Source organism: Pteropus medius, unplaced genomic scaffold, assembly GCF_902729225.1.
Source record: "Pteropus medius unplaced genomic scaffold, Ma_sr-lr_union100, whole genome shotgun sequence".
In the NCBI taxonomy this organism is placed as follows: Eukaryota; Metazoa; Chordata; class Mammalia; order Chiroptera; family Pteropodidae; genus Pteropus; species Pteropus medius.
Genome location: NW_024344378.1, coordinates 8,886,165 through 8,958,253, shown reverse-complemented (window position 1 = coordinate 8,958,253; position 72,089 = coordinate 8,886,165). Strand labels below are relative to the sequence as shown.

The window sequence follows — 72,089 nt, the reverse complement described above, 5'->3', positions numbered from 1 at the left end:
TAGGTTCGCTTGGCCCAATGGTGATAAATTATGTAGGTTTCAGAAACAAGTTTAAAGAGTAACAAATTATGAAAGAAAACTTCAGTAATGAAATATTTCTATTTTTTCAATTTTTTTAAAACTTCAAAATATGTCTAAAAATATCATATATACCTTTTTGTACTATGTTCAGGAGATATAAAATAAACTTGGTTGTTTTTCTGACACTTGATTTCTCTCACATCTAAATGACCAGCTGGCCCCTGTAGGCACTGAGTAACCCATGCCTTGACCTTAGCCTTTCTATGATGCTTAATTATCCTTTGATGGAAGAACATATTAAAGAGAATGACCTGTATGGTGTCTAGAAACAGAGATTCTAAAGAGCAAGAATTTGTTAGTGTCTCCAGCACTATCCAGGGGGAAAAATATACTCAACCAGTGGCCTCGAGGATATTGTTACTGTGGAGATAGATGCATTGGTCTTTTCCTAGATGGGTAACGGTGGCCATAAATATCATTCAGCAAGCTATCCTTGGTCAGATATTATGCTCACCAAGAAACAGGAACATTATCGATGTGGCCTGGTGTGGGGGGAGGCAGAATTACCAGGCAATAGAGTATCTTTTCTCCTCAGAAATGATTTTCCTCTTACATATTAATAAATTTGCTTTCTGGTTTACATAGCAACCTCTTGTTAGTTTGGGTAGCAAATCAGTTGCTATAGCTTTACCACCCTTGGGTGTAAGAACAGTGTCTTGACCTGTACACAGTGGACCAGATCCTGCCACTTATTTATTTATAACTCAGTGTTCTTGGACCATACCCATTACCATTCAACTGCATTTATGGAAGAGTATGTGGGAATGATAGTGAGAGGCTCCCTTACCATAGTAACTTAGAAATAAAATTACTCTTCACAATCCCACATAAAAACAGATGAGCTTAGGCAGTGTTGGGGGACTATTTAAAGTCCTAATCAAAGTTGCTAGTGGGTAGTTCCAGGAAAAGATGTTTTTACTAATGCTTTAAGACATTTCTTTAATCTAACCCAGTGGCTTTACGTTTGAAAAGTTTATGCAGCAGGCTGTTTGAACATGAATTTACTGTTAACAGAAGTCATAGTAAAGTAGAACAGTCTGAGCTTGCAGGGCTCCCGGCGACTTCTGTGGCTGCCAGCACCAATGCTGTCAGGCAGAGGCGAGGCGGTTAATGGCCCTAATAGGCTTTTCTGTAATCAGTCAGTTAATGTGGGTTTACATTTTTCTCAGAGGCAAATCGGTGTTCTCTGACATGGATCCATTAATGTAACTTATGTATTTTAATTATATATCATGCCACATAAGACTTTATAACGTACCAAGTCTGTCAATATCAAAGTCAATAAAAGTTGAGTGACTGTGAAATAAGATTCTGAACAATTAATCTTAAAGCTAAAATAGTATGAAGAGTAAATGGAAATTATAGATGTATGTAAGCTTATTATATTAGTCCTATTTTTTGGCTTGTATTAAATAAAATAATTAAGTTTTCCTTTAAAAATCCATCATAATTATGTTGGAAAAATGTTCGTATCTGTCTTTTAGAAATAGTTTTAAATGTGCTCTGTTGGCTTTTTCTAACTGATTGAATTTTCAGACATGTTTTAAGTAAATTAATTAAGAATATTTGTTCCAAGAACTAATGTTGGAAATGATAATATATAAGAGAGCTGCACTTCTGCAAGAAAAACAACTGAGATGTGAGTGGAACAGAAAATCAGACAATCCTGTTTTTTATAAAATCCTTACTATTGTGACAGTCTAATAAAATCACAGAGTATTTGTTGGAAAGGATCTTGAAGGTCATGCACTTTAACTTCCTACCGGATGTATAAATCTCTCTTACGTCACCCCAAATAGTCATGCAATCTCTCCTTGAACATTGCCACTGACGTTGGATATATTAATTTTCTACTCAGTTCATACATTTTACCTTCTTTCTGGTCTTGGAATTCCTTGTGCATATGTTGTATGACTTCTACTAAACTGCAGTCTCCTTGAGGGCAGATTCAATATTTAAATCCCTAATATCTTATTTATAACAAGTGAAAAAAGGTTCTCAAATATATTATTGAAGTAATCAGTTAGTTTCCATTTGAGGACATTCCACTTTTTAGAAGTCTTTCTTAGTTTGAGCTCTTCACTTTCTGTCAGGTGGTCCTATTCCTTTCTTAGGAGTCTCCCAGCCCAAGGGGGGGGGGCTTTATTCTTAAGGGGGAGATTAAAGGTGTTCAGCTCCTTGTTATTGCTTCCTTATGATCTCCTTCCACGATGAGGACAAAAGCTGATCTCAGTTTCTGTTCTATTAAAGTAACAGTGGTGCTGATTTTTCTCATACCACTGCAAGCTCTCAGATTTGGCTGCACCTAAATCAGTCCCTTTACTCATCAAGACATACTGATACTTTGGCTTTTTCAGTTGCAGTTCAAGTCATTCTCCATTCTTAAAATTACTTAATGATATCCTGCCACAAGAGAAGAGCTTCTTTCTGGGTGGTGCCAAGAGTCACCACCTGACTGTGATAAACACTGAGTCAGCATAGATGGTAAGAGATAATCACACAAGGATGATTTTACAGTGATAGCACCAGCATTATTGTGAGAGAGGAAGCCAAACTGGTCAAGTTTTTTCCCCCCTTGGAAGAGTTTACTCAAATATCTATGAATGCAATCCTTAAAATTCAAAGCTGTTTAGAACCACAAAATACCTTACATCACAAAGTTCAGCTTCCTCATTTTATAGATTAGGGAGTTAAACTCAGAAAGAGTGTATTGTCTAGGTCATAGCTAGCTAGTGGCAATATCAGAAGAAACCAAGACCCTTTATTTCTATTTATCTCTTTATCTGCAGAGAAGTTGCTCACACAGCTCTCTCCAGATGTTAAATTGGGTCATCTTTTCTATACCATGTACTGTCATGTAAAATTTAAATATAAAATCTGCCAGAAGGAAATAAGTACTTTGGTTAAAATATGTTTTGTGATTTATCATATGAAGACCTTAAGGATATACATTCAATAAACCTCAGATAGTAGCATGTCATTCTGTCTGCAGCAGCCCCAATACTGGCTTTCTTGTGAAGAAAGAAAACCTGCCTCCAAGTTACCCTTAAGTCCTATCTTTTCCACGGAAAATTTAAATTCATTAAGATGGAAACTAGACATATTGGAAATGTGGAAGCGTGCATAAATTATATTGAACTATATTGAAATTCAATATTTAGCCTTATTAGAGGTAATTGTTTATCAGTACCAAAGTTGAATTCTTGGCATTTGTTGTGGGAATATATATTTTTTGTTATATTGAGATACATATACCTATTTTAGTATGTCAAGGAGAACAATACGTAATGGTGACCTTTGGATTTCAGGGAATGGGAACCAGGTCTGAAGTTAAATTTTTTTAAGTGCTTACATGTACTAGAAAATATGAAGAATGAAATGAATAAACTTGTAGCATTGCTTCCTTCCCCATAAGTTGTTGAAAATTATAATTATAGAAATTTGGACCAAGACAAGAATTTTAGTGTTTGGTTATGTTTGGCCAAATCAGGATGAGTCCATTTAATATTTATTTGGGTTCTTTCTTACCTCCCCTTCCCTTCCCTTCCCCTCCCTCCTTTCCCCTTTCTCCTTCCCTCCTTCTTTCTCTCTCTCTCCCTCTTTCTTTCTCTCTCTCCCTCCCTCTTTCCTCTTTCTCTCTCTTTCTCCCTTCCTTCCTTCCTTCCTTCTTCCTTCCTTCCTTCCTTCCTTTACATACTTCCTTCCTTCCTTCCTTCCTTCCTTCCTTCCTTCCCTTCCTTTCTTAACTCTTTCTTTCCCAACAACAACAACAACAACAACAACAACTTTCTTTCTTTCTTTCATTTATTTGTTAAAGTACCTGTTTAAGAAGAACTGCATGTCTACCAACTGACAGGCCCCTTACCTGGTACCAGGGAACACAAAGATGACTACAAGGCATTGATTTCCTTAATCTCAAGGAGGTGGTCAGGTGGGACAATCTCACATGTAACTAATTATAATATAATAGCATCAGAATTAGAGACATGTCTAAAGTGTGGAGGAATCCAGAGTAAGTAATAATTTCCAAGTTAGGAGTTGGGGATGATTTCACAGAGTAGGTAATACCGAGCTGGATCTGGATGGAAGATTAGAATTGTTACTCGTATAGGCGGGGGAGGGAATGGTATTGCATAAATAGCACAAATGAAAGTGCAGAGGCAGAGACACAGCTAGTTTGTGTACAGTGCTCTGTGTGGTTCTGCTTGACAGGCACTTGGAGTGAGGAGTGGTGGGAGAAGCACATGGGGGCAGTTTGAGAAAGGCCATGCATCATATGCTTCTGAGTTTGGACTTTATCTCAGAGACAAAGCAGGGAAATGAAATGATCAGATCTATGCTTTAGAAAAAAACTGTACTAATCAGTTATAACAAGCATACAAATATCTATTTTTGGTCTTCGAGCTTACAATTTAGTAATAGAGAAGCAAAATTAAATAATATGAGATTTTAAAAGTTATAAGAAAGATAAAAATAGTTATTTGCATTATATACAATAGCCACAATATGGAAACAACTTAAGTGTTCACCGGTGGATGAATAGATAAAGAAATACAATGGAATATTATTCAGCTACAAAAATGAACGAAATTTTGCCATTTGTGACAACATGGATGGACCCCTAAGGGCATTATGCTAAATGAAATAAGTCAGAGAGACAAACTCTGTGTGATCTCACTTATATGTGGAATCTGAAAACAAACAAACCAAGTTTGTAAATACAGAGAGTGATTGGTGGTTGTCAGATGTGGGGAAGTGGGAGGTGGGAGACATGGGTGAAGGGGGTCAAAAGTAATGAAAAAAAGCAAGGAATAAGAAAAGAAAGGAAGAACAATAGAAATTGTATGATATTAAAAGTGGAATGATTTTTAAAGGTTATAAGAAGGATAAAAATAATATAAGATGCAGTGGGTACTCAGAAACTGGAGAAATTTTATATTCCTAAGTGGAATCAGGAAAAATATTCATGAAAGAGATTATTTCACTCAAACTAGGCGTTGAATTATGAGGAGGATTTAGCATGTGGAGAAGGGTGGGGAGGGACCATCAAAGGGGAAAAACCATCATGAGCAGAACCTCGGCAGGCCAACAGAAGCAATGAGTATAAAAGGACGTGAACTTGAAGGCTCAGAAGCTGTACTGAGGAGAGTTCAAGGAGAGCCTGTGTGCAAGTTAAGTAGTTTGAGCTGCATTCAATAGACAGACATGGAGAGTGCAATCAGAGACGTGATTCAAGGTGGTTGATCTGTAGATAATATCTCGGATGCATGACTGGGGAGACAGAAGCCTGGGTCAAAACAATGATTCAGGCAAGAGATGACATCCTGAGTGGGGACTGTGACAATGAGTCCTACAGTAGGAAATGCTTGAGGGAGACAGCATAGAGGAAGCATCGACAGGGCCCAGCAGGTCTCTCTGGAAGCCAGGGACCTTGAGAGTGTCAAAGATGATGTGGCAGTTTCCAGATCATAACTAGTTCCTACAACAGAACAGGGAAGGGATGAAGAAGAGCTCTTTGGAGAGAAAAGAGTTTCTTAGAACTTGGATACGATGACTTAATGATTCAGATAAAGCACTCAGAAAGGTCCAGAAGACAGCTGGTAATGCCAGGCCAGAAGCTTTGGAAAAGGGGTGGAGGGAAGTGTCTCACATAGAGACAAAGGTGAAGTCATAGGAGGAAATGATCTTGCCACAGGTGAAAATACCTAGGAATCTACAAAATGTGAAGAAAAGAGAAGAATCTTGTGGAATAATTGTATTTGAAGAATAACAAAGAAAATCGAAAAAGCCACTAGTGATGGAGCCAGAGGAGCCATAGAAACAGGTAGGAAAACAGGTTATTTCAGAGACCTAAAGATAAAGATGTGTGCTACAAGAATCAGGAAAAGTAAATGCAGCAGAGGTCAGGAAGGACCACTAATGTGAAAGGCCATTGTGAGACATTGCAGTGTTTAGGGTTTGTAATGAGTTCAAGGTGGTTTTTAAAATTATCTTGGGGATTACTTCTTTAAGCTATATAACTTCACCTTCCCTATCTGAATAAAATATCAACCTCATAATTGCGAGAACAAAATGAGGTAATGTGTATGTAACATCTAACTCTAGTAGCTGGTAAGTAAAGGTGCTTAACAAGCTTTAGTTTCCTTTTCTTACGTGCTTAATTGCACTACTGACCTGCAGTTCAATCACACACATTTCATTTGTCATATAATAATGAATAAATAAATAGGCAATACCTAATTAACTGGGTCACTCCCTTGTTACTGAATTTGGTCTAATTGCCAACATTCCTTCTGCACATTGATTAGTAATAAGTATATAATTTTCATCTTGCCTGCCCTAACTTTATGTCGAATATTAGGTTTACCTTTTCTCCTTTACCCAACTATTCACTTTTTTCCCAGATTTATTGAGGTATAATTGACAAATAAAATTGTATATATTTAAAGTATGTGATGAATTGACCTCCATGTACATTGCAAAATGATTACCACAATCAAGTTAATTAATAACATCCATCACCTCACATAGTTACCTTTTGTGTGTATGTGGCTTAAGATCTCCCAGAAAATTTAAAGTATGCAACCTAGTATTATTACCTATAGTTACTATGCTTACATTAGATCCCTGGAACTTATTCATCGGATAACTGAAAGTTTGTACCGTTTGACCACCAACTATTCATTTATTTTCCCCTTTGGCCAACACTTCTTCTCCCAACCCTATTTTTAGATCATAGATCATAGCTACCAGAAACGAAAGGAACATTAAAGACCAGCCACAGGGAACCTGACCCACTCATTTGGCGATGAAGAAACTTCATACCTATACAGATAGGTAATGTGTCCAAGGTCACAAGGCCAGGACTAGAATCTAGGCTCTTTCTACTATACTATACACATCTTCTCTGTTTAGCATCAAATAGGATAAGAACTTTCCTCCCCATAACAATCTCAATGCCTTCCTCTTCTCTACCTAATATGCTTGTGTCGTTGCTCTGTGTTTCAATTAGCAAGTACTATTTTTATAGTATAAAGTAAGGATTGAGCTGGGTATAAATCCAGACTCCTCCCGGATCCTGGGGTGTAGTTCTCATCCCCATAGTCTTCTGGATGACTTCTAGAGCTCCAGCTGTCATATCCATGACCCATGCAGTAAAATGGGAGGAAAGAAAAAGAAGATGGGTCCCCTCTCTTGTAAGAAGGCTTACAAGAATTCTCATATAAAATGTATTCTGCCACTCATAAGCCAACACTTAGTCCCATGGCTACATGTAGCTGCAAAGGAAGCTAGAAAATGAGTCTTTATTCCTGGAGGAAACATGCAAAATGAAAACCAGGCTTTTGTTATTAACAGAGATGAGGAGAATTGGCATTGGAGGGTAATTAGCATCCTCTGCCTCATGGGGCTACTGTGATAGTGGAAAAAGATAATTTCCCTAAGTCCTTTAGTCCAGGATTGACGCACAGAAAAGAGCTCAGTTTGTGTTGGTTATTACTTTTCTAATACTGTCTGCCTCATTATATTTCGCCACCTCTGTTTCTTAATTCAGTGGTTCTCAGAGTGAGCACACCTCAGAAGTTCTATCAACTTCTCTTATAAAATAATGCATTGATGTTTGGTTTCTTCCAGCATGACAAAAAATGAGGAAATGAATACAGTCTATTCTGGGAGGCTGTAGAGTTGGGAACCTACCAACTGGCTTGAAAGCAATGGAGAGAGTTGTTTCAAGGATGCTGACTCCTGCCAATTTTGCAATAAAAATCCAGGCAGTGAATTCATCCAAAGCATTAAAAGTTCTTGACCTAGTAATTTCACTTCTGGGAATCAATCAGAAGAGAATAATTTCAATATATAAGACAGCTTTATGTACACAGATATCCTCTTCCAGGCTATTTATAACAGTGAAAAAAAATTGGAACTATACTAAGTATCCAATAATAAAAAAAACGGTTAGGCAAATACTGATAGAATATAATATAGATACTAAAATATGTGTGTATATATATATGTGTGTGTATGTATGTGTATATATATATAACCTAATTGTGATAATGCGCCTAGAAAATTATTTTGAAGAAAATATGTCAAAAAAGATTTAGGAATAAGGATAATGTAGCCCCAGCCTCGGGACTATGTATTTTTTTTAATGATGTAAGCACTTCTCATACTACAATATTTTTGGAATCTCATGTAAGCATTCTCTTTGGTACAGGTGTTTAATTTTTAAAGAGGAATATGGATCCTTTGAGAATGTGGAATTGAGTCATTTAACTCAAAATATACTTATTTTACCTACAGTTCGACAAGTCTCTGAGGAAGGATTCTGATTTGCAAAATGGGACACACATGCAGATATTTATAGTTACTCTATAAATTTGTTTTTAAACAGCCATTTGATTTTAGATTAGTTTTATCGAAAAGTTGCAAAGGTAGTGCAGAAGGTTCCCAAATACTCCCATGCACTCCATACCCAGTTTCCCCTATTGTAACATCTTACATTACGATGATACATTTATCACAACTAATGAACCAATATTGATACATCATTGTAAACAAAACTCCATACTTTATTCAGATTCAATTAATTTTCCTAATATCTTTTTCCTGTCCTAGGACCCCATCCACATTACATTTAGTTATCCTGTCTCCTTAGGCTGCTACTCTGTATGGTGCCAGTTTCTCAGACTTTTCTTGTTTTTGATGACATTGACAATTCTGAGAACCGAGACATTTGTAGAATGTTCTTCATTTTGCATCTGTATGACATTGTTCTCATTGGTAGACTGGAATTGTGAGTTTTTAGGAGGAAGACCACAGAGGCCGAATACCATTCTCAGTACAATGGGACCATGTATTAAAAACCTCTTTCTAGTTCTCCATATTTTTTAAAAGCTTGTATTATGAACATGTGCCACATTGACAATGGGAACTAAAATAAATTTTATTTAAAAGAAGAAAGAGAAGGAGGAGAAAGATGAGTCTAAAGAGAAAGGAGTTAAAAATGACAAGGTCAGGTGCCAACAGGACATCTTAACTCTTCCCTTTGACCACCCTCCCATCGGCACTGCGAAATTATGAGTTAGGTAGCAATGGAGAAGGGCCAAAGGGCATGTTCCTTGCTTGTCTTTTGTTCGATGGCAGCTGAGACCTGCACACGTTGGACATTGTCTTTATCCATAGAGTGGTATGGACACCGAAGTTTGAAAATCACTGCTAATGAATGAAAATGCTTTTATTGTTTTCTGAAAATGATCATATTATCAACATATCATTAGCAAGATAAGCACTGGGGCAATTTCAGATGGTGTAGGGCTTTCTTTGAGATTATACAATCTCAAATCTAAAAGTAATTACCCAGATATGAAAGTGAATATTTAGAATAAGAAAAGAAGTCACAAAATTATGATTTCAAAAACTTGCAAATACCAAAAACATTACAAAATCTAGAAATGTGACATTTTTATTAATGGACATACTTTTCTAACATTCTTTTTCCTTCATTTTTGGTGACATGTTCTTTGATGCCTCTTCTTATGACAAAACTGTTACGATATCTTTTTTTAGAAAGAAAGTATAAATTTAGTCTTTCCTCCAGCAAGGTAAAAATTATTTTTGTTACTGATAATTTGGAAAAGTTTCTTTCAGTTTCACATCATTATTAGAAACGTATTAGGATTATTTTTAGGATTATTGTCAAATTTGGGCAAGCCACCCTCATTGAAGTTTATTTTGTATCTAAGCTCGAAGATCTCAGGGCACTTCAGGTCTTCCTGTGAAGTGACTAATTTTAAATACTCTTTAGATTGATGAAACTCATTAACCAGTATGGTGCCACTGTCTTCTCTGCAGTGGCATATTATGAGTTGTAGGTCATTTTGTGAAAGTCAGTTTTTATGTCAAATTAGTAAGAAATTTAAACACTGGAATTCTGGTAAACTCTATTTCATGCAATTCTCATTAAAAAAAGAAAAAATTTATGGTGCAAGTAAAATTGTATACGCTATGTTGTCGGAAGGTGAGAACTTTGACAGCCAAATTCTCCACTTACAATTTGACATCTGATTATTGAAATTTCCATAGACTATCTTCTGGCTTCATATATTTCAAACTTTATTTCTTCATCACTTTGAATGCCAGTTACTGCTAGGAATATTTTTATATCGATAAGACTTTTGGCCTGCTTGCACCTCTGAGGCAGAAACCGGTTAGTCAGCAACAGTAAGTATTGGAAGCCATCCCTACACCTGGATGACGAACAATACTATAACCCTTCTTGAAAGTTACTGCAAACTGTATATAAATATATCCACTAATTCTGTTGCTAGTCATGCCTCTAACATCTGTGGGGTCTTGGACAAGAGTACAAGTAGAGGCCTACAATTCATATGTAAAATATTTAAGTTATAAATCAAGCAAAAATAGTTAAATAAAATACATTCCATCTTCTTACCTTAATACATATATCTTCATAACAACAATTTTTTAAAAGTACAGATGAGACTATGGTTTCTATGTGACAAAGTCAGCAAAATATTAATGACAACTGAATTTAATTATTATTGCATATGTCTTGTGTTCTGTTAATGGGCTGGGGAATGTTTTTATAAATAATCAAATAAAGATAACCATAACTCATACATTCTTATATATGTATTCCATTCATTTATTTTTCTTGCCTTCACTTTAGCAAAATCACTAATTAAACTGTTATAATCAAGATTTTTCACAGTATGTTTCTTACACTGACAGTAGTGATCTAATGGATTAAAAAAATATGAAATAAAAAAAATTTTTCATATATATTTTTAAGATTTTTTCAAAATATTTAAAACTATTCAAGTGGCAAATTGTCAATTATAATCAATAAAGATCAAAATGATAAAAATATTTAAATAAAGCTGAGGTTTAATTTACTTACACTTAACTGCATTTCATACTAATTTTTAATAAAAAAGCTACCATTCTCAGCTCTAGCATTTAGCCTATTTAGTTGCCACAGTAAAAAAAAAAATGATGTATGTTATATTAAAACAACTGATATACAAATTTCAGAATAAAATATTATTTGATATAAAATGTTCCTGACCCACCATGTGCAACTTTTGCAAAATTGTGCTAATTTATAATTACCTCTGAAATCTCAAATGGAATTAATACGTGAAACAATAAAATGAACACTAGGCATTACTAGGAAATGCAAAAATCTATTGCGTTCGCATTACCTGATAGGAAAGATTTGTCAAGTACACTAGTTCATCTTTTTAAAAAAATCTAAGCTCATGCACCACGCAGACCCTCCCCATGCCCCAGAGCAGTGTACCACCCTAACATCATTAGTGACAGCCCACAGAGATTCCGAGCACTCAGATTGAGTCACTTTTTATTTTGAGGACACAGGGCAATAAATGTGAAGCGTTTTCCTGGGCCTGAACAATATCGGTCACGATGTGCTGGCTGGAAAATTACTGCTTGGCTATCGCCCATGGGAACATAGGCTATCACCCATGGGAACATAACATTCTAACAATAAGCTTTCTGCTTCTGTACCCCCGCTTGTACAACCTACCTGTGGGCTGTCAGTTAGTAAATAGAAGAAAAATAGACTTTTGTGTTCAGACAGAATGAGGAATGGGGTTTAGGGCTTAAAAACCCTGTACCTCTACATTTCGGGGCTGCTTAATTTGGGGTCTGCATACCCCTGGCAGACCCAGCTGGCTGAATAAAGAGTGTGTTTCCTATAACTCACTGATTTCTGGTGGTCCGTGTGTCTATCGGGGGCTGGTGGCTACAACAACAAGAGTAGACGTTTAGGTTTATCCACTCCCCCACGCCAGCTCTGAGCAACAGGGGCTCTCGTGTAAATATCAGTAAGCTGATTGGGCGTGGTGCGTGTTTATTCGTCCTAAAACACAGGACCCAGGGCTGGGGATCCTAATGCCTGGACTCAAGTGCGTTACTGTTTAAACCCAACTTAAATGTAGTTTGATCATCTTGAATAGACAGGATGGTCCCCCACGCAGAATTTGGTCAGGGTGTCAAAAACGAACGATGTCGCACGCACGCTAAGAGGATACGATCAGTTTCTTACCCGCATCATGAGTCTTTCTGGGGAGAGCAGGGCAGGCTCCCATGCCGGCCTAAAAATGGCTAGAGAGAGGAGAGAAAGGATACCGGCTTGGGTGTGCGTGGTGGTCCGGAGGTGGGACTGGCGTTTGCATGGTTTGAACTTCCCTTTTGTGCCAAAAGAGGGAGCACCCAGGCTTTCCGATCAGTTTGCCCAGGTGTGGGGCAGAAAGGAAAGAGGTACCCGTGAGGCTTACAAGTAGTCAGCAGTCAAACAGAAAGTGCAGTCGGACTCTTTGCTACAAAATATTTTCCCAAGTCTCTCTTAGCTGGATCCCAGAAATCCAGCCACCCCAGTACCACCCACCCAAGGGGGCGTGTGACAGAAAGGAAGCCAGAGGGCAAAGAGACTGAAGAGTCTCAAGCAATTGCAGTCAAAATATCTCAGCAAAGTGAAATATTGCTAAGACCCCTTCACGGCCTTGAAAACATCTGTACTAGTGAAGAGCCTCGAAACTCACGGTATATCCTTTGCTGGATGAGCATATGAGTTGTTTTAAAAACGTTTTGCTGGATTTACACTAATCTACTTATGCTCTGGTTCTCCTTGTGGTGAGTGGAGTGTGTGGCAGAACTTCTAGCCGAGGTTAGGAGGGCTACTGGCCACGAACCTCACAGGAACATGTTTCGTCCACAGAGAAACAAATCAGCAGCCTCCCTCTGCTCTCTGACCCGTAAGTTACCTTCTGGTTACCTGTATTTGGGCAGACTTTTCTTCTTCCTCTTCCTGAAATCCCCACCCAACAATCATCTCTTTCCTCGCCTGTATATAACTAATTAATCATGCTTCTTAATGAGCCTGTTCTCTATGGCTCTCTCACCCTGTGGTTTATTTCTGTCAGGTCCATAATTACACAGCTGTTCGCCTCCAAATTCCCACGGAAGACTTGCCCACTGGTGAACCTTCCTTCCAGGCCCGCCTTTCTCCTGGGCTTGTTTGGACAGGTATCCCAGCCTCTCTCAATGACACTCACTGAGTACCACTCTACACATAACAGGAGACTGGGTTGGTCCTAAGAAAATAATAATTATTAGTATCGCTCCCATTTATTGACTGTTTATGTAGGCCTCATGCTGTGCTAAGCTAAAGAGGTCCTGCCTGGTTCTGAACCCAGATCCAATTCCGAAATCCAAGCTCCAAATCACCATACTATATTCCTTCTGTGAGAGCCTGTTTCTAGAATTTAGGCCTTTTCACACTGTGTTGAACTCCCCCTCAACATGATATGCCAGTTCTAGACATAGACATATCCTCCCAGCCTCTCCTGCCCTTGCAGCTGCCTCTTTGATGTTGACGTTTTTCTCTATCATATCGTTCTGATTTCTTTGTTGAATGTGAAAGTATTTAAATTAATTTTCCAAAGCAGAATTTTAACGTACCACCTTCTAGTATAGTAAATTACTATTATGAAAACTGTGCTACTTGGAAACTTTAAGTAGCCTTGAGTTAACTTGTAATTATAATGAATTGTGTTGAAGCTATATGTATTTTTATTGTGTAAAACTTAAGACTATCTAATTATACTCTATAGTTCACAAAGTAATAGTTTACAACAATATTTTCTTGGTAAATGTTTCACCAGTCTCTGGGATCAGAAATGCAGGAAGAATGGTTACTCCCGGGGCTTTTGTTGTTGACAGAGTGGATTTGCCATATACTAGGCATTCCTGAAACTTGCCGTTGAATTTCTCCACCAAACTAATTGCCTCTTTATTTCCTGATTTCACCTCCCTCTTTGGGGGAACTGGCAACACTTTAAATGCATTCACTCTATTATATGAGGTTCGTGGAATGTTCCTGAACATAAACATAAGAGCACAGAATCCCATTCTCCTTCTTTATCATCCCAGAGCCCGGACCTGTGGTTCTGTCTTTTTCTTCATCTCCTAGTCTCTTCCTTATGTCCGTCTGTCTGTCCTTGAGTGTTTTGAAACAAGGACATAACTATGGTTTTCTAAAACGCAGACTTCTTGGGCTTCCACCCAGGGAATGGAGTCTCCACATACCATAGTTTTTTAAAAGAAACCACTGAAATAATCCCTTCTGGCCAATCTCAACCCAATTCTCAGGAATAGGAATAAAAATAGGAATAAAAACAGCTGTTATTACCGAGGGCTTCCTCTCGGTTTATCTCTACGAGATATGCTTTTATCTGCATTCAGTTAATGCAAAAACACCCTCAGTGGTATTGTCACCTCCTTATACTCACAAGGAAAACAGCCAGAGAGGGGAGATAACACCACTGAGTTCCATTTGACTTGCATCATCAGAATTATTCTGATAATACCCATGGGAGAAACTCTTTCATTCAAGAATAAAACAAAAAGAAGGGAGTAAATTTTTCTACCTCTGCAAAATGCCCTGGGGACCCTCCTACGTCACTGCATTCTGCCCACACTAAGTTAAAGAAGAGAGAAGAACAAAGGAAACCCAGTCTGCTCACTCTGCCTCCAGACTGTATCATGAGTCTCTCCGCTTCTCACCACCTCCATTGCTACCCTCATGGTCAAAACAACTGCCATTTCTCACCTGGATCACTGCCATGGCCTCCTAACTGGTCTTCCTGAGTTGACCCTTGGCCTACTTCAGTCTATTGGCAACAGAGCAGCCAGAATGACCCTATTCCAAACAAAGTCAAACCAGGTCCCTTCTATGCTCAGAGCTGTCCAATGGCTCTTTTTTCTTGAGAGGAAAATCCGAAGTTGTTACAGTGACCAGTAAGTCCTTACCCACTCTGGCCCTTAAGTGCCTCTGTGACCTCATCCTCTACACCTCTCCTGCTTTTTCTCTCTCTGTTTCTGCCACACTAGTCTTCGTGCATTTCCTCAAAAACATGAGACACAGTCCTGACTCAGGGCTGGGCTCACCTGTCCCTCTGATAGAATAGTCACTTAGTTACCTCCCTCACCTCCTTCAAGTCTTTGCTCAAATGTCACCTCCTCAATGAGGCCCCCCTGGACCACCCAAATTAATAGCAACCCTCTCCCCCAATCAAATCCCAAATTCCACAATCTCCTTTACTCTGCCTTATTTTTCTTTCCCATCACACTTGAACCACCTTTTCACATACTCTACAATTTACTTGTTTACCGTGTTTATTGGCTGCCTCCCCCCATTGTAATATCCAAGAGGCAGGGTCTTTATTGTCTGTTTTGTTCATTGGTGGATAATTACAAACGAATCATGCCTGGCACAGAGTGGCCACTCAAATATTGGCTGAATGAATAAATGAGTGCTAAGATTATTTAAGTATTCCTCTGTATTTCACTCTTTCTTTGCTTCTCCAAAATGTCCAAGATGTCAGCCTTCTTGAAATTTTGGATAATTTAAAGAGCCATGCATTTAGAAATAGCTTAAAAAGTGATTTAAAAATATTACGGCCATATCCTTCAGGGTTCTGACATTAATATTGAAATATCACAACATCTTGAAAGATTCTCTGCCTTCTAAATCCTCACAATAATTTAGCATGTCAGGGAAAAAATTAATTGAACTCGTCTCTACTGTTGAATCAAGAATTTAACTGATTTGCTGTTTTTTCTTCGTTTCGGCGTGCTGGCATATGTAAGCACATATTTGATTTTGTGATGAACTTTTAAAAGCTATTGTTAACTACTCTATATGACATTTTTCAGGCAGAACTGCCATGATTTCAGCAAGCATCTATGGATTCACCAGTATCTGTTCTTGATTACATATAATTATTAAGGTATAATGAGTCCTCAACTTTAAGAATAATAGTCTCTCTGGAGTAAGAATTTCTTTGAGTGATATGAGATCAATGAAATCTAATATTATTATTTTTCTTTCAAGAAAAATTGACCAAGTGTCTGCTATGATAGATCTATTGCTAGATACTGTGGTCCCAGAGATGAACAAAAACTAGTCCTTGTCCCCAAATAGTTCAGTCTAGGGGAGGAGACTAATAGACTAAAATTGTGCCTAACAATTCTATGATATGCATAGTGCTATAGCAGGTTCATGGAAAAGTGCTGTGGACATGTGGCAGACAGAGTGGTTTTAAGAAAATCCCTGTAACACTGAATATAGTACTTACTATATACTAGGTAATAGTCATAGAATAAGTAATTCAGTCATCTAGATGACCCTATGAGTTAAGACTCATGACTGTCCTCATAATAATTACAATATTATGTCCTAATAATAATAATAATTAATAAAAGGTCATATTCCATGACCTTTTTAAAATTATTAATATTAAGTGCCTAAATTCCAGGCATTTTGCTTGTCCCCTGGGATGCAGACATGAATGAGATGCAGTCTTTGTGAGAGGTGCTACTGCAATTATGTTATTCGTGCTCATCCTACACATGTGGCTGAAAACATCTATTCTTGAAATTCCACTTGAAAAAAATGAACAGTTATAACTGGCAAAGCTTTTAGAGCGTGCTTTTCCATGGCATGGCTACTGGCCCTTCAGGGGGCCAGGCCCAAGCTCGGTGCTGCTGAATAGTCTATTCTCTAAGCACTGCAGGTCTGCACACTGAGAGGACTGGCGGCTGTGAGTTTCAGGAAATATTTCACCCAAATAAAGCACCCAAGTCTTGTGCCTACTCTTGTTCACAATCTCTTCTTTGATTCTTGCGTAATGTAACAAGGTTCGTATGCAAAGACTGAATGCCTCATAAATACTTTTAATGTTATTATGGTGAAAAAGAAAAAATTAAGAAAAACCAAATTCAGCCATCTTCTGTGAACTTTCAAAAATTGAGAAACGGACTAAAGATATCTATGGATTGAATTGCTCATCATTTTAAGTTAATGTAGTAGCCAAAAAGGCAAATTTGCTTTACATTAAGTATATAATAAAGCCTATGTACAATGATGTAAGGGGGTATTTAGCTGTATGTGAACATAAATTTATCTTATAACCATTAACATAATGGAAAAAATGACAGCAATAAAATTAACACTGAATATAGTACTTACTGTATACTAGATACTAGTCATAGAATAAGTAATTCAGTCATCTAGATGACCCTATGAGTTAAGACTCATGACTGTCCCCATATTACATGTGAGGAAAGGCACAACGAGGCTTACTAGCTCACGGTCACTGCTAATAAGTGGCAGAGCCAGAATTTTGGCCCAGGTGATCAGGCTCTAGAGTAGGTGACAGCAACTGCTATGTTACTTTCCTGTGCAGGTAAGACAGGCAGGTTAGCGAATGTCGTTGTTTAACTCACTTATGTTTTAGCAGAGTCCGTTTGTATAAAGTGGATGTTTGCACTGAGAAATATGTTGGGGAAGAAATATTCAAAGTGTATAATTCTCATTTGGAAAATTTTTACCTTTTAAAAGTTTATCTACCATCTCAAAGCCTTAAAATAACTTTCAAGGGTGACTCAGTCTGTGCTTAACCAAAATATTACTAATGTTGAATCAGCAAAATCTCACAAATTTTAATTACTGATCACACAATGCAAGACACACCCCACTAATTATCTCTCTTAAAGAGAAGGAAGCCGTCTAGCTATGGCACATTCACTTCGTAAGACGTAGAATTCCAGGTGCTGTGAGGCTCCGTGCTCTTCTGGACCTAGATCTTAAATAGTGAGTGGTGTCATTTTTTAAGAAAATTTCTGAATACTTTATAGCAAGGTGACTTTATAGGTAAAAATCTTCAAGAAGATTTTATGTGATTTAAAAAAATCAACTTAGATGTTTGGAATTTGGATTGCTTCATTCTTATTCTTTGGCACGTCAGCAGGTAAGACTCATAATTTATAAGTTCCTTAAAAATAATGAGTATATTCACATGCAAAATGTAATTGACGTAGACTTTGAAATTTTGGCTCTGTTTATATTTTGATTTGTTTGTCATAAAATTATCTGAGGAAAATGCATCAATTTTGTAATAATGAATCCGAAGAGCATATGAGAAGCATCTATTTCCAATAATACAAAAGCTACTGGATAGTCTTGCGCGTGGCTCCCAGCTCTGCCACTTACTGGCCTTACGGCCTTGGCCAAGTAACTTACCCATTAAAGTCTCAATTTCTTCACTTCTAAAATGGATATGTAGCAGTAAATTTAAAAAAATACATATTTCCTATTTCAGTGCCTGACAGTAGATGCTCGACAAATATTTGAATGAAGAATGAATGAATGAATGAATGAATGAATGAATGATTAATGCTGATTAGAAATTCCATGTTGATTTTTTCCATCCGTGTCACGATTTTGTGAAAGGATATTGGTCTTGGACATTTCTTACACATTAATTCAATATTCATCGACTTGTGCTCTTTACATTGTGGGTGCCTTATGCATTTACTATGTGGTAGTTACTGGTTTTGTTTGTTCTTACCACCCTGTTCAATACTGTGCCTATAGGCGCAATAAAAGGTAGTTGATATGTTTTAACCGAAATAGAATCGAAGAATCTCAGTGTTTTTTAGTCCCTGCCCTCTAGCTATCCTCTGCGGGATAAAAATGAAGAGGATGGAGCCATCATTAGTTTTAGGATATGCCAGGAACTGTGCTCTCTTTTCCATGATTTTCCTGCTTGAACACTGAAAGCAGTGAGACTCATGAGTCCCAGAACAGAATTAAGAAGTGAGCAAAGTCTGCCCTGATCTGTTTTCTCATATTGTCACTTTCTCTATCTCCTCCTTCTGGAGCCCTCTTTGCTAGCTCTACTCACAGCCCACCTCTCAAAATATTCTCTGAACAAAGATGCCAATATATTTTTAAATCAACAAATACAGTCACCTACTATGTGCCAGGCACTGTACTAAGCTCTGGAGATACAATCGTGACTGATAAGGCTTCCTTAGAGCCCCTCAGAAATATTTGCTTTTCAGTAGGGAATGGCTTCGGTTTGGAAGCTCATTGAATTAAGCAAACATTCTAAAATGGGAGGTACCAGAGGACTGAATGCAAATAGACTCTGCTATAAATTTAATAATACAATATAGGTAATTATACAAATGTGAAGTAGACTTAATTTTTAAAAAATATGGCAACTGTATAATGGATATACATATGTAATAAAAATATATGTATATATTATCTGTTTCACATAACCATATATTTTATTTAAAAAATATTTTATTGGGCAGCTAACTCCCTCTTCACTTACCCAGTTTAAATCCCACGGTCAATTTTAATCATGCTTTGGTTTATACATTAGACTTCTCTGTTGCTCTTGCTTCACTTGACTTAACCATGACCCTGATTAAATCCAACACTGGGCTTGCTTTGTGCCTGCACCTGTGTAGCTGGATGTGCCTGAAAAACGAAAACAAAAACAAAAACATACCACGCTGACTGTCTCACTGCGAATTCATGGTTATTAAACTGAAGTGGACCCTAAAGCTGCAAAGCCACCATTCTCTACTTCTCTAATCTTTTCATTTTTCCAAATTCCTGGGTGATTTCGCTTTTCTCCCCTCTGCTCAGACCTCAATGCCTCCCTGCTCATCAGCAGTCTCGGCTGATCGCCTTACTTCCTAGTTCAATAAGAAAATAGAAACAAAGACAAGAGACCTTCCATAAGACCTGAGCACCACCACATCCATCCTGCTGCCTACATGTACCTGCCCATACACTCTGCCTTCTCTCTGCTCCTATGCTCTTGCTCCCAACAAAGGCCAAACTTCCTCCTATACATTAGACCCCACCTCCTCTCACCTGCTGCGGGATAGTGCCCAACAACATTCCCTTCCACTCCTCCTGTTTCACTGGGGTGCCTCCTCTCTCTTGGACCATTCCCAGCTACACACAAACACGCCGAGTTCTCTCATCTTCACAATATCACTTTCGACTTGTCCTTACGGGGTTGCCTATTTCTCCTCCCTTCTTTCTTGAACTCACTCCCATCAGGCTTACACCCCTACCACGCCGTTAAAACTCCACTTGTCACAATAACCAGTCACCCCTGTGTTGATAAGCCCGTGGTCGGTTCTCCATCCTCATCTCATTGGATAACTGTATTTGGTACTCCAAACTGCTCCCTCCCCTGGCAGTTTGTTTTTAAGTTGTCTTCTAGGATGCCACACATCCTGGGTTTTCTCCTACTTTTCTGATCCTTTCTTGGAAATTTTCTTTGCTAGTCCCCCCTCATCTTCTTGATTTCTTAATGATGGAGTATTCTAGGACTCAGTCCTTGGACCATCCTTCTTCTTCACCTGCAATCACTCCCTCGGTGATCTCATTCATACTTGTGGCTTTGACCACCATCTTTCTGCTAATGACATTTAAATTCATATTTCCAGCTGATGTTTTCTCTGGAATTCCAGATTCATATCCAACTATCTCTGTGACATTTCCACGTCTGAATCTAATTTATGTAAAAGCTACATGTCCCAAACCGAGCTCTTGATCTCTACTCCCAAATGTCTTCTTCCCAAAATTTTTGCCATCCCCTTAATGGCAAGTCCAGCCTTTCAGGCACTTCCGTCATAAGCCTTGACATCAGCCTTGACTTTTCTTTCTACCTCTCCTCACTGCCATTAGTCAGCAGATATTTTTCAGATCCTCCTTCAAAATATGTGAAGAACCTCACCACTTCTCATCCCTCTCCTGCTACCCCCTTGATTTTAGGCACCACTGTGTCTTATGTAGTTTACTACAATAGCATCCCAGATGGTCTCTCTGCCTTTACCCTTGGCCTGCATCAATCTGTTTTCAACACAGCAGCCAGCCTAAGTCAGTCTGTGTCTCTTTTCTGCTTGGAGCCCTCCAGTGGCTTTCCCATCTCACTTCAAAATAAAAGCCAATGTACCTGCAAGGATCTACCTGGTGCTGCGTGTTTTGGTCCCCGTTGCCTCTCTAACACCCTTGGGGGCCAGATGCACTCCAGCATTCAGATGCTTTTTTGGATTTTAGAAAGGGACTATGGTAAGTATATTGTATAATACAAAGCCCATAGCATTTTGGAGCAGTGCCCCATCAACAACTACATGCCTATTTCTGTAGTAAAATTTGCAAATATTCATATTAAATGAGACTATATTGCCTTAGGCCAGTTTTTTTCTGACAAACGAGTTCTTGCAAACTAAATTACAAACGAACAACAACAACAACAACAACAACAAAGCAAAAAACCCACTTTTGTTCCCCAGAGTTTTTTCGGTTTTGAAATTGCAGAATAAGGTGCTGAGGACATGTCTTGCCCCCGGTCCCCTCAGCTCCGGTCAGAACAGCCTCCTCGTCACTCCCTAGTCACAATAGGCACACTCCCGCCTCACAGCCTTGTGCTTTATCTTCCTTCTGCCTGGAATGTTGCTCCCTCTAGAAATCCTCATGGTTTACTTCTCACAATCCTTCAGGTTGTGATTCAAATGCCACCATTTTTAATATAGTCTTGCCTGGCCACCCTATTTGACTTGCAAATCCCTCCTCACCTAAACACACATGAGCCTTCACTCTGCCATGTTTTGTGTTTCTCCCAGCACCTACCACTATTAAATATATACCATATGTTATTTGTTCTTATTCGTTGTCTGTTCCCTCACCCCTCGCTAGACTGTACACTCCATGAAGGCTAGGATGACTTTTTCCACTGTTGAATCCCCAGTTCTGGGAACACTATCTGGCACATAATAGGCACCCAAGTAAATATTTCTTGAATAAATTAAAGAATCTATTTTCCAGCTTTTTTTATGTCATTGGAAAAGACTATCCACAGTAAGATAGAGAAATGACTCATTTGGAAAATGGAAATTAGGAAAATACAAATTAATATGGCAGTTTGTATGATTTCTTAACCAGTTAAAACTAGCTTTATGTAATGAGCTATATTTCAAATTCTCCTTTAAAGAACTTTAGGTCAAAAAGGAAATAAAACATTTCAATTGCAGAATATATCAAAATATAATGAGTCGAAAACTGAAGAAACTAGAAAAAGAACAAATAAAGTTGAAGGAAGAATTTAATAAAAATAAAAATAGATGTTAATGCATTAGAAAAATGAGAAAAACAGTATAATTAATAAAGGTATGTAGCAATTGCTTAATAAGACTAAAAAAATAGAAAACAGGGATGATAAATTTAGATAAAGAAAAATAGCCATAGTTTTGGAAGATATTAAAATGATTGTACTTGGTATTAATTCACACTAAGAGAAGTGAAATTCTAGATGAAAATTCTACTCCTTACACCAAAACAAATCTCAGGTAGATGAACATTTAAAAATAAAAGAATGAAACAGTAAAAGTATGAAAAGAAAACAGAGGAAAAATATTAATAATCTTGGAGTAAGAAATGCTTTTGTAAATAAGACGAAACCCCAAAGCTATGAAAGAAAAGGTTGTTGAATAAAATGTAAAACTTCTATATGAGAAAACATAAAGTCTATAAAACAAAAATATTAACAGCAAACGAGAATATCTTTTCAAAATATCTGACTGAAGAGGGGCAGATCTCTCTACTATTCAAAGAGGTTTTATAAGTAAATAAGGAAAAAACAAACTTTAGAAAAATGTGTACAAGACAAAAGATCTTATCCACAGAAGATGTAAAAATGGCCAAAAATGCACAAAAAGATATTCAAATATATAGCTAAAGAAATGCAAATTAAAATGACAAAAGGTTTCATTCTGTTGGCACATACAAAAATTTAAATCTTCATACCCTTATGGAGTAGGTTGTACTATTGTTCCCCATGATTTACTCTCTCTCCCTGGGAGAGGATTCTTCAGCCCCACCCTTGGCCACATGACGTGACAGAGAGCAGTGCCAAGGTGAGAGCCTGCTGGATGAGTCTTTGTCTGTGCAGCTGTTACATCCTTTTCCTTTGCCCCGGGACAACATGCCCTGAACAGGGTCTGGTCCATTAGCTTGGATCCTGGAAGGGAAAAGACCGGTAAATCAGAGCCGTAGCCAACCTAAAACCATTGCAACCAAAATATAACATTAACGAGAAATAAACTTCAATTTTTGTTAGCCGATGAGAATCAGAAGCTATTTGTCACTACAACATAACCTTGCAAAAGCTAATTAATTACACTTTGCAACAGAGTGACCTGCATTGTTCATTTTTTTCCTACCACTTAATAGCAATGAAATATTGGACAAGGTGATCACTTTTTCTAAGTTTTCATTTCTTCACATATATGACACATAGGGCTCAGTCTGTTTTTGCTATATTAATTATTATTAATAAAACAAACCAGATTAGACATAATTTGGTAAAGATGTACTCTTTTTTTTCCCTTTTGTGACTTTTATTGTAAAGTCACATGATTGACGATTTGAGACCATAGATAAGTCTAAAGAAGAAAATTAAAACCATGCCATGTCACCATTGTTTATATTTTGGTGCACTTCCTTTAAATTTTATATTCCCCCTTAAATGAAACTACACGTAGTTCTGTAACCTGCCTTTTCTCACTAATATTATATCATTCTCACTTTCATTACAAGTTTCCTTACAGATTCTCTGTAAACCTTTCAAACGGCTGCATACTATCTTTAATTCGATCATTTGAAACCATCTCTTTTTTGGATGTGATTCCATAATGTAGTGGTTAGCACATCTGCTTTACATGCAGAAGGTCCTGGGTTCACGCCCCAGGGGAGCCATGGTCCATGGTCTACAGCTATGCCACCCTGCACAAGCCCGATCCCGTCTGATCTCGGAAGCTAAGCAGGGGCGGACCTGGTTAGTACTTGGATGGGAGACCACCTAGGAAGACCAGGTGCTGTGGGCATAACTAATGATAATAATAATAAAGCAAAATCTAAATGTGAAATCACTGGTCCAGATTAGAGCTGCATATATGTGTGTTTCGAGAGGAAAAAACAGAATGGATTCCAGGCGGGAGATATATTGATGGAGAAGCTGCACCACGCTAGGGATGTATTGAAGGAGGCACATGTTTACGCTCCCAACAAGAGAAAACAAAGGCAACCAGAGAAACCAGGAAGACAAAGATGGCACCAGAAAGCCATGATCCAAATATGGAGCAAACGGAAATGACACTGATGTTGAGCAATTCAGGTATCAGAAAAAAGAATTCATTTGAATATTTTCCTTTGAAGGCAATGGAATCTGAACAATGGAAGTGCAGAGAGGGAAATGTAATTATAGCATGCTAGCTGGCTCTGGAAGGAAAAATATTTATCTAGTCATAATAATTATGTTTATTGATTTTTTGAAGTCAGCCTACAGACAAAACATGGAAGACTTAATTAGGATTATAGAACAAGGTCTGAATGTTATCGATCTTGACAGTAGGAAAGTGGAAGTGCAGCTGGCAGAACTCGGAAGACGAAAGGGAGGAAGAGAAGGAGAGGCAGCAGCCCTGAGAACTTCGCCTTGCAAAGACAGGGAGTCCAGTTATTAGGAATATGAGGCACGGATCAAGAAATGGAATATTACTATTTACGTCTACAGTGGAAGCCAATAAACGAGCTGAAAAGTGTTATTGACTGTATAGGAGGAGTTGAGACAAAGTGGAGAGCAGGACAGGCTGCCTGTTGAGCTGCCGTCCCTCAGCTTCAAGCCTCCCTTGCTTTGCTAGCACTCCACACGGCAAACACGGTTCGACATTTCAGCCACTCCCAGGGAGTCGCTGTCACTAAGGACCCTCGGGGGACACTGAGGCTCCGAGAGGGAAAAGGGAGGTGTTTCTTCTTCTTTGCTCCTGATTCCTGTCTGCGTTTTTTCAGCAAGGGCTTTGCGCTCCAGCACAGTCATTCCAATAGCTGCGATTGTTCTAATACTCCCAGAACCAGACTCATGGTGCCTGCTCAGAGATGCCAGCAATAGGGAGCTTGCACCCTTCCTCGGGCCTGCATCTCAGCTCTGGAGAACCTGCACCCCCTCCCCCAGCAAGCAGCCCTTCCCCCAAGTGTCCACATTGGAATAACTCAACCTCTCCCATTTTTTTCCACCAGCCCTGGAGCTGGTAGCCGCTCCCCACAGTTACTCCCCGGGAGTCCCTTACAGGATCCCCGTCTGTCTTCTGTTCTCCAATACCTGGTTAATTACGATTCATTATATTAAACTCCCACAGGTAAAATAATTGGCATGGATTCTGTTTCTTGCCCTAATCCTGGCTGATCCAGGGAATAGGTGTGTTAAATCCTCATTTATTACTGCAGCAAGTTGACAGATCATGTGTGATTAAAACTGATAAATTGAAACTTGGTAGCATAAGCACATCATATACAGATATGTAAGTAACCACGAGAAGAACTGTAGACATGTTTAAAGTCGTCACCTCTGGGGAGGAGATTGGGTTTGGGGGTAGGCAGGGGATGTTGCTCATCTGAACAATTTTTTTTAAATGTACAAACATTTCTTTGATGAAAAAAACCTAATTTTCTATACTTCCTCTTTGCATTTATGTGAAAGGAATGAAAAAAATGCAAAACCTACTAAAATTTTGGAGTTAAAAGCTGATGGATTTGAGGGTCAAAAGTTTATTTAGTATTTTTTTTTTTTTTTGGTAAGAGAGAAAAGAAAATCCTCAAATTCAAATCTTCAAATAGCTCTCACCAATATTAACCTAATCATAAAGTGAATAGATTATAATAAATGTAAATAATACTAATTTGAATAAATTATTATAAATTATAATCATAACTGAATAAATTTAACTATCTCGTAAAACAGCATGAAATGAAGTTATTTGTTTTTGAGTATTAAATGAAAATGAAAACAAAAAGTTATAGCAAAGGATCAGTCAGAGTCAGCGAATGACAGACATGACTGAGACTTAGTTTCCCCAAAGCCTCTCACTTTAGGGATGAGTAAAGTGAGTTCCAGAAAGAAGTAACTTGGTTAAAACTAAATGAAACTTTGCTCTCATTTACACTCTCAGGAAACGTATATTAGACCCCTACTGTATGCCAGGCATGGCGACAGGCTCTGGGGACAAAGAGGTCCCTTACACCAAGAGCTTTCAGTTTAACAAGAAAAGGCGGAAGGCACAGTCTCCCATTTTATGTCTCAGGCCCATTCACATGTAACAGTTCACTTAGTCTTCCTAACAAGGCTGTAAGGTAAGTGGTGTTATCTCTATTTTGCAGAGGAGGAAATTGAGACTCAAAAAAAGGTAAAATAATTGCCCAGAGCCAGCAATGTCTCATCTGCAGTATTGTGATCTGCATTGCTGTGTTCATAATATTGGAGGTGGGTGGGGGAGGGCACGATTTTTGAAGAGAAGCCCCCTGAGGCAGACTTGTCTAACTGAAAGACTGATTTCGATGAACCTCTGAGTGGGAAACACAGCTTCTCTGTGGACCTGGTTCCTACAGTACTGACACTCTATCTTTTTGTTGCAGGAAAAGAAGTTTGCTATGAAAGGGTGGGGTGCTTTAAAGATGGTTTACCATGGACTGGGACTTTGTCGAGACAGTTGGCGGGTTTACCCTGGTCTCCAGAGGAGATAAACACTCGCTTCCTGCTCTACACGAGACGCAACCCCAAAGCCTATCAGGTAAGCTAGTTTGCTTTCTTCACACGTGAATTATTCTAAAATATAAGCTCTAACTATAGATACAGAAGACATAGATACAGTCATCTATTCTGGCATAAACTATTGATTTCAAGGCAAGTATTTCTTTTTATATTGGTGAGCCAGACTTTTTTCATATTATTTGTCCTAGTATTTAAATATGAAAGTTGCTCTGAATATGTTGTTTCGCATTTGCTATTTCGTTCAGTTAATGTATTAATTGAAAACCTTCCACATGTGAGACTGATCAAGCAACAATCCCTATTAGGTATTAAATTGAATAAACAAGACAGTGTCTTAACTGTATTATATTAGGGGAAACGGTATGTAAACGAATACCCTTATTGCAACACAAATTACGATCTGTGATGTAAGGTACAGTAAAGGACTCTGGGAACACAGTGAAGAAAGCCTTGCCTTACCCGCGGGGCTGGGGATGATGACCAGGGAAGGCGTTGCGGACGCCATGCATCCGAAGCGTGTTCGCGGTGGGGCAGGGTTTGCGTAAGCAGAGATACAGGAAAATGGCAAAGGAAATGGCAAGGACAAGCATCATATTAGACTGGGGACAGAAGAAGTTTGGAAGTTTTCGAATATAGAATTAGAAAAGTAGTTCAGAGACAAATCGTATAACTCCTTCCTGTGGAGTTTAGATTTTATCCTGGGAGCCACGAGGCCCATTGAGAGTTTCTAAAGAGGCTTTAGGACATTTTCTCTGGCTGAAGTATATACCTCCTTGACCGGGGCTGGGAGAGCCTGGAGGTGGCTGCCAGACCACTTAGCCCTGTGCCGTTCAACACAGTAGCCACCAGCTACTCGTGGCCATTAAAATAAAATAAAATTTAAAATTCAATTATTTGGCTATACCAACCCCATTTCAAGTGCTCGATAGTTACACTTGGCTAGTGGCTACCATGCTGGACGGTGCATCATTACAGGAAGTTCTATTTGACAGCACTGAATAGAACACTTCAGTGCAGTTGATCAGACATGGGAACGAGGCCGAATCAGAGTCATCAGTGAGTATGATGATAGAAAATTGACATGAAGAACATCACAATGTATCCTGAGATTTCACACGTGAATGCTTAGAAGACTAATGATCCTCTTGTCAGAAAAATTGGGGGTGAAAGAGAATGAGTTAAATTTTGGACGAGGGAGGTTAGGGAAGGCTTTTGGAGATTTTAGTCTTATAGCTTAGGGAACAGTCCAGAGCTGGAGAAAGGGATTCAAAAGTCTTTTACCCAGAGGTGAAAGTTGAAACCCGAAGAATGCATGCAGTTTCACGGGTGCAGAAAAAAACGTGACACTAGACCCCGTGGACCATCTGTATTTAGGGAGCACTCCCCACTGTAAGATCATTTCCAGTCTTTACCTGAGTCTGCAACCTTGAGGCTCGCTTTCCAGGGGACCCATCACACACAGGGCAGGTTTCACCAGCCAAGACAGACTTCTGCTGTGTCTTCACACCATACAAACATAATCTGTAGCTGTCTACTTATTAGACACACACAGAGTGTTATACTTCATGATTATATACACACAGCTCTTGACTGAAATATGCCATCTGCTCTGCAGATGACAACTCTATCTAGGACAAAGAAGAAAAGTCCTTATTATGGGTATAAAGAAACTTATAAAGAAAGTATTGTCAAAAGTTTTGTTTTTATAACTATCAAGAAGCAAAGAGTAGAATATTACTCAGCTTTTAAAAGAAATGAAATTCTTATAGATGCTACAACATGGATGAACCTTGCAACGTCTTGTTAAATAAGCCAGACACAAAAGGACAAATATTATATGATTCCAGTTAAATGAGGTACCTAGAATATTTAATTCATAGAGACAGGAATAGTAATTACTGGGGGCTGAGCAGGAGAGAATGTTGGGGAGTTTCTGTTTATTAGGGACAGAATTTTGGTTTGGGGTGATGAAAAAGTTCTGGAGATGAGGGTGGTGATGGTCACCCAATAGTGTGACTGACAGTGCCACTGAACTGTACACTTAAAAATGGTTAAAACAGTAACTTTTATGTTATGTATATTTTACCACAATTTGTAAAATGTAGAGACTCTATGTTGAATACAAATGTTTGGGGCACCTCTATTGATTTAGGAGTTCTAGAGATGTGTGTCCATTCAGGACTAACTGTAGCTCCTGGCCATGACCCTCAGTCCTCCTAGGGCTCATCGATCCTTCATCCTTCTGCACAGTGGCCATGCAGTTGAGCCTTGCAGAGCACAGGCACCAAAACAGGAGATGATGAGGACTAGTCTTCAGGCAAGGCTTGGCCCTAAAGGCGATGAAGAGAACATCAGAAACCAAGTACTTTCCCGGTACTGGGACCATAAAAACAATGTTCTTCACATTTTCCCCACTCCCTTCTGTTTCGGAAAGAACCTTGTGTGACAAACTAGATTTGTACCTGGATTTTGCAATGGGTAGAAGCCTGAGGGTTTGCTCTTAAAGTGTTTTTTAGCAACAGCTAGGATATAGGATGAGTCAAGGTGCTATGCTTAAAAAAAAAAAGAAAAAAAAGGATCGTCCCAGGCTTAACCCATAGGCTGTACTGTATAAATTTGACTGGCTTTGTTTATGAGAAAACAGAGATAAACTACGCAAAGGTTGAACTTGCTCTTGTCCCAGAGGGAGAAATTGTTAAGAGGAAGGATGACACAATGAACTCGGTCTCCTGAGGGTCATAGGCCTTCACAGCTACCTTTCTGCAGGAATGAAACAACTCACTTCCCCACAAAACCATGACACTTTAACCTAGAGTGGCTCAGGCCACGCTAGGGGTGATGCAAACTTCGTATAATTAAGGTAGTTTCTGTGCCTGCAGCCGTTGTCAAGGCTGGGACATACCTCACTGGTGACTATTTTTGACTTTCTGGAAATGAGATCACTTGTTAAGTAGTCAGCAGTTGTGGAATGGATTGATCTCATACCAGTTAGGTTCCATGACTCCTCAAAGATAAGTCATTAAGATAAAAGGCCCCAGCACCCAGCTAAACACTGACATTTTAACTCATCCTTTCTCTGGATAAGCTCTTCTGTTCTGACACCCTTTTTCGTTTCTCTCCTTGGGGCACCAGAATTGGAGCTGCCTTCTTTTAATTTTATGATGTTGTTTGGCATTTCTCATTTTCTAAGTTAGTATGCCATTTGACAGGGGTGCGCCAGATAAATAAATGCAGGGTGAATCAAAAGCTTTTTCTACCTTTTCTACCTTACTTAATTTACCAGTGGCTTTTGTGACAATGGAGAATGCTAGAACCCCACAATACCTGTCTGATTGCCACTTTAAGACTTGCTCAAGGTCCCACTTCTTCATACTGTTGTAGAAACAGGAAAATAGAAGATGTTTGGGGGTCTCCAGCTGCAGTTGAAATGAGCATCTTTTAGGTGCATGGATGGACAAACGTTTTTGCACGTGGATTCCATTGCTTAGCAGAGAAGTGCTTCTGAGAAAGCCCAGATACAATTGGTTTTATTGCCTTATTGGTTAAATTTGCCTTAGCAAATTTCACATGTGGCCTGAGCCCTGTCAGTAGAGAGCACTATGATCAGATCAAAGCACCGTCAGTTGAGAGCCCAGTGGTTAAGCACAAGGCTTCAGAGAAAGACGATGTGAGTTCGAACTCTGTTAAGGACTCATTAGCTACAGTGCTTTTGGACAAGTGTCTCTCATTGCGCCCTTTCCTAATTTGTAAAATTGGTACCTACCTCACTGTGTTGTGAGGGTTAAATGTTCTAACTACTCTGTAAAGTAGAACAATTCCTGACACACACGCAGATGTGTTAGCCATACTATAACTGCCATGTAAACCAGCTTATTATTCTCATAATCATTTGCTTACAGCCTTGGAAATACTTTAACCAGCCAGCAAGTTGTCTGAATAATTGCGTATCGCTGTTAAGCACAGGCAGCTCGTAATAGGCAATTTGTTTGAATTTCATAAGTATCTAAATGTGTTGTTTTCCAGTTACAGGATTTACTATTGTCGAACTTGCTCTTTGCTTATTATTCATTTTTTCTCAATAGAATTGCTTATACTTGTGCCCATTAATTTTTCTCTTAATAAAAAATTACTTAATTTGACTTTGCTTATAAAAACAACCCAACAAAATATAAGTAATACAAAAGAATACTAAACATAATCACATATTTTCATGTGGTGAGAGTCTAACCTCTAGTCCTCACTCATAAAGTGGGGTGGCCAGTCTGTTGTGGCACCCTTGTAGCACATTTCTAAGTCTCGAATAAGATAAATCTCATGAATTACTCTGACAACTGAGAAATGCTATACAAAAGTAAGGCTTACTGAAATTCTGACTGTAACTGACCCAACACTGTCTTACAAACATTGCCTTAAAACCATTTTTATTTCCTTCCTCACGATTAAATTTGCGTATTGCAATTTGTAATGCATTAATAATTTCTTGCTACTTTTGCAATGTGGAACAGTCACTATTTCCTTGGTTAACATGTATTAAAGAAGGCTGTTAAAAATTAAATTTTGTGGAAGACTTTTGAGCAGATTTTGAATAATTCTACTAGATGTTAAATGATTTTGCATTATTATTTTACCTGAATCTCTTTTCCCTTGAAACAGGAGATCAGTGCAGTTAATCACCTAACTATCCAAGCCTCATACTTTGGAACAGACAAGGTGACCCATATTAACATACCTGGATGGAATTCAGATGGAAAATGGCAGCAAGACATATGCAATGTATGGTGTGAATAAACTCTTCTTTACACTAGTGTGAAAGCTTTGTGTCTCACGTGAACATGCTTTGCATGGTATCGATCCACATTTACAGAAATCCTCCGTTCAGTCCTTCACATTGTCCATGTTCCAAGGCCTGAAGTGAATTACCCATTTCCCATTTATTTTCATCTATTATGATTTGCATAGATTATAATGAGAGCATATTTTTAAAATCACTCTTTAGTAAATTCTCACCTTCCACAAAAATTGAATAGTGTGATCAATTTCTTGTTTAATTTAAGGGTAAAAAATTACTAAATTCACTCTAAGAACTTAATTTTCCTCTCTTATACTCAATATTAATAGACTTCTAACAGAGCACACAATTAATTATTTATAAGGCCTTGTAGCGTGGTGGAATCAGGCTGTCTGAATTCATATCGTGGTTCTACTTACTAACTCTGTGATAATGGACAAGTTAATTAACCTACCTGTGCCTCAGTTTCCTTATCTGTCAATGAGGATTAAATAAGTTAATATGTGTAAAAGGGTTAGGACAGGGCCTAGCACATAGTAGGTTCTCAATACCTGCTAGTGTGATTTCTTATTATGGAATCAATCGGGCACTTAGGTTTCCTTAACTCTTATTTATTTAATCATTTCACTAAATATTTGTACCAGGTGTTGCTAAAAGTGGAAGATGTGAACTGCATTAATTTAAATTGGATTAACGGTTCTCTGGAATACATCCACGCCGTGAACAATCTCCGTGTTGCCGGTGCTGAGGTGGCTTATTTTATTGACGTTCTCATGGTAAGGAGAGTTCCTTTTTAAATTACATTTAATTGGTTATTCATCATAACACCAATAATTTGGGGCCATTTTGTGTTATTTTTATTAGCTTGCACAAGTACCGAACATGCGAAATAATAAGCAATCGTGTATAGTGGCCAGAAAAGGGAAGTTATTTCTTGAGAAGTGCCTGTGATTATACAAAGTGCCACTTGGTGGCAATGTCCCTTCACAGGCTCCTCACCAAGTGCTTTCCCTTGACCTTTCCCCCACCAAGGTCACTACCTTGGTTAGCATATAGAACCATCTCTGTTAGTTTTTATCACATTGTAAACCTATCCTTAATAATTATTTACTTTCCATCTTATAAATGCTGTTTGTTAGAATGTGAAATGCATTTTCTAACAGAAATTGGGTTCCATGGTAGTGAATTAGTTAGGTCTATAGGCCAGTCCAGGTGCAGCTCTTTAATCTACACATTTTATTTATAAGAGATATACCCGGAGACATTCATAGATCTTCAAATGCTCTGCCATTACCGAAAGCAACTCCCCACCACAAAATGCAGTGAAGTAAAATTTAAAGATTTATGACCCTTTCTGATTCTTCAAGAGAATTCACTCATTCATTCAACAAATGTTTTACTCCGCACTTGCTGAGAGCCAGGCACTGTTCTAGACACTGAAGGTACGTGGTGAGCGAGACAGTGTGCCTGATCTGATGAAGTGTAGGGACAGTGTGTGAAGAAATCCAAGGCAGTGGGACAGAGAGTGACAGGATTGGCAGCTATTAGACGGGCGGCTGAGCACAGTTATGAAACGGCCTGGAGAAGAACCACAGAGCCCGTTCGTTACTCGGCTCCACCCCCACACTTCTCTATCTGCTCTTCCCACTCTGTCAGAGGAGCCTGGAGGGCAAGGAGACGCATAGAGTGGGTCTTCGTGCACAGAGAATGAAATCCAATCGGATCGTCTCCTCTTCAGAAGGAAACCAGTCCTACGCTTTTGTGAATTTCTTCGTTGAACCTGGGGCCTTAGCTGTGGGCTCTTCTAGATCCCATGTCTTCTCAGACATTTGCTTGAGTTGCCCATGCTGGGGATGTGCCAGAAGGGTTGGGCCTCTGGAAAGATGGGCATGGGCTGGAAGCCACAGACATCGTCATCCCTGGGCTGTTCTTCTGTCCCAGAGACCATGAGGCCCTGACTGCCGGCAGAGGGGCTCTGACAGAAGGAATTCCTCCAGGCCCGCCTGACGCTCTCGCCTGCAGCCAGATGAGGATATCGGTAGAGGTGGAGGTCGCTTTGTCACTTTATCGGCCCCCATCCTGTATGGGAAAGGGAGAAACGTGGCAGCTCCTTTTTTATATTAAGCATAGTTAAGTCATTCTACCTGCTCTTTTAAAAATATTTGTTCTGTTTTCCTTTTTTAAAAAAATCCCGTCCAGAAAAAATTTGGATATCCCCCTTCGAAAGTGCACTTGATTGGCCACAGCTTGGGAGCGCATCTGGCTGGGGAAGCTGGGTCAAGAACACCAGGCCTTGGAAGAATAACTGGTAAGCCTGCCCTAGAATTAGGCCTTGAATTTGTTCATATACTTGTTTACACGTGAAATCAAGTTTCTGAACAGCAAATGAAGTATCAGAAGCGAATGTAAAATACAAGGAAATGTGACTCATCTAAACTATAACTAAAACAAGTGCTTTCAAAGTACTCGTACAGATCCAAGTTCAAGGGTATTCACTACAGCACTATCTGTGGCGGCAAAACTAATGGAGACTGTATGATCGGCCACCAGTAGGGGGCGGCTGAGTGCATTATGACCATATCCCCTGCTTTGCAATTCCATACTCACTAATACAAAGAACAAGTTAGAGCCCCACCCATGGTCCTGAAAGGATGTCCGTGACACATCTGGGTCACAGCTCACCCAGTACATGCTGGCAATATGGAACTGGTTTGTTTAAAGCCTGTGCCCGTGCCATTCCAGTTGCTAAAATTTTTAATATTATCCTGGATATACTGTTAAGTCTAAAACTAAGTTGCAGAGTAAAATATATACAATGAATTAGGCTTTGAGGGTGATAAATAATCATATCCCTTCCCTGCACTCTGACTTCCAAACTAATAGAATCAGATAGATGGAGATCAAAATATCAGCTCCATTATCCACAAGCTGGGCGGGCCTCCCCCTCCTCCTCATCTCCCATGGACAGTCAATCAACAAGTCCCACGTCTCCTTCATCTGCTTCAGGCCCTGGCCACTGTCCTAGGCTCTCTCCATCCTTTGCCTGGATCTTGGCCGTCTGTGGCTGGTACCCTAGCCCAGTCTTCCACAAGACCTACCAGTGACATCATCTTTCTTAACACAGACCGGGTCATTCTGGTGCTTGAAACTTTCCACTGTCTACAGCTTCTCGGCCTGTCATATAAACATTTCACATTTCATCATGTTTTTTTTTCATATTTCTGTGTCTTTCCACGTGCTCCTGTCTCGCCCTAGCATACTCTTACCCTTCAAGATTCATATCAAATGTGTCTTCCTGGGGCAGAGTTAATTCTCTGTACGCTTTTAAATATGACTCTACTATATTTGAAAATAAAAAAATTGTACCACATGGTCTTATAATTTTCATGTGCCCGTTATTTTTAATAGACTCTGAACTATTTAGAAAGCCTCCCTTATCCCACCCCTACCCCAGGCCTGGCAAGTAGGAGGTGCACATTTTCTGTTTATTAAAACAATAAACTGCAGTTCTGTGTATTACACACACATACACACACACACACACACACACACACACACACATATATATATGCTTTAAATTAAATTTTCATTTTACAATATTTTTTTCTAAAAATAGTTAAGAATTCCAAATTGGGTTTAATGTGTCTTGCCTCTGCAATCTCTTAATATAACAGGCTTTCCTGCTAAAATTTTTTTCTTTTTCCCAGCACTCTGATCCCAATTCCAACCCCAGCCCATCACCATCATTCTTATTTAAGAAAATAAAATTGTACTTTTATTCTGAAGTCATTGGGTGGCAGAAATCCACCCCCTTTCAGTTTTCCAGTTCTGGGGAAAGAAAAACATACAGCTTGTGAAGATGAACTTTCATGGGGCCTACACAGCCTGTGGGGCATTTAAGCCATAATTTAAAGGGAAGAACATTGCCATACATGTATTAAAGATTCACACCAGGTTACAATAAATTCGTCAAGATATGTTTTTCCTAATTCTTATTTCAAAAATCAGATACTGTATAACTCCAATTTTTTCTGCCAAGTGAATTATCATGTTGAGTAAATAGAAAACAATAAATTTTTAAAGGCTCTCTGAATGTCCAAAGAATTTATGTAATTTATGTAACATAATGCAATTTATATTCCTTCTAAGTGGTGAGTTTTTGAAAAATCATGTTCCGTGAGTAACAAAAGAACTGAAACTTCAAGAAATATTTTAACTTTATAATAAAACTAGTTTAAAACAAAATTAATATGATAGATATTAAGACATGCATAAGTTCCTGTGTCCACAGTAATTATTTATTAATGGGCAGGGAGTTATCATAAATGACTGTAGCATGGGGGTTATTCAGCCAGTTCTAGGATTTTTTTTTTAATCTGTAGACAGCCTCAGTGTTTTCCCTAATTGAGAAGAGATTACTCCCTCTATGCTGACACACACAGGCACCCAAATCCATACACACTAATGAACTCAGATCTCAAATGGTTAAGCTCTAGCTTCTGGCACATAGTGCTTCAAAAATAATTGCTGAATGTGTAAGTGAGTGGCTATATGAATGGTCGTGACCTTTTAGAGACCTCTAGATATCTTACTTTTATTTTGCTAGACATTTGAACAGAAACGATGGGCTGAGAGTCTGGACTCCTGGGCTCTTAGTCCATTTGCCTCTAACATATGGTGATCTTGTCAAGTCATTTCACTTCGCTGGGTGTCGGGCTTTTCATTTGTAAAATAATGAAGTGGAACTAAGTGAGCTTTAGCTGAGGACTAAGATTCTGTCATTTTAACTGTGTCACTTTGTAGATTCATCTTTACATACTGAAAAGCTCTTTCCTTTTATTATTATTATTATTTTTTGCTTGCACATGCTGCTTTCAAGGTCATCTCAATCGATAACCTTAATTGTTTATATGCTATTCCATATATAGACCCTCGAATAGCCACTTTAATTTTTCTGACTTTGTTAGCTGTTTTGGTGTTGTCTAGACACAGCCTTGCTTGTGTGTAGGAATCCAATGTTATACAGACCTGCATTTATATACTCAGTTTATGTATTCGTACTTTGTGCTAAGTGGTGTTTGACATGTATAAATCATATAGTTAATAGAAAAGAATACCTTGCCTTCACCATCTCTCCTCCAGAAAATAACAACACCGTCAACACACTCTTAAGTAAAACAGGGCTTGGTTTAATAGGCATCACGCTCTTCCCTAGGGTTGGACCCAGCTGGGCCCTACTTCCACAACACCCCACACGAAGTCAGGCTGGACCCCTCAGATGCCAACTTCGTCGACGTTATTCATACGAATGCACTTCGCTTCTTCTTTGAGTTCGGTAAGTTTTTAACACACACAGAAGCTACACTGAAGCGAAGAGGAGAATTTTTAGAGGCGATCATCCTGCTTTTATCTATTTCAGGTGCCGGAACTATTAACGCTTGCGGTCACCTTGACTTTTACCCAAATGGAGGGAAACACATGCCAGGATGTAAAGACTTAATTACACCTCTATTTAAATTTGATTTCAACGCTTACAAGGAAGGTAAATACTTTCTAAAATATGAAGGCCGCTGTTACACATCCACCCAGCTCTCTCCTTGGGCAGGATTCACATTCTTTTGTATATCATATAGTAAATACTATAAAATAATATAAAACTATATTTTAGCCCAAAACACTGTTGCACGTATGAAGCTCCCACCGGTTGTGAGATCTGCGAGGCCAGGTTCATATCTTAGTTATCTTTGTATCCTCAATGCCTAACAGAGTGTCTGGCATATTGTCGTTATTCAAAATAAACGAGAAGGATGGGTTCTTTTATTCAACAAATATGTATCGAGTGCTTACTAGGTACTAGACATTCTAAGAATAGCAAATATGGGAATGAATACAAAAGACAAAAATCTCTTTCTGATGAAGCTAATATTCTAATATGCTAGAAAAACAATAATAGAGTAAGTGCTAAGGAGACAAAATTAAGCATGGGATGGGAATATGATGGGTCGATGACGGTAGGGGTGAGGTGGGGAAAGGAATTTTTTGAGAGAGTGGCCAAGGAGTTCCTATTGAAAGGATTACCTAAAGAGTTAGCCATGTGGATACCTGGAGGAAAAGCATTCCAGGCTGAGGGGTGGGGGTAGCAAGTGCAAAGGACCTGGGGCAGGAGCTTGCCTGGGAGGCTCATGGCAATGAGAAGCCTATTGTGGCTGGAGGGAAGGGAAAGAGAGGAGAGTAGTAAGGCCTGAGGTTAGAGAAGGGCCAGGGCCAGGGCCAGAGGGAGGTAATACAGGGCCTGTGGATGGTAGGAAAGACTTCAGCTTTCACTCAAGTGAGATGGGAGTTGTGGGAGGATTTGATTTACTTTATAATAATCACCCTGGATCACAAATTAAGTTAATCACAAATTAAACGAATAGTATTTAACCTTTCATAGTGGTTTCCAATAATAATAATATCTACAGAGCACTTAGCTATCAGGCACCAAAACAGTTATTATTTGGGAATCCCATTCCTCCCTATCTCTATATATCATCATCATGGAAATAATGAAATATAGCATACATAATAATATAATCATACATAATAGTATGATGATATGATAAATATATGGATGATTCTAAATATCTCACTACCTCATCCCCTGTGGTCAGAATATGTAGATGATATAACTATTTGATCTTCTGTTTGGCTGATATAGAGGAAAAATACACAGACCATGACATTGAGAGGAGCTAGAATTTCTTTTTCATCACTAGAGATAAATTATAAAGTTTTAATATCTGTTCTGAAAGTGTAAATGTGACTAAAAGTATCTATTTGCAATGACTACTTAAAAAACACTGGTGAATTTGTAGATACTCAAAATGAGAATTAAAATCAATCCCACCTAGTATAGATAAGCAACATTCACTTTTAAAAGGCCAATATAAAACTAATTTTTCTTATTATTTTCCATATTACGATTTAAAATCCTTCCTATCAGGATAAAATATAGATTATAAGACTCCTTTACATAACTATATTTAGTGTTATACACAGAGCATTCGAAATTCTGTAGAGAATTAATTCAAGTAAAACATGCATTTGTCATAAGCATTTTGAGACATAAGATTTTCTACAACTTTATTGGATTAAAAGCACGTTTATCAATCATGTTAAGTCTTTAGATGAGTTTTAAGTCTTCAAGATTTTCTATCTTACATTATATTTATTACTAAGAAACCATTACTTTCAAAGTTCATTGTTCCCTATATTCTAATGAACCGTCTTGTCTAAATCAAAATTAATTGTGAACAGAAATCTGTATATAAAAAGACCTGATGTAAGCAAAGTCCTCATTTCAAAAAAGGACGATGCTAATTATTGATCTCTGCTGACTGTGTTGCATTTGTGAAATTATGCTGTCTCAATTATTTATTGCATAACAAACCATAGTGCTTAAAAGAACAATGGTTTTATGCCCAAGGTTCTAAGACTCGAGATTCAGGCAGAGTTCTGCTGAGACTCTAGAGCTTTGCGTCGTGTCTGCTGAGGGATCTCCTGCAATCGCATCTGGCCAGCGGCCGGGCTGGGCCGAGCTGAGCAGGAGGCCTTCTTCATCTGGGGTCTTGTTACCTGTCACCCTCTTTAAGCAATCTGTGATCCTTCAAGGCATCTCTCCACAGCCAGTTAACCTGGATTCCTTAACATGGAGGCTGGGTTCCAAGAGAGCAAGTGTAGACACAGGAAAGTCTCTTAAGAGACCTTCTGACGCTTTCACGGTGTCAGTTCCTTCACATTCTGTTGGTCAGAGCAAGTTACAAGACTAGCCTGTAACCCAGGAAGGGGAAAACAATAGGCTTCATCTCTAGAAGGGAGGAATGAATGGTAACATGATATTGCAAAAGGGTGAGGACCTAGAAAGGAGTGAGTGACTCATTGGAGGCCACTGTCAGAGAGTGGTGATTTATCACATATACTGAAACCAAAATCTAGTTTCTCAAAGATCAACCAAGCTGTGTAGGTCCTGGGAATGATAGTCTGTGCCATACAGTAAACATGTTGTTATGTAAGGTTAAGAGAGCACAAATGACTACGATGCTGTGATAACTTCAGAATGCACGAATGTGTTTTGATCTATCATATATTATTGCAATAATCCTAAATATTGTCAATAATGTAATGCCTGACAATGACAGAACGAATTTGTCTTTAGCATTCTTTCTGACACCTCCCACCTGCCACACCTTGAAACTCAGCTGAAGGTGTGCAGTGGTTGACGCTGTTGGCTGTTTTGTGATTGAGTAGAAGGGAGTTCGGTCCTTGCTGCAGAAATGGAGAGACAGAGAATTAATCGGTCTAAGGTGGAGATGCTGCATGCACAGGGACGCTTAAAGCTCTAAGTGCTTATGTCAGAGATCTGGGAAGCTTGCGGGATATTAATGTCAGAGCACAGGATCATCTACGTTTGTGTTTGTTTATTTATCCTGCTTGAATGTCCCTTTAGATTCACACAAAGAATTCTTTGATACAAAGAAAATGTTATGTAATATTGATAAATATTGTGCAATATCCAAGCCTATACACAAGGTATAACCGTTTAGACCCAAGTCAAGATACTGTCATTTGAAGTTATTTTTTTCTAAAAAAAAAATGGTTCATACTCTCTGTTATTAGTTAAGCAGTTCATTGCTATGAGTTAACTGAAAATTCTTTTCACAGAAGTGTCTTCCTTCTTTGACTGCAACCATGCCCGGAGTCATCGCTTTTATATGGAAAGCATTCTCAATCCTGATGCATTTATTGCTTATCCTTGTAGATCCTATGAATCTTTTAAAGCAGTAAGTAAAGCATTTTGCAGTGAAATTTAATTAGCGAGTCATTTTTTGAAGCATGATCAGCCAACTAAAAATTAGGACTTTGTGTTTGTGGTTAAAAAAAATAATTGTATCTGCCATTTTAGGAGATAGTAGATTCTTTCTGTGTCGAGTACTGAACAGTAGCTGGGGTTGCTGAAGGGCTTAAATAACTAAACAAAGCATTTGTATTCTGGTTGTTTCAGCTCTTTTGAAGATTATATCCAGTTTTGTTTTTTCGGCCATTTGTTATGCAGTAATTAGATGCTATTGTGTAACAGGAATAAGTCCAGGGCAAAATTTTTTTCTGTATATATTATATATTTTAAATGGCATCTTCAAAGATGCCCCAAGAAAGCTGAACCAATCGATAACTACAACCAAACATGTTGCTATTCACTTGGAACATTAAAATTATTTTATTAAAATTTAATTATTCATACAGTGCAGAACTAAAGCATGGACAGCTCACAGGAGTTCCATACAGATCAATACGTGACAAAATACTAAATCTGATTTTACTCGAGTAATAAAGCACACAGTGCCAGATCTGAGCTAAACATATTTTTCATCTGGTTATCACTATGAAAAGGGGAAAGAAAATCTATTTTGTAGTGGGAAGTGGAAAGATTTTCCCTCTTGTGTTTAGAGACCACTGTTTTATCAGGGTAGAAAAACATCACAGGGGTTCCAGCTGAAGTTTATTGTAAGCAATAGCGCTTGGTGACTAAGTGCAGTGTTGGGACAGGAATGAACATTTCCCTGCCGTTGCAGAGCACGGTGAGCGGATGCCCTCAGGCCGTCCTCGCCGTTTCCGGAGCCAGTTTTCTTATTCACGATGGATGTGCCCTGAGAACTTCCGTTCTCAGAAAGTTTGACAGACAAACACTGGCATTTCCCTCTATAGCCTCCTGCTCTTCCACCTCTGGCTTCCACGAGCCCAGATGCTGCCCTACGTGGCAAAAGGGTCCTGGAGCTGACCAAACAGGTGGAGGCAGACCCTCGGAGTCATGCTGTAGTCAGAGATAACGGGATTCAATCTGCCCGGTTGGAGAATCTTAGACTCCTGTGCCACACGGATGCAAGTTATGGGTACAAGACTAGAGAACCTGGAGTCAATCTTCTTGACATGTTTTATTGTACTTTTACCCAAATTGTCACAAAAATAAAACGACGTGATATAATATAATGTAACGTAACATAACGTAACGTAATGTAGAATTAAAAAAATAAGGAGAGGTTTTAGCATCCAAGCTGCCTAGGCACATTCTTGTTCCGTCGCTCACCCAAAGTGCTACATTGGACAAATTGTTTCACTTCTCTGCACTTGAGTTTCCACCGCTGTAAAATAGGGTTAATTGAGTTAAATCACATAAAGTGCTTAGAACGATGCCTGTCACGTGGTAAGCACTCAGTAAATATGAGCTGTTATTATTTTCCTTCATTAAAAATGGAGTTTTAAGTAGGGGTGTTTTCCTATAGTCCTAGTCCAAATGTCCATGTTTTATAAATCTAAAAGTTCAAACACTACTACCCAGATTTTTTAAAAAGTTAACATCTTGTTAGTTTTGCTTTAGATTTTAAAACATACAGATAAATTTGAAGAATTGAGGTAACTTGTATGCCCTCACTGCCTACCCTAAGTCAGAATTTGAAGTGAAACATATATATCAAATAAATGACATCATACTGTACATATCCTTCTGGATTTGCTTTTCTCATTAAATTTTATAAATTTGAAATCTACATTGATTACATAGATCTATGTATTTATTTCGTAGGAATCAGCCACAGTTTATTTATTCATTCCTCCACTAATGTGCCTTTTGGCTATTTCCATTTTTTGTTATTGGAAGTAATTCGGCAATAAACACCTCTGCACGTGTCCTTATGAACTTGGGTGGAAATTTCTTTAGGGCATATAACAGAGGTGAAATTGTCACAGCGTTCGTGCATTTCCGGGGGTTGCCAAATGACTCTCTGCAATGTCTGTCAGTTTATGTCATCAGAAGCAAATGTGAATCCCCCACTCCAGTCTTCACCAGTACCTGGGTTTGCCAATCGTTTTAATTTTTCAAATCTGCTGAAATTCCATGTTGTTTTAATTGGCACATCTCTGACAACTAGTAAGAGTAAGCATCTTTTTACATCGTTATTGACTATTCGAGCGTCTTCTTCTGTGCATTGTCTATTCAGATCATTTACCTGTTTTACTGACAGGCCATCCTACTTTTTTCTCCTCCGTTGTTTCTGTCTTATTTTGTTTTGTTTTTGCAAACGGGCAGCGTGCCCTGTCAGGCAACTTAGTCATTTTTAAATGCATACACTTTGTTTAAATTTCAAAGATTTATTATAGTTGAATAATATAGCATAAGTTTATTGAAGGGCAACATTTCTGATTACGTTTCTGATTGCCTCATATTTTCTGTCACCAGGGAGATTGCTTCCATTGCCCTGAAGAAGGTTGCCCAACGATGGGTCATTTTGCTGATAGATTTCACCTCAAAAATAGGAAGCCTAATAGAGCATATTATTTTTTAAACACTGGGGCTCTTTCCCCTTTTGCTCGTAAGTATTATAGCTAAGTTTTATTGTCGTGCTTTAAGGTACTCATTTTTTTTTTAATTCAACAGTTTTTACTGAGGGTCTACTAAATAAGTGGGCTTTGGGCCAGACTTTGAGGATGCAGTGAAGGAAAAGATGGTGAGTTTAGGCTAATGGGGAAGACAGCAAAAAAAAATAAATAAATAAAGTTATCGGTTTCAAGAAATTTTGTGTTAGGAGACAGAGGAGGAACTTCCATGACCAGGTCGGGGGAGCGTTCTGAGGGACCGTGATTTCTACACCGACTCCTGAAAGATGGGTCAACAGGAGAAGAAAATGGGAGTATGGGAGGCAGAAGGAACCGCCTGGAGGTAAGAAAGAGCCATGACTGAAAGGAGAGCCGGGATGATAGGGACCAGGAGGAGAGTAATATGACATGAGGCCTGAGAGAAGTACGTTGGGTCAAATATGAAATTGTGCACTATGGGGGGAGTCTGGGCTTTGCCTTTGGGCTCATGGAAAGCCACGGAAGAATATTAAGATTATCAGATTGTTTTATTTTAGAGCAATCACTCTAGTTGCTGCATGGATGGAGGCAGAGTAACCTGTTAGAACAGGTGTTGCCTCACACTATGTGAGGTAGTGAATGTGTTATCGTACTTTATTGTGCTCATCATTTTGTAATATATGTACGTCAGATTATCACATTATACACTTGAAATTGACACACCGTTATATATAAATTCAGTCGCAATAAAGCTGGGAGGGAAAAATACAACAGTTATTGCAAAATCCAGGCATAAGGGTAGAGAGAAGTGGAGAGAATAAGAGGTTAGGAGGTGGCAGCAAAAAGCAACTTGGTGAATGGATTTGAGGGACACGGGAAGTAGAAGTCAAGGATGATTCTGGCTGGGTGGATTCTGTGCCGTTTGCTGAGCGTGGTAACAGGAAGAGAGGCTGGTTTGGAGTAAGCTGATGGGCTCAGTTTCAAACATGTCAGGTTTGGGATGCCTTTTGGACTCGCCCACTAGGCAGGTAGAGATACGGGTGTCAGCCTCTGGCGATAGCTGTGGTCCACAGATAGAGATTTGAGAGTCACCTGTGTTTAGACAGTCCTCGGAGCTGCGAAAGTCAATGATGTAATTACCCAAGAAAACTGTGTCAAGTTGAGAAAAAAAAAAGAGCAAAGCAAGAGGCCCCTGCCAGGAAGACTGAGGAATGGGCAGAGAGGGAGAAGGGTAATCGGTGTTAAAAGAGCCAAGAAAAGAAAGAGGGTGAGGAAGGGAAGATGCATTCACTGCATCAAACATACTAAAAGGAGAAGAGACAAGAGCTCATGGGACGAAGCACCCATTATCATCAGTGCCCTTAGGGAGACTGGTGTCGGTGGAGAAGTGACCGTGGGGGCATTACTGCAGTGGAACGGGCTGAAGGGGCCAAGAGTATTCTTCGGCAATGATTAACCCATTGAATAATCTTTCTGGTAGGTTTTACCCCTTTCAGATACTTTTCAAACAACTTTATGAAGAATTGCATTTTTTTTCAACATGTTATTAAGCATGCAACAATTTCAGAATTCAGAATGAAAACTCTGTTTAGCTCTACATTTTTTTAAAGTTACACTTGACCATTTACAAGGGAATTATCCTTTTGGGGGGTTGTGCAGGACTAGGCATCCCCAGCACATGCTCCTGCAGGAAAGGAAGCAGCAGTTCACTCCGCCTATAAGGTCATTATAAAAGCACAGACCTTCCTGCCCAGTAGGTTTTCAAGATCTTTTCCGGATTAGTTGTCCAACTATGGCAAATAAAAAGCTGGCTACAGAAAGTAACACATACCACAGAACACAAGGACAATGGACAGAAGAAGACACACAACTTCCATTTTAAAGAGTCGTAACAGTGCCTGGAAAATTGGAGAATTTTCTTTTAAAAACATCATTACACTATTTACTTGCGGAAAATCAAAATGTGAACGTTTATATGTATTTTCAAATGTAGTTTTTCACCGAATTCACTCGAGCTAGCTCAAGTACTTTTTATGAACACAACAGCCTTGTTATACTTTAACCCTGAAAGTTGCATTCACGTTAAAGAGCCCAGGCTCTCTTGCTTTTCACATATTTTTAACTCTTTATTTTCTTTCTTTCTCTCTTCTCTCTCTCTCTCTCTCTCTCTCTCTCTCTTTCTCTCTCTCTCTCTCTCTCTCTCTCTCTATCTCTCTCTCTATCTCTCTCTCTGTTTTTACCCTGTTTCAAGGTTGGAGGCACAAACTGTCTGTCAAGCTTGCTGGAAACAACGCCACTCAAGGGAGCCTGTTTCTCCGTGTAGGTGGAACGGCCGGAAGGACAGGGGAGCTGGAGATGGCCAGGTAGGCGAGGACAAGGGACCTGCAGGTAACGCAGTGCTGGGCGCTCGGTCAGACTGGCTCAGGGAGCTGCTCCGTCTTTCCTTTTCCTGTCGTATTTGACTTTTGTTTTTACTTCATGTTTTCCAGATATAAAATAGAAATCATGATATAGATTTTCTCCACAGTTCAAGCTACAAACAGAAAATGTTAGGTAATGATAACTTGAAAAGACAGATCTAGATAATATAGCAAGAGGAAAAAAGTTAATGGAAGAGTAAACCAGATATGTAGTTATTTGGCTATCCAGTCCATTTAATATTATACAAATTTGGGCATATATTTTTATGTGTGTAGATTTCAAATTACTTATGAAATAAGACATTTATATCAATTGCCAGATTTCTAGTAAGCTACCTAACTCAGTGGTACTCGCAGACAGGGGACACGTGTTGGAACAGTCAAAGGCAGAAATGATTCATTGGAGACATTCGCTGCATATTTGTGGCTATGGTCACCTTTTATCTTGTTTTCCTTGATCTTTTCTTTGATCAGCCTTAGCACTTTTATATTACATATTTCACTTTCATTGTTTAGTTCTGTAGTTCATTTTAGAATTAACATTATATGCACTAATTAGATATCACTCTTTTGCAAACTAATGGATGGATTAAATGCTTCGCCTCTGTGGTTTTCATCATCTTCAAATATTAGGCAGAGGCATGAAAAGCAGAGATTTCGTGGTTATTTTATCAGTTGGAATATTCATCAGATTAATCACTCTGCCTTGCCTTGGCGCAACTGCTTATAAATCTGGGTTCAGTGAGCAAACGTCTGAATCCTAGTTAAGGCGCAGGCCCCAGCTCACCTTTCTAGCTGTGTCTCCCACCAGATGGCTTCGTTCATCTTCGGCTCAGCCAGTTCATTCTGATGGCACCACCCAGACTGGAATAGATCCCACCCTTTCCTTCCTTCCTGTCTTCACCTAGGCCATTCCTTGTTCCAAATACCCTTCCCTGTCTTCGCGTATCTCATTTCCACCTGCTCTTCATATCTCTCAAAGCTCTTCAACACAGTCATGTGCCTGTGGCTCTGAGGCCCACAGACACTGCCCAAGGCTGTGCAGTTTGTACCTGAGCAAAAGCACCTGGCCTGGGGCAGGTGGGGATGAATATACAGTTTCTGTCCTTCTTAAGGCCTGTGAGAATGTTTTGACATTTCTGTACTGCTAATGTCTAAAGAAGCTGTGAGTAATGTTATATAGTTATATATATATATAACTATATATATATATACATACATATGTATATGTACATATTATATATTTATATAGTTATATAGTTATAGTTAGCTACCTAACTCAGCTTTATATAGTTATAAAGTTATATAGTTATACAGTTAACCAATCCTCTTTTAACAATAATTAAGCATTTCAGGTTCACAGTAGATGTCTCATCTGAACATGAAGTCAGCTAAATGAATTTATATGCTAGCCTAGTCCTAGTCTTCAGTCAAGCTGTAAGAGTCTGCCTTCATGTAGATTATATAATAGCTGTTTGAGCTTCTAATGACCCCGTCGTGGAGGGCTGCACTGCTGTGCACCGAGAGAAGGCAGTTCAGGAAGCAGCAGGGAGATTACCCCTAAGAACGTGGAAGAAAAGTTGTCTTCTGATAATTAAATCAATTAATTCTACATGTAATGGAATAAGATAGGATCGAGGAATAGCAATATTCATTCATTCATTCAACCAACATTCAAATGCCTACTGTGTACCAGGAGTTGTTCTAATGGCTAGGGATACAGACATGGGTCCTACTCTCAGAGAACTTATCTTCCAGTTAGTGGAGACAATAAATTAACAAAAGAATAAGGAAAGAGCAGGAATAAGGAAATCTCATCTGGTCCAATTTTGGCTTGGATAAAATATATTTTATGCCTCAAGATAATCCATTTCTCTCTGCTCTCTTGCTTTGCTCACCAAAACATCTTTTTATACAGATGAAAAAGGTACCAGGGGAAGACTAGGAGAGCATTCTGGTTAATAAAAAGGAAGCATTTCTTCATTGTAAACTAATAAACAAGCTTCTAGTTTATAAATCAGTTTTGGATGAATTAGTCCATCACTAACAATTTGATCATTTCCCAGTGTCTGTAAAATCTGGTGTCTGATACTACAAAGCCAAGACCAGAATCTTTCATGATAGAGAACTCATCAAGATAATGCCTCTCTTGGCATCCCCTAAAAATCAACTGGTCAGGCTTCCCATTTACGTCACCCTTCTCTCAAGCTTCAGAACCACGCTATTCTGAGATGCTGACCAATAGGAATAGAAAGAATAAATCTCCTTACAAGCAAATGCCAGCACATACAACTTTCTCCTCCACGGTACACGCACAGATGTTGTCTTTCGCTTTGGCAATGAGAATACCCAGTACAGATTACGAGTCTCGTTTTTCTGTTTACAGTGGAACATTGAAGCCAGGCATGACTTATACAAGATTAATTGATGCAGACGTTAATGTTGGAAATATAACAAGTATTGAGTTCATTTGGAAGAAGCACTCGTTTGGACATTCTTGGAATAAGTTGGGAGCAGAAATGGTGATAGATGTATCTGGAAAATATGGATATGAGTAAGTATCACTTTTTCCTTTGCATTTTCATAGTTTGAATTTTATAAATGGTATTTAAAACCCACATATAATTTAAAATTTGCAACTAGTATAAAAATTTGTACATCTTAAAATTTTGCAATTGAAGAAAAGGAATATTATTTAAAAAATCAATACTGTCTTTGCAAAAGTGTTTACAAAATAATAATTGCTCATTCAATTAAAAGATCTACCTATGTCTTTTCTCTCCCTGGAATCATATTAATATCCTTTTTTCCTCCCCTCTTTCAATTTTTCAGATCTATCTTCTGTAGCCAGGACATTACAGAGCCTAATATTGCCCAGATCCTGAAACCATGCTGATCCCAGACACAGTCTTGACGGATTTTTTTTTAATGCGACAATGAAAAAAAAAAAAAAACAAATCTCCTGGTTGGTAATCAGACCAGACTTCACTTTTGTAAATACGATAGAAAAGTACAGTTGCTTTTTCCTATGTAGAATGTCTTTCTCATTGATAAACTTTTATATGTGCCTTAAAAATAACCTGACTCCTAGGACAGAGTGTGGTGCTAGAATCTGGGAATCGGTGACAGAACAGGGCTGCGCCGGAATCTCCCTGAGTGAGACGAGGCGATGCAGGCAGACGGCGGGGCAAACGCACTGGGCGAAAGCGAGACTCTGGCTGAGTGAGGTTATGTTTTGAGTATTTCCAGATAGAATAATCATTGTTCTAAAATGATTTGAAGAATATTTATTATGTTATTGAACCTTGCGAAGACAAATTATGGCTATAGTTCATGATATATAAATTATAACCCTGTGGGTTGATACGTGTATTAATAACAAAACCTGATGAGAGTACGTTAGCATTTCCGAGGTTTTCCTTGGTCGTCAGGGTGTGTGAGAGATAAGAGAGATTGTGGAGCTTATCTACGGTGTGTATCATTTAGCAGTGAGCCCTGAGCACCGCCAGCCCCTTCTTCTAGAAGCTCCCTTCCCCACAGTACTCTCTCCCTGGGCCTTGAAGGCCCCCTTACAAATTTGTATTTAGCATTTCATTTGTAAAGCACTTAACTAAGCTTTGTGTTGGCAATAACAATATTGTAATATTTAAATGCGTCCATTGTCTTTTCTTTTATTTTGCTTCAGTTTCTTCTAATTCAGTTGTCCTTATCCGGTGAAAATGAAAGATGAATGTTTTTATAGCTCTGCTTTCATCAGTGTTTAGCCCCTAGCACCAGGCTATAAATATGGTTGAAACGAAATGATGACAGATACTCTGCAGAGGGTTTCTGCGTTCTCCTTGTTGCCTCGCTGCCAACTGAACCGTAAGAAGAGCTCCATGGGTGTACACGAACTTGAGTTGTGGCAGAAAGCAGAGAACAAAGTGGGGTGACACATTTCCATTGTGCAAGTAGCAGATAGAAGACCAATGGGTGCACAAGGCTTGGTGGAAGGAGGAAAGGAGATGGGACGCATTTGGCATGACCTGGCTGAGTGTCCCTCCCCGGTGGACATATCAGCCCTAGGCCTAGGCCAGACCAGGACCAGGATGGCCCTGGGCACCTCCTGCATGTGTGGGGTCTGAGTCCTACTGGCTCAGCACTCCACAGCAACCTGGCAGTGGAGTTGGCTCTATGGCTGGGGGATGGTGGGGGTTCCTTAGTGTGAGAACAGCTGTCCTGAGCTTGTACCACTCTGCTCAGCCCATCTTTCTTTGGGGAAGGGCTCACTGACCGGGAGGAAGAGTTCCAAATCAGGATGTGGCATTAGGCTCTGTGAGTCCTGGCCAGCGTCCTGGCCCAGGAAATCTCATGGACAACACATTCTATGCTTGAAAAGGCAAAGAGAAGTCAGTTAATTTCTGGGAACCCTATTTTAATAAAATATAGACTTCCTGTCCCATAGTTCTTAATATCTGCCCCCTCTTTTGCATTTTAAGAATATAGTGAAGATGAAAAATAATGCATGAACTATCTAGGCAAAAACATTCTGAAAGGTCAAGTAGACATTATTTTCTGTGTGTGTTATTGCCTAGGAAAGCTCTAAAAAATTATTCCATTTCTCTCTGAGTGCCTCGCATTTCTGTTGCGCAGTATTTGGGGCTGCAAATGTTCGGACAAGGACTATTAGGAAATTCTTCTGCTTCTTGAATGAACTGCCATTAATGCAGAAAAGTGACTACCAATCCAATCAGTCATTTACTTCCTCCACTCCCCATTGTCACTGATTCACACTTGTCTCTTGTCAGCGTTTCACCCGCAAACACCCACCTCTAAATTTTCTAATCAGAGCTCCCCCTCTCCAGCCATGACTGCCTCCCTTCGGGCTCACCATTTTATAAAAGCGAACAACGATAATGTTTAAATGAGTTTAAGGTTAACTTAAAAAATTAACAATAATTCCTTAATGTCATCCTATTCAGCTTGTATTTAAATTAGAGCGTCTGAAAAATGTCTTTCGGCAGCGCGTTTGTTTAAATTGGGATCCAAGCAAGAGCCACATTGCCTTTGATTGACGTGGCCCTACGCCTCTCTCCATCTCCAACAGTTCCCCAGCTGCTTCTTCCACACCAGTTGTTGAATAAACCAGGTCACGAGCCTTGTAAAATTTCTCACATTCAAGTGATGGAATGCCCTAATATTATTTAGCATATTTCCCTATCCTGTATATTTCCTGCAAACTAGTATCAAGGTGGAGGGACTTGATGAGGTTCAGGGTCCTCCCCGCTGGGCAGTGGGGATGGACCACCTACCTGCTGGCCTACAGGGTAGGCGATTTCTGTACCAACATTGAAGATCTTTAGTTAACTGCTGACCTTTTTTTTTTTTTTAATTTAAAGGATTCTATATGCAGTAGCACTTTATAAATGTGAAAAGGCTGTACCGATTAGAGTCGTGGGTAACACTGACTATTGGATGGCTTGGAATCTAGTCGCTAAACTTCGGGCAGACAAGAGAAAGGTGCCTGGAGAAGGTTTACCAGGGCGTGTGCCCCGGGAGGGTGGAGGAAAGGGACAGAGCTCATTAAGGACTCGGGTACAGAAGAGGCATTGAACTCCATGCCATGCCCAGAGCTGGAGGGAGATAATAAAAGCCCTGGCAGAAGCTGAGGAAGAGTCAGATACCCGTTTGAGTTGTGTATCTATTTTCCCAGGCTCCTCAGATCTGAGTGAATAATAGAATTACCCTGTTTAATGAAGCCCTCAGGTTCGGTTGACTCTGCCACTCTCCAGAATGAGCTGAGGGCCTCGGGAAGAGAAGTGTAATTTATGCCAAGCTGTTGTTTTCCAGTCTTTTAAAACCTGAGCTCGTGTTAGATAAATAGAAAAATCTCACGTCCCTCCTGGGGCCTTCTCTCCCCCACTTGGGAAAATCAGTCTTTTTTATATACCCTCCAACCAGAAAGATTGTGTAAATCTTTACTTTCTGTAAATTGTTGTAATAAAAATGATAGGCGTGCTTTGCTTCGTGTTGTTTTTTCCCCCCAGATTCCTACTGATGTTGTAAGACCAGATGGGCTTTTTTCAGTTTTACACACGCCTCTCCAGGAGTTCTGCTCCGAACGCTTTGTCACGCTCAGGAGAGTGGAATCTCTCTTAGATTTCATTCCAACACGAGGGGCTGAACGTCAACATGGACTGAGCCAAAGATTTTTGGCAAATGTTTCCTTCCTTACGGCTTACTTTCTGCGTTTGACTTTTGCAGACATTTAGCCTTTACATCATCATATATATTTTTTCTTTTCATAGGCCTTTTCGATTCATTCGTGCATTCATTTAACAAATGTTAAATGTTATCCCTATGTACCAGGCCTCGTGCTGAATAACAAGATCAAATGAAAGACAAGAGATAGTTTCCGCCCTTGAGGGATACGCAGCGTTGAGGAGGACACGGGAAAGGAAATCACTGATTAGGACGCATCACGATAAGAACTGTAAGGGAAGCAGGCCCAGCGGGGAGAGTGGCAGCTTGCTCCGCTGCTCATGTGACCCGCCCCGTCCACGCACTGATCGCCTGTGGAAGCAATAACAGAGAGGGAAACCAGCAGGCTTTCATTTCTGAATTCCGTGGTTCCCACGTCTCTTGCTTTAAGTGATCCCATATTAGAATTCAGTGTGCTTTGTTTTCCAGTAGCCGTGGTCCTAGAGGAGTGGAACTGACATTTCACTGACCCATACAGACATCTGTCCATCAAGGATCTACTCGCTGTCACCTCTGGCCAGAGGAGCGATCATTTTCTTGAGGGTCTCAGGAAGAGGGAGCTAAGTCCATGCCCAATAGACTTAGGATGACGCCAACCAAAGTGTGACTAATCCTTTCATCTCAGGCACAGTCCAGTGGTCCTGAGTCACCTGCAGAAAAATGCCTGTCGATCATGAAGACAGATGCGATGACCAAACTTGGGTCCATCATTTATGAATAACTACAGCAAACGTAACACTTAAAGTAACTCAAGGCTAGAGAGGTGTGAGCGTGTGGAGAAGGAGAAGGCCACTTAAAAGGAGAGGGAACAGCATTATTTTCTTACTCAGTAAAGAGCATACGGGCAGCAGGGGAAGCCTCTGGATGCTGTTTATTTCTCTGTGACAAGACTCTTGAGCTCTTTGTTTAAGTAAGAACTCCATCCAAACCATAATACCACATGCAAGCGTAAGAAACAGGGAGTGTTAGTGATTTCCTCTGGTTTAAAAATGAAAAGGCGTGAGTATTTATGGCTTCTGGAGAACAGAAAGGAATTTCAATTTTGTTTCCACAGCAAAACGTTTTTAAGCCAGCCAATGAGAATTAGACTTTTTACAGGACTAGAGTGACTTTCACAGGATATAACATCAATTTCTAATGTCCAGGTGTTTTGCTAACAGTATTTTTATTATGCACAATGCCATATGCTTTTGCTCTGAAGCTGTAGGAGAAAAGGCAACATTTTCTCTGACTTATTTACAGAGGTTTTTTTCATCAGCACTTACAAAGGCCAAAAACTGCAGTTACGTTGGTTACCACAAAGAAAAGGAGACAGGCCCAAGGAGTCCAAAACACAACTTGAAAAAGATGCAGAAGACAAATGGAAGATGGGACACACACACTTTTGTCCCAACAATGCGGATGATGTTTTCTGAGGTCTCAGATACAGAAGTTTATTTCTTTTTGAATTTTCATCGTATTTTAAAATTTAATCAGCGAGTAGAACGTCAAATTGTCAATTAGAGGCTCTGAAGTCTGGTGCTGATTCCAGAATCAATTAATGAAGTGGACTTGGGCAAATAATTTCTCCTCTTTGAGCCTCACTGTGTCCACCTGTAAAACAAAGATAATGTTTATGACTTGTGGGGTTGCTTTCTCATCCTGAAATCCTTTGGCTAATTAGGTCAGAATGTATATACATGAATGAATAGAGATAGGTAAATAAAAAATAAAATTTGGATTTTCTTGTGTGGTCGTAGTTTTCCCCAACCATATAAAGCTCTAATAAAGTATTTATGTGTTTGTATTATGTATCTAATTGCACCTAATAAATTCACGTTTCCTATAGTTTGATTTGCCTTTTTGCTGTAGAAAGCCTTGCTTGAGTCTAATATATTTATTAAGGTGCCCTCTAGTGGCAGAATGAGCATATTGTGTCATCCAGTGACAGCTTAATAATGAGCAAACCACGGTACAACATCATACGCATTTTTAATGACTCAAACTTCTGTGCTATGCACAGTAGAATTTTTAGTTCTCAAGATCTCAATACCTCACTCTGGCTAAATTCTGGTTTGGAACCAATCTTGAAATTTAATAATAGCAACATGTATAAAGGTGGAATATCATTGGGAAAAACCTCTCCTGAAAATCAGTTTTTGCGCTTGGAGTAACCCTGCACATCAGGCTAAATCTATAAAGTGCAGAGGATAGTTTGTGGTGTTCACCAAACGCATGAATTCCAATCAGTATAAGAAGAGAAACCCCTGGGGTCTTGGACTCTTGGCTGCTTTACTGTGTAGGTCCCCTAGCACATTTTCAGGTGGGTCAGGGACCGCACCTATGGAATGGGGAAGATGAGCTCGATAATGGAGAGACTCTGGCCTCACGTTATGTCTAGGGCGTGGGAGCGGAAGGGGAACACACCGTAGACGTTCTTCATGTCTCTGTCAGCAGGTTACACAAGCACCTACAGGTCTTACTAGCCTCTGTTTTGGTGCAATTGCTGTCGGTGTACTAATCAATAAAGATCTTTCTCTCCAGAGCTCAAACTTTCCCCTTGGTTAAACAGCAACCCACAGCATGAGAGGATCTATTTAAGCTATGTCTACAAACCAATTTAACACAATTAGACGGGTCGGTTTTGGTTTTAAGAAGTGACAAAAGGCTTTTTACTCAAACAACAAAGTTGGGTTTTTTAAATTAGAATTTCGCCAGTTATTGATTTTAATTTTCACGTATCAGTTCACCAGTTCATCCCAAATCTCGCATTGGTGGTGTGTATAGTGTTAGGAGCAAAAAGGAAGTTAGAAAGAGATGTGGTATTGAACATCATGGAGTTAAATAATTACTTCGATTAGTATTTTATAGGGTGACATTTGATGTAGTAAGTTTCTATAACAACTCTTCATATTAAACTTAGATCATTCCCCACAGCGAAAGGATGAAAAATTGACGATCGATTTAAAAGTTAGATGCATTTTTGTTTTTATGTAACTATGGAAAAATTCCATAACTCATGAATCTTTGAGGTGCCGATACTTCTTCCGTTGACTGGCACAAAACCCTGACATTTCCCTGTAGCTCCTGTCATCAGAGTGTGTCTTGTTTGCAGAGGTTCCTACATCTTTAATCCTGACGCTTTGTGTCTTCTCCTGTTGTTCACGTCATTGACAATAGGCTGGGCTCCCACATCGCGGGGGATGCTAGCAGGAACATAAATGGGGCCAGTGGGTGAATCACAGGTTGGTGAAAGCTGGAAAATGACACTATATGTCCACAGAGTAATCCAGGTTGCTGTGTGGACAGAAAGCCTCTAGGAGAGGGGCTGCCACAGCCTTCTTTCATTTAAACTTTTTTTAATTGAAGTCTAACATGCACACGAGAAAGGGCACCAACCATAAATGTGCAGCTCAGTGTATTTGTTCAAAGGAAACACATCCATGTAAATTTTTTTAATAAAGAATATTAATGGGCATCACAGAAATCTCCTTGGTGCTCCCTCTCAATCATTATTCATCCAAAAGTAACCACGACTTGGATTTCTTTTCCCATAGGTGAGTTTTGCATGTTTTTTTTTTCAAACTTGACATAAATGGAATCATATAGTATTCATTCATTCTTAGTTTGTCCAACATTATAGCTATAAGATTGTTGCAAATAGTAACACTTTGTTATTTTTCATTGCTGTGTAGAATTCCATTGCATGGTAACTTATTTATCTAGTCTACAGTTAATGGACACTTAGGTCGCTTCTCATTTCTAGTTCTCTTTATAGAAATATCCCAGCTAATATATAAAAAAGGAATAATACAATTAGAATACCATTATTTTCAAGCCTTTACAAATGAAAGGATCTAGGCAATGGTTATCAATAGCTGCTAAAAATCACAAAAATCGGCAACCAGATATCTGGACATCAGAGTCTAGAATACATTGCCTCATATGGCTGAGTAGAATCCCTAAGCTGCTTTGACAAATGGCTTCCAGGCCTTCAGGAAGGATTAAGATTTCAGTTTCCCCTAGTAAATTTTATCGCTTTTCTCAAACTTATGTGTGCATCTGAGTCATCACAGGGTATTTTTTTAAATATCAAACCTTAAATCTTGCCCCTGAGCATATGATCCAATAGATCTCAGTTGAGGAATTGATTTTATAAAGTTTCACAGGTATTCCTGATGTTCGGCCAGGTATGGAAACCATTGATGTGTGTCACTTATTGTCCCAAAAGCCTCACCTAGAATCCTGCATAGAACAGGCCATAGGCAGGGGAAGCCTTGGGATTTTTGGAGAATCCATCAGAAGGTTAATATTCTCAGTTACTTCTCCACCTCATGCTGGCATCTTAAATTCCACCATTAGCCCTTAGAGTGTTTAGCTTTTTACTGTCGAAATAACTAAAAATGGGAATGGAAAATACACGGCCAATGTGATGCCATTTTTCACCCTCAACCTGAAACCTCACTGCTAATTGATCACCATCCTATTTCCCACTGAAATCAGATGTGGCCTCCGAATCCTTCTCACTCCGATGCTCCAGGAAATTGCTACCGGTTAATTATTGTTGACACACAAATCAAAAACGATTTGTCGTCCTTGGCTCAAGGTGTGACTGTTATACCTCGTGCACTTTGAGTAGGCAGAAAAATAGAATTTGTTTGCATCAACTTCTCAACATGCACGGGGATGGGTATGAGAGTAGAAGACGGTAAAGCGGGAGAAATCGTGACCACTTCATGTGTCTGAGGCTGGGAATGGTGACGTGCTCCTTCCTTCAACAAGTATTCCTAGAGTTGACCACATTCAAGTCCCAGGCTGGGCAGCGGGGTTCAGAAGGAGTAATGAAGTAGGCACGATCCTGTCCCCATGGAACTTCCTGTCCCACACTTCTCGGGCGGGGGGTGGGTAGGTTCTGTCAAGGGGTGAGATGTGGTTTGGCAGTTTCAGAGAAATAAAGGAAACAATTTTGTTCACATAAATCTGATCGATATGAAATGCAACGTTTGCCATGATTCCCGTGGGACTCTTGATCTCTTCTTGACAACTGTGGCATGTGCTGCGCTACGAGTCCTTTGGCCTCGGCAAGCATTCTACCCAACAAGAGCAACTCATCTCAGATTGTCACACCATTCGTGGGGTTTATCCCCCAATTGAACTCAATTTGCATAATTTGTTGTTTGTTATGTCCCCAATTTCACTAAAAAGGGTCAGTGGCGCAAAAGTTGCTCACCGAGATGGAAAATCAGAGATGACAATAGTAGCAGATATCATAGCACAAAATAATATAACAAACTTATAACCAGCTCTGGGTCAGATGAATCTGGAAGGATGAGAAGAACAAACTGAACAGCAAAACTTCTTCCATTTTTCTTCAGGTCTCTGGTATATAAAGTTTTTGACGTTCTCACGACATTTTAAGGCAGAATATAGTGACTTCTTTGTTAAGCATATTGAGTTTTTTTTTTTTAAAGAAGCAAAACATAATATATTCCAGTAGAAGATTTATTGATAGGTGCAAGTTACAGTATCACAGAAGAACTTAGAAAACCAGTTTCAAAGTCAGTGACAAGTATTTCTGAGCTAACACAGAATAAGCTATTGGTGAAATTCCTTTGTCAGATGAAATTGTGGGGTGTTGCATAAAATTGTAGGGGAGGGAAACTATCCTTTTCCTCTGACCTTTAAGTTCTTGACTGGAACCCCTGTAATAAAAGGCGGATTAACAAGAGAAAAGTGTACAAATTTATTTAAAATAAAGTTTATGTGACCCAGAAGCTTTCAATAAGAAAAGGGAGACTGAAGAAACAGTCACCCCTGAGTGGTTTTATCTAGGTTTGATGAAGAGCGGGAAATGATGGAAAGATAACGATAAGCAAGATACATGAGTTACGTGTAGTAAACTGGGGGAAGCTCATCAGGCCTGTTCGCTCAGATTCCTCTCTGTCCCCTGCTCTGGGGACAGGGCGGGCCCCTCTCCCATGAGGGTTCAATGACCTGCTTCAAGGCAAGATTAGAAAGTCCTTCCCGTGCCTGCCATTCCTCACGTTCCTTCAGCTTGGACGATTTAACATGGCAAGGTGCCACGTTTTGGGGTAGTGTGTCCAGAGCCCTACCAGGCCATCACTATCAACAGCACACCCTGTGGAGTTGTGTCACTAACGTGTGCTGCGGGCCTCTGGCTGTAGGGGAGCTTCGACGTGTAAAACAGTGTGAGGGCGAAGCTTCCGATGGCTTCTCCTGCTTTAGAAAGCCCATACTGCAGAAGGAAAGATTTCCATCCAGCTACCCGATTGGTTTGTGAGCCATAGGATGAACGGGAAGAGGTAGACTGGGATCAGTACACACAGCACCTGCTGTATTTCAGCAAAGAGGCCGTGTCCACACAACTGGAAAACGGGGCTCCAGAATGCCAGTCAATGCATGGCTGAACTCACAGAACTGTTTGTCAACCAGATGCCTTCTGATCCCAACACGGTGTTGAAAAAGCGGTGATGTTTTGACGATGACAGTGTCGTAGACATGGAAGATGTGTTTAGCATGCTGTGTGAAGACGAGGTGAAGGGCTGAGGGGAAGTGTAGCCATGTGAAGGAGACAGAAGCATTTTCAGTATCCACCCTCAACATCCCTAGTGATAGATCTAACGCGATTTCAAGTGAGATATCACGGCAATATGTTTATTTTCTTGAATAGCCCTGAGCCTCTCACCTCTTGGGCAAAATACAATTTTTAATGCTGATGATACGATTTTAGAAGTTCTAAGGAGAGGAAACTGTGGTAAAAAAAAAAAAATCTCAAGCCATCTCCAAGATTTTAAGGCTTGTCCTATCACTTGATAATTCTCACCCTCCGCCTGCTGTACCCCTCCTTCTACTACAAAATGGGCACACTTTTAAGAATAAAGAATAAAAACTCCTTAGCATTCTCAGCTTAAAATGTTAAGAATCACTGGATACTCAGATATTCCTCCTTCTCTCTGCAAAAATACCAACTGCTGTCTGCACCTAGCGACTCAATCTGCCCCTGTACTTCTGTGCGTTCTCAAGGATGTTTGTCGATTGTATTTGTTAATACAGGTATGCGGTTTCATTGAACATCGTGCCATTATAAATGATTATACCATATCATCCTGACTGGTGACATGAAAGTACACATCAGCATCTCCCGGGGACTCTTAAAAATTCCAACATCCAAGCCACCCTCCAATTAACATCAGTTGTGCCAGGAGTGGGTCCTAGGTGTCGGTATTCTCCTTAAAGGTCTCTAGGTGATTCCAGGTGCAGCCAAGTCTGAGAAGCAAAGGTCGATCACAAAACTATCTTAAATGGAGAATGAAAGAAAAGGGTTTGACACAAATTACCAGCTTCGATTTTTTTTTCTTCTTTTTTTCCCTTTTATCACAGCTTACAACGACCAAGCTGCCTTCACAGGTTCTGAGGAATTTTGCCTCTTCCCTTTTTGATCCCTTTACTAAGTACTAGTAGCATTTGGGAAGTCTCTTGATTACCATTTTGCAGCTCTAGGATGTAGTCTAGCTTAACATAACTGCAGCTGATTTTCGAGATCTTGTGAGAGAAGACCCCTTCTCTTTGCACCCCCCACTTCCAGGAAGTCCTAAACATGTGGCGTATGAGGGCACCTAATAGCCAGCTAAACAGACACAGAGTACTTAAAAGAAGGTTGAGGAAAACATAGCACAGGGAGCTGGGCTGGAGGAGAGTCTCAAAGGGCGACATTTCATGCCCAGGAGGAAATTTCTGTATAGATACTCACTTAATGCCAATGTGGCTGTATGGATCATCGGGGAGGGAGGGTCCCCAGTGTTGCCAGGCGTGGGGAAGCAGGAGATAATACTTCTGTGTGTGCCAGGTGTGGAGAGATGGGAGATAATGCTTCTGTGTGTGCCAGGTGTGGGGAGGAAGGAGAAAATGCTTCTGTGTGAGCCAGGTGTGGGGAAGAAGGAGATAATGCTTCTGTGTGCGCCAGGTGTGGAGAGGTGGGAGATAATGCTTCTGCTTGAACAAAAGGAAGGCAGAAGCAAAGCTGAGAAACTGTGGGCTCCATGTCCCCAGGGCCTTGGGGGAATTCCACTGCTTTGCTGAGCATTATTCTTGGAATCTGGTCTCTGCCAACTCTCTGGGATCCGTATAGGAAGACAAAGGAACAACTATTGGTTTATCTGCAATTCCTTGCTTCTCAGACTTCCAAACTCACCCTCATTTATTCATTCAACAAATATCTGAGGAAGGAGTCTGCAAGGGCGTGTCTGAAAAACAGCACAGGGGCCAGTGTGGAAAGTGAGAGGAAATGACATCAGCGAATACAGAGACCAGCCTCGTAAGACATGTAAGGCATTCACTCCAAGGAAGTTGGGAAACCAGTGGGAGATTCTGAGGATTTCCTGTAAGTTAATCTCCTAGTTGACTTGAAATTTTGCAGAGCTGTTGGCCAAAGACATGTCTCCATTTTTGTGATTAGGCTCGCCATTAACAGGCTAATAATGTAAACCTGGTGACCTTAGTGAACTTGCGTGTTTTTTCCTTTAAATTCTCATTGGGTATTTTATTTAATGAGCCCATTCATCTGAATAATGACTTCCACACGACATCTTTGCAAGTAGATGCTTTCTTTCCTGAACGCTTTTGTTTCTAAGTCATTCTTTCGTACAACCCATGGGCCTTAGCAAAATCCTTGTGCTCAGAAAGAGCAGATTCACAAGTCCGGCCTTCCCTCTCGTGGGCATCTGTGACCGGCGGGGACGTGAGCTGGGCAAAGGGTGACCATAGGCGGGCTGTCACGAGATGTGATGTGCAACCAAAGGACAGATTTTGGTGGCAAGTCCCTGTGGAATCGGAGTGCCTTCCATGTACTGGCCCACTGGCCTACCACGGCCTCACGGAAATGGTGTCTGGGGACCCAGACAGCACTGGGATTTGGGGTTTCACTTGACCTCAGGCTGCCTGAGAATCACAGTTCCCATAAGCATCATAAATAACAAGGGCAGCATTCAAGTGCTCTACCAAATCACGAATTTCAGGTAATTGAGGGAGAGCAAATGTAAAGGGATATATTTTTCTAACATAGAAAAGCTTTTTTCAAGATGTTAGGGTTATGTACAAATATTTTCTCTTCAGAGTAAGTACTGTCCAAACCATTAAGGATGTTTGTAGCCTGGTAGGAGATTTTTCTTTTTACTTTAACTTTTAATGGACTTTAGGGGAAAATCAGTGAATAATGAAACACTGAAATACTCTAAACTACATTTCTACTGGGAAATAAATGGCACTCTGGAGGCCTGAATAAATCATTACAGCTAATAAAATTTCCTGATATTGCCTCTAGTGAATTTGCACCAGGAAGATTGAATCCGTACAGATTTATACAGTCAAATAAGGTCAGTCTATATAAAAGAATGTTGTTTATCAAGCATTTGGGCACCATAAATTTAGGCTATTCATTATGTAATCACATCTGTGGTGAGTGTCCTTTGTAGCTTTACTATGAGATTGGAAAATATAAAGCTTTCATTGCTAGTAATACTTATTACTGCCAGTAAGAAGGGGTATGGGAGGATCTGCTCCCAGGCAATTAGACTCAAAAGTCTGTGCCTTTGTTCTTTGCAGGCTTTTGTTTTATATTTTTGCCAAGAAACGTCTCACTTTAATTCGCATTTTTATCACTATGTTATTTTTACATTTTATATGTTTGCATATTATATATAATTTTCACCTTTTATTACATTTTATATATGTTTTTAATTTCTGACTGCTGTTTGTGTGCTTTGCCTATATTATTTGTATGGGTTGCCTTTTATTGATTTGTAAAAACTCTTTGTATATCAGGGATATTAATGTTTTTTGTCTGACATATATATTGCAAATATTTTCTCCAGTTTGTGGTTTGTATTTTGTCTTTGTTTTTGTGTTGTGAAGATGTTTTGAATTTTTAGGCATGATCAGATTTAGTGTAAGCGTGGAGGTTAGGATTATCTTTGCTTTTTGTTTCAAATGGTTCACTAATTACCTAAAATTCATCATTTTCCACTGATTTAATGATACCTTTGTATTATATTTCTATGATATCTGGGTCTTATGTTGTATCCTCTACTCCATTCTATATATTTGTCTATTATATTTTCTCATCCTTGGCTCTGTTGACATTTTGGGGCCAGGTTGTTCTTTATTTGGGGCCAGATTGTCAAGAATGGGAGTGAGGGGCTGTCCCACACATCTCAGGATGTGTACAGCATCCCTGACCTCTATCCACCAGATGCCAGTCGCACCTCATCCTTCAGATGTAACCATCAAAAACGTCTCCAGACATTGCCAAATGTCTTCAAGGTGCAAAATTGACCCAGGATGAGAACCCTGGCCTATTTCTATCCCAGTACCTCATTATTTTAATAACTGTGGCTTTATAGTATATTTTAATATCCGCTAAGGCAAGTTACCCCCCCTTCTTTTTTTCAGAATTTCCATGTTTAGACTTCTAGAACTTCAGATCATATGGGGAATTAAATTTTTTTTATGTAAATAATTATATATCGATAAATTGTTACATTAAAAAGTCAGGATTTTATAGAGTTTGCATTTAATTCAAATATAATTTGATAAGAACCGACATCCATCATGATACACAGCGTCCTCTTCAAAACACACCTCCATTGAGCTGGGTGTTTTTACGATCTCTTATTAGAGCCCTTTAGTTTTCTTTGTAAAGTTAGTGGCAGTCTTGATTGGTGATTAAGATCACAAACTTGGTTCAAATCCTGACTCTACTGTATTCTGTGAATGTCTTTGGGAAGCTATTGAACCTTTCAGAAGCTGGGTTTTTTTTTTCTCAATTAAAAAATGGTTATAATAACACCACCTATCCATATTTTGCTTTGAGGATTAAGTGATAATATAAAAAACTCTCACTCTCAACAGTTATTTGTTATTAGACACAACTGAAATTGCTAGTTATTTTTGTGTCATCGTTTTTGTGAGTAGAATCTCTTCTTTCATGATATCGTTTCCATAGAGAGGAATTTGTTAATTTTTGCATATAAATTTTATAATTGATCACCTTACTCTTATTGTTCTCAATATTTTTTTGTAGATGTAGAGATAATATCTGGAAATAAGGGAATATTGCCTCCTCCTTTTCCTGCTGGTAGACTTCTTGTTATTGAACTGTTGCATTATTTCGCACAGTTCAGAACAATTTAAATTATAATAAATAAGGGGCACTCCTGTCTCATCTGGTGTAAATGAAAAAGCTTCTTGTTTTGTACCATTAAGAACTGGTTCCTGAGAAGTATTATTATTATCTTAAAGAAGTAGTTTTCTATTCTTACTTTCTAAAGTGTTTTTAAATGGGATGTTGTTAATCAATGGGTATAAAGGTTCAGTTATGCAAGGTTAGTAAGTTCTACAGACCTGCTGTGTAGCATTATGCCTATAGATAACCATCTGTATTGTGCACTTATAATTCTGTGGAGAGTAGCTCTCATGTAAAGTGTTCTTATCACAATAAAATAAAAAGTTAAAAGAATAAATATTGACTGAAAGGCTAGACAAAGAGACGAATGGAGCACTAGACATAGACACATACAAATATGGAAATGATACATTATTCAACTGGCAGATACGGACTGGACTTTTCAACAAATAATGCTTGGAAATTGGTTATATATATGAAAACAGATGCCCTATATCACATTACACTTTTAAAAAGGCAATTCTAAGTTGGTTAAAAACTCAAATGTAAAAGGAAGAACTATAAAATAATTCAAAGATAGTATCAAATATCTTTATAACTTCCGAATTAAGAAGAATTTCTTTTAAAAGATATAGAAATATATGTACCATAAGGATGGGACTACACTAAAATTAAGAATTTCTATTCCTGGAAAGAAAATATAAAGTAAAAATCTCACAATCCCACAACTAGGAGAATATATTGCAACATGTATAACTGACATGTTACTTATATCCAGAATATGTAAGGAATGCTTACAAATAAGAAACAGAAAAATAACCCAGTAAAAAATGGTCAAGAGATAGTTTACAGAGGAAGAAACCCAAATAGATCAAAAAAAGAAAAAGAAAAAAAAAGAAGAAGAAGAAACTTAATGTCATTGATGATCAAAGAGATGCTAATTGAAACCACTAGGCTGTTTTACTGCCAATAGATTGGCAAAAATGTAAATGTCTGATAATACCAAGTGATTGTGACGATGTGAAGAAACCAGAAAAATTAGACAGGGCTGATGGAAATATAAATTGGAATAGGGTCTTTGGAAATAATTTGACACTATTCAATAAAGACTAAGAATGAAATACCTGACATCCTATCAAGTCCACTGCTCCATATACAGTCTAAAAAAACTGACACCATTGCACAGGGTCATGTATAAGAATGTTTATAGCAACAATTTTGGATTACCAAAACTAGATTCAATTCAAATGTCGATAAATGGCAAAAATAGATAAATTCATTGTGGTGTAATCGTGCAACAGAATACTATACAGCAGTGAAAACTGAATCGAAGCTATGCACAACATAGACAAACTTCAGAAACGATGATGAGTGAAAAAACAAATCACAGAAAAATGCATATAGTATAATTGCATTTACAGAAAGTCAAAAATATGCAAAACTAAACAGTATATTTTTTAGGGATACAAACACATTGTATTTCAAACACACAAAGTATAAAGGAAAGCAGGAGAATGATAAAAAGTTTAGATTTGTGGCCACCTCTGATGGGGAGGGAAGAGGACGGAATAGAGGAGGATCATGCAGGGAGTTAGTCCAGGTCCTTCAGATGGTGGGTAGGTACAAGCATGTTTGCTCGTACGCGCATTCAACAAGTACCTATTTAGAGCCCTTAGTGTATCAGGGGAGATGGCAGTGAACGGAACAGACATTCTGCCCTCTGGAGCTGACTTCTTGTGCTTAGAGATAGACAACAAATTTTAAAATTTAAAAAAATTAACTCTGTTATATAGAGATAAATGCCAAAGATTTTTAAAATGAAGCACAGAGAAGAGGAAGTGTTTAAACAAAGGAATAACAGTCACTTTATCATGACTCTTTATACCATACATACATTTTATAAGTATTCTTTTGTGACAATTCAATATTAATTGTTTGAAAAGCTATTTAAACTCTAAAGTGAGCCTCTCTCTCTCCCCTTTTCCCATGGATTTATAAGAGGGGAAATAGGTAAACATACAATTCAAGTGTTTCAATTAGTAAATAAGCTTAGAACACAATTATAAATAACGAAGGCTGCCATCATTAGGGGTTCAGCGTTGATTTTCTAAACTGTGGACAGGAGATGCTGTGCAGAACTCACCTTTGTGACAAGCCGAGACAGTCTCTGGCTGTTACTGAAAGGATAGCTTGCCACTCATGGGACCAAATGCCTTAAAAAATTAGGACTCTGGTTTTTAGAAGTTTCTCTTCTCTGATGTTTTAACCCAGTTTTGAAATAACGAGAGCTCATTAAAATGCCAGGGCAAGATTTTACAGGCAGCTGGTGTGACTAGGCCCCTTGTACAAGATAATTTACTTTTCCTCTATCCATAACTAATCTGATTTTATCAGAACTAGTTCTTTCCTTCATGTTGTGTCATTACAAGCAGATCACCCACCCAGCCTCTTGATCATTCATTATATACAAAGGTCTCTGCCCTTTTATTTGTCTTATTCTCTTTTTCCTGCACCTGCTATCTAATTTAGGCACTGAACCATCTTTTCCAGAGATACATATTCGGGACTCAGTGGCACTTTTCCTTTGTAATGTGCATGAAGCTCTGCCCCTGCCTTCGCAGAGCTCTTGAGCTGGTAGACCAGATAGACGCTGAAAACATAATCTCCAATTCCTCTCTCAAGATCTTTTCTGACTATTTTTCTTTTCTTAGATGGAATTTTTCAAGTTGAATCTGAGCTTACTCTCTCTTTCTCATCATTTTATCTGGTAGCTTGTAACCTGTTCTTCCTTTATGCTTTAATCACAGCTTCTTTGGTTAGCTTGCTTTCTCTTCTGCATTACTGTTGAGAGGTAAATTGGCCAAGGGAAGAGGATGTACTAGAAGAGGCTCATGCAGGGAATCAGTCCTAATCCTTCAACTGGGGCTAGATAAAAGCATGTTTGCTTGTATATACATCCAGCAAATATCTATATAGAGCCCTTGGTGACTATATAAAGCATGCTTTATTCTAAATCAAAACACCCATTTTTCTAGAATGACTAAATTATCTTGTTGGGCCAGCAGTGAAGAATTATCTTCAACTTTATGTTTCTGAATTTACTGTGTGTGAGGCAGGCTATTCATAGAAAAAAACATGTCGGTAGGTAATGTTTAGTGTTTGTTTGGAAGGCATCTCTAACGGGTTCTGTGGTAACAAAACCCTTTCGACCATAAGCAGATATATACTCAGAACTGCGGAATAAAACGGAACCACTTTAAAATAGTGACTCCTTTAAGCATTGATTACCCAGATGTAGAGATAGATTTTATGTATGCATTTATGACCTTCCCTCAATTGTTATTGATAAAAGCTTTTCAATGGTTAAAATTGGAAATGTATCCTTGGAACCTTCTCTTTTGTCTTGTTCTTTTTCTAAGGAACTACGAGGCAAAAGGAAATATTTACCTGTAAAAGGGCATTTATACTCTAGTGTGATAAATGGAACCTCCTGGAAGTGTGTGGTAAGTTGGGAAAATGATGTTTTAAATGGTTTTTAAACTACATAATGTTTTTTTCATACCCAGCTATCTGTATTTAAATTAAATTTAAATATATTGTGGTTCTGAGTTATCAAGAGTAGAATTGCAGCATCACAAATAAAATAGCATTGCAAATTTAACTTTATTTTGATTAGATAAAATACATAGATATTAAATACAAAAATAATAAGTGGTCGTACTCGAAAGTTGTTTTGTTATCATTAGAGGAGCAGATGTTACTTTCTTTCTCAGAGAAAGGATCTCTCCAGAATCACTGCTCATGGAAAGTAATGTGGAAAGCACTCCAGAATGAACTTCATGTTTATCCAGAATATGGTTTGAAGACCTCTCTCTCATCCAAACAGACGTTAAAATCAAGTTTGTTTCTACATTTTGGTTGTTGTGAATTATGATGCAATGAATGTAAGAGTGTTGATATCTCTTCGAGATTCTGATTTTAATTCTTTTAGATAAGTACCCAGAAATGGAATTACTGGATCATATGGTATTTCTATTTTTTATTTTTTGAGGAACTTCCACATAGTTTTCCATAGCAGCTGCATCATTTTGCATTCCCACCAACATTAAGAAACTGACAGATATTTTACCTAAGTGGTTATATCTTATTGAATTCCTGCCAGCAATGTATTTCCCTGTTTCCTCCACATTCTTATCAACACTTGGTATTGTTAGTGTTTTAAATTTCAGCCAATCTAATGGGTATCTTATTATGGTATCTTAATTTGCCCTTCTCTGATTATGCTAATATGTTCAAGAGTATAAAGGAAATTATGTCTTAATGAATAAACACAGAGAAAATCTCAACACAGAAATTAAAACTATAGAAAAGGATCAGTTGGAAATTCTAGCATGAAAACATAAAATATACAAAATTTACAATTCCACAGATGGGCTTACTAGGAGATTGATGAGGACAGGAGAACTTGAAGGTAGATCAATAGAAATCATGCAATCTTAAGAACAGAGAAACACACACACATACTAGAATACTATTAAGTCATAAACAAGAATAAAATCTTGCCATTTTCAATAACATCATAGACCTCAAGGGCATGATGCTGTGATATAAGTTAGAGAAAGACAAATACCGCATGACTTACTTATGTGTGGGATCTCACTTATGTGTGGGATCAAAAAAAAAACAACAACAACGAAACCCAGACTCATAGATACAGATAACAGATTGGTGGTTGCCAGAGGTGGGGGGTGGAGGGTGGGCAAAATAGGCTAAGGGGGTCCAATGTACCAACTTCCAGTTATAAAATAAATAAGTCCTGGGGATGTGATGCACAGCATGGTGACTGTAGTTACTAATACTGTTTTGCATATTTGAAAGTTGTTAAGAGAGTAGATCTTACAAGTCTTCACAAGAAAAAGATTTTTTTTTTTAATTATTTGGGGATGGATGTTAACGAGATTGATTGTGGCGATCGTTTCACAATAGATACAAATATTAGATCACAGTGTTTTACACCTGAAACTAATGTTATGTGCCAATTATACTACAATTTTTAAGTGATTTTTAAAAAAAAAAAAAAGCTCAATAAATTTGAGATTCCTCTCTAAGAAGAATAATGTAAAATTCTGAATGTAAAATTAGGCACAGAACCTCGGTAGGAACTGTGCCCACGAGGGGCCCTGAAACTTAAGCTCCATCGGTAAATCTGTTTTGGAGGGATTCCTGCTGATATTCTGATTGCAAAAAAGTTGCAGTTTCTCCTTTTTCAAGGACAATACCAATTCTTAAAAGATAAGCCTCTGTCTTAACTATGGCTTAATAACCATATTTCTATTCCTCGTTCTATTTCTATTTTTGCTCCTAATTGCTAATTTTCAATTTGAATTAACTTGAGAGCTGTAAGAAACAGAAGTCTCCCGTGTAATTCCTTTACAATGTGAAAGTCCTCTGCTCTCAGCAGCCACTCTTTATAGCCTGAATCTTGTTGTACGCCATGATTTTTGGCAGTAAAAAGTATCTTTACACTGAATTGTTTCTTAAGCTAAAACACTCTTCTATCTTAATCCAGAGCACTTTCCTCAGTAGTTTTAACTCTCTCTTGCTAGGAGGTCTTTCTTCCTTTTCCTGTCATCCCTGATCCATGCATTGGCTATTTTCTTGAGTTTCTATGGCTATAGAATCACTTCAATTTGCATGGTAGAAAGACTTTGGAATTCCAAGTCAGAGGACCAGGATTTGCATCCTGGCTTCCTACTTACTAGTCATGTTGTCTTGAGTAAGTTACTTAGTACTGTGGCCTCAATAATTTATCATCGAAATGAGGATAAAGTTATTGCAAGAGAAAACTGTATGAAAAAACTTGTTGTAAAATAAAAGAATACGTTTTTTTAAAAAAAAAGAATAAAGTGAAATAAATCTATTTTTGATCAAAGAAAGAAAAACAGCATGCGTGCCCTCAACCCTGGACTACAAGATGTGCCAAAGGTTGTGGAAAATGACTCCAGACAGAAGCTTGGAATGAGGCACATTAGAAATGGTAAATACGTTGGCAAATAAAAAATATTACTCTTTTACTCTTAATTTTTAAAAAAAATTGCAGCTCCATTTTAACAGCCTTTGTGGGATGTGTAATGTTACATAGATGTAATAGATACCCTAGCTATAGCATAAAGAATGGTGAGGGGTGGGAAATGGACCTCCGTAGTTACAGAGTTCTTAACATCTTATGTGGAGTGATCCAATATTAACTCTATATAGACCGTAAAAATTTAAAGGTGAATATATATACACACACACATACATATATCTATTATCTCCCTAGAGCAACCACTGAAAAATAAGGCACAGAAGTGGAGTTAAAAAACCACCAGAGAAATTAAAAATAATAGAAATTATAATCGATGAATTTACATAATCAGAAATAGCTACAGCAAAACCCACGGAGAAACCTGGGACATAATTTAAGGTCAGAGGCATATGGCAGTAGGAGCACAGTTCCACCCACAGTGACAAAATATTATCTGATGCTCAGCTCAAAAGTCAGGGGGCATAGGTAGGGACTTGTCCCAGGATTTAGGAGTCAGAAAGATAATTATTTATTCTAGATAGATAGGTAGATAGAGATGTTGGTAGACATAGAGAATGTTGTTACATCAGAGAAGAGTAGGGAAATCATGGAGCTGGCACTGGGTGGCAGGGGCCTGGAGTCTAGTCCTGACTGCAGCAGCTGGCACTCTGGCCCTGGGCAAATTATCTCCCCACTTTGAGCCTTGTTTTTTTCCTGCAATTTCATTAAAATTGACAATGTCAAATATTATTTCTAAGATGTCTTCCTTTTAAAAAGTAATATTTGGGTGTTTATAAATTAGGCTGTTTCTACATTTAGTTTTTTTTAAGTTTCCATTCAGCAACAACACTGTAAGATTCTATTTTATTAAGATTCTATTCTGACATTCTCCTCTGACCATAGACTTCCTACTTTATAAAGCTCTAATTGAATATCTGTATGTTTTCATGTGAAATAATTTTTTTACTGCTATACAGTAATGGTAGAGATTTGAAAGCCTTTTGATTTTTTTTAATGGTCTTTTTTGGTGAAAAACTTCACTTCTCTTCAATATATTTAGTTGAGGCACCCTCTAGTGGCGAATCTCGACATAGCACTACCACAATTAAACTGCTTACAGATTTAACAGCCTATGATACCACATTTTATACATGAAAAAATAAAAACATATATGCCTGTATTACAGTAAAAGCCTCAAGATTCAAATTCTCACTCAGGTTAAGCTTCTATTTTGGATTTAATATTAAAATATATGAGAGCACATATATAGGATTATATAATTTAAATATTTTCTATCTCAAGTATTGTTTGTTGCCCACAGACTTCGCTCTCTGGAGTTTGTCCTAAAGCAAATTTTTAAGTGTGATAATTGAAAAGACACTCCTCTCCCAAGCTTTGGCTTTCCCCTTAATCGAACAAAATAATACTATAAATGACAACGATTTCTGAGCTCTATTCAGAAGCCCATGTGACTTCATTTGCTAGTCAGTTCTACTTTTAAAAATACATAAATATATCTAAGACAATTTAATTAAGCCATTAATCTGGTCTTTAAACTGAATTCCACCCATTCTTAGTTTCAGTTTTAATAAATCAATATAATTCATTCAAAAACATCAAATTCATTGTGTTAAAGGGAGTCTCATGTTGCAAATAAAAAGCCAAACTCACTTAGCAGAAAGAGGTTATGAAAATCATCTCGGGCTTGAATTTCATGGGGCTAAAGTAATTACTTTCATAATTATTTTTTAAAGCAAGTCTTTCTAATGGCAAGTTCCTAAAATGACTCATCATTAAATTTAGCTTCTTCATAGTAGAAGGGCAAGATAATAACCTATGACAACTATCTTAAGAGGTAGATGTACTCTTGTTTTCTTATATAACTATGAAAAGAGTCATAGCCAGTGAATGCTTGACATGTTTTTACACCTTCCCGTGCATAGGCCCAAACCCCACTGTTTTTTGCAGATGTCACTGTTGTGTTATCTTGGCAAACCAAGGTGCCAGCGGTTCCCATCATGTACACCATTTTATTATCGACTCATTCTGGAGAAGTTTATTCTCTAAAAGTGGGTGCTTCGCATTCTGAGGTTCTCATCGCTGGAGACCCCTGGGCTTCCACTCTCCTGGGGAGGCTAGAAGGAAGGCAGATGGGCCATGAGGCAAATCACGGCCTATCCATCGGTCGACATATTTAAGAGGGAACTTCACATAGCCACACATGGGCCTGGGAGAGGGAGTCCCAAGTGTTTTTAGTCCCAGACCACATGGTTAGAAGTCCAACATTGAGGAGGTGGCAACAGCATTTTTTTTTTTAATCGATACCAATCTTGGAGTTGGCAGAGCACATGTTTCACATGTAAATATTACCTGAGACTCAAAAGTCAGTCAGGAGGTGCTTTTGAGACCTCATCTTGGAAGTTTCACTCTAAGATGGCAACACAGGAGGCTCTGAACTCACCTCCTGCCAAAGACACACCAAATCTACAGCTATGCATGGAGCAGTTCCCTTTGCAAGAAATCTAGAAAGCAGCCGAGCATCTCCTACACGTCTGGAGAAAAGAAAATGCCCACATCGAAACAGTGGCTCAACTACCGGAGCCACTAAGAACGAAGAAAGCAGCTTGGACAATCACAAAATTTGGGGAGACAACCAAGACCTCGGGCCTGGCTGAACAGAAAGGTACATCTCCTACACAAGACCACTCCATGAAGGCTAGGAGAGTTGGCTGTTTTATCTTATACACAGAAACCAACACACACAGGCAAGGAAAATAAGAACGAGATAAAATTCCAGAAACAGACCTTAATGAAATAGAGATAAGTGATTTATCTGATAGAGAGAATTCATTCACACCCACGTTCATTCAGTTGACCATTCCGATGTCCCCAGTTTCATGACACAGCTTCAGTGGAATTCAACTTGCATAGCTTAAAACTCCAAAACACATGACAGCTGGCGTCAGTTGCAACCACTCACTGATGCAGACCTGCCAGCCTGATGCCAAGTAGTGTCAGTTTCTCAACAGTACTCAGGGAAGGGGTTCAGACTCTCCAGTTCATGTTGCTGGAGAATCGGTTAAACCTCAGGTGGGCTGCATCTCGAGGCCAGGCGGGATACCGAGGGCCTAGAATGGTCCTGTTACCTTGGCTCACGATGTCAACTTTGTAGACTCAAATCATATGGATATTAATCCCATCGACTCCAAATTGATAAAGAGCATTTAGAGAAACATCCATCATTTCTCTGTAACTTCCTGTGTGGCTTCCCTTAAGTCATCAGTTCTTCAGAAAATTTGGTTGTATTCAGTGGTCCTAGAAGAAATATTTGGTATTTGAAATTTCCAGCAGGTTAATTTTCTAGAGAGAAGTTCTCCATCACAGTGGAACTGCTTTTAGGGGGGTA

The 72,089-nt window shown here is 38.9% G+C and overlaps 1 protein-coding gene and 1 non-coding gene across 2 annotated transcripts; both read left to right on the top strand.

The window, feature by feature from the left end:
• The first annotated feature begins 17,890 nt into the window (after positions 1 to 17,890).
• On the top strand, positions 17,891 to 48,116 carry PNLIPRP3 (pancreatic lipase related protein 3). The gene is made up of 12 exons (XM_039872417.1): positions 17,891 to 17,939; positions 26,468 to 26,622; positions 31,257 to 31,376; positions 32,037 to 32,168; positions 33,592 to 33,700; positions 36,608 to 36,727; positions 36,812 to 36,934; positions 40,093 to 40,211; positions 42,662 to 42,794; positions 45,029 to 45,140; positions 47,584 to 47,751; positions 48,030 to 48,116. The coding sequence occupies exons 1-12, from the start codon at positions 17,891 to 17,893 to the stop codon at positions 48,091 to 48,093; spliced, it is 1,404 nt and encodes a 467-aa protein (XP_039728351.1). The 3' UTR covers positions 48,094 to 48,116.
• Positions 23,768 to 23,886, top strand: LOC120610195 (5S ribosomal RNA). The gene has a single exon (XR_005654883.1). It is a non-coding gene; the product is annotated as a 5S ribosomal RNA (ribosomal RNA).
• Positions 48,117 to 72,089: the final 23,973 nt, after the last annotated feature.

Bases quoted from the DNA above. Each gene is read 5' to 3' on its own strand.
- PNLIPRP3 (XM_039872417.1), top strand. From the start codon at position 17,891: ATGTTTGGAATTTGGATTGCTTCATTCTTATTCTTTGGCACGTCAGCA. The intron at 31,377-32,036 runs GTATGGTGTGAA...TATTTGTACCAG, and splicing joins GGCAGCAAGACATATGCAAT to GTGTTGCTAAAAGTGGAAGA. The intron at 40,212-42,661 runs GTAAGTAAAGCA...TTCTGTCACCAG, and splicing joins CCTATGAATCTTTTAAAGCA to GGAGATTGCTTCCATTGCCC.